We start from the raw sequence: 72089 nt of genomic DNA, 5'->3' as shown, positions 1-72089 counted from the left end.
TTTCGTGTGACCTTGATATTGATACAACTGTATAATTATGACCTTTCGTGTTTCGTGGCACCTTTATATTAATTTGTAGTGCTGCCATTGTGTCCTCCTTTAATACCTCACAGATGTATTCTTAGGTCAACTCCATAGGTAGGCCCCCCCCGTAGGGTTGTGTTTGACGTTAAGTTTGTTGTAAATAGCGTCTGAGTCTCAACCCTCCCAAGGCGTGCGCAGCATGGCACTCAATAGACCCTTTGCGCAATAAGCGAGAGGGGTCGAGACGGGGCATGCTGTGCACGCGCTGCACACTTGGCATGCAACCAGCATGCATGGTTTTGCTGCAGGACGTGATCAAGTTTCCTGTGACAGGCTGTGTTTTCACGGTCCCGACGCGATGTTCATGTATGTACTCCCCAGCCTTTTTCATTTTCAAGTTTTTCTAGTTCTGAAGGAAGAAGTTCCGAAATGCTTTCCAAGGATCACTGTTGGGTTCTTGTTTGCAGCAACCGTCATCCCTAACGTTAGTCTAAGGAACCCACTTGTCTTTCCATGCGTTCCCTGGTGATGCTGGCATTCCACACTCTGGAATCCTGGCTATCTGGCGAGAAGAGGGCCGGGTACCGAGGGCCGCAGTGCTGCGATATCGTTTACAGTGTTGTGCTCGGAACACTTTGTCCATGACGACTTTCATCCTTGCTTTTGCGAAGATATGGAACGCCCTGCCAAGAGACTCTGGAGCTTGAGAAAAAGGCATGACCCATCCCTGTCTTCGCTATTGGAAGATCGACTGCTTGCTGGCGCTGCTCGAGCTGCTGTTGTTGAAGTGGAGGGAGACGCGGCCTCATCGCTCAGGCGTGCGGAGAAAGTCATCTGAGTTCGAGCTGTGGCTGTGTGCACGATATGACAGACTTTCACATTATGCACATAGCCACCAAAGTAAAACTCATGAACACTATCCACGGGCTTGTTCACTAGTACTACTCCATCAGCTCCCTCTTCACTGTCGTCGGCGACTTACCCCTGCGTTGGAGACGAGCAAGCATGGTGTGGCACTCACTCTGGGAAACAGAGGTTCATCACTCATCCACTGGGACGCATGAAATGTTGGGCATGATGAAGGTACACTCGAGGAAGTGGTGCCCTTCTTAGTTCTAGGAGCATCAGGGTTCTGCATAGAGAAGTGTTCTCTACATCGACAGAGGAGAGAAGGTAGAGAAAATAAAAATAAATTTCAATCTACAGTAATCCGAAATATCCACTGAATGCGGAAAACTTACCGCTCCAACAACTCCTTCTTTTTCCAGACAGATACGCGCCCTCATTCAGCAGAAAACTGTTCAGTTCCTTACACAACCGATCTTCATTTGACAGTTCGTCCACGGGTTCCACAGCCATCGATGGCAAACCACTCGACACTCTCTCCTGCATCTCCAAAATGGAAAAATACAGTGTTCCACCATGCTCAACAACTGATACTTGAAGTACTCTGCGCAAAAATCGAAGAGGATGCCCCGTCTCGGATCACGTGACCGTTATTGTGGAAAGGGTCTATTACCCCGTGGTTTGCGGTACTCACTCACCCATCAGCAGTATTCTCCACACGTAATCTGCCTATGCGGAACACACATGTACATGTACCTATAGCTAGCAGCTGCCATGGAGCTCTCAATTTTGAGCTGCAATGTACATGCATACGTTAGCAGGGCAGGATGGCTTATCCACAATCCACTTTGATAACTTGCTACCAAGAGGCCATAGTGGCGTTGCTATTGTTGTAACGCACAGCTCGCTCGTCTCCATCAAGCGCCGTATCGACCTCGAACGCTGTGGACTGGACGCGGGGTGGCTCGACTTGGACCAGAGACCCTTCTCTCCAGGATTCCAGTGGCGAAACGGAGACCTGCTGGTCAGTGGGGCTTTCCTCACCTCGACCCTACTTACACGATATGCCACCACTTGCTTGCATGCTGTGCGGCATCTGATTGGACATTGGACAGGGGGATATTTGTAAGAAAATTACAAGCACATTGTGCTTGTAGAGGACTGCCTGTCTCACACAAGCTTTCCTAATTCTGTGCAAGCTGTGCTCAAAGTAGTCTTGATTACTGGCCGGCACTCCGACTGGTCTACTTGCGACACCACCGATCGTGCTGAACGTGTGGTACGTAATTGTTAACCGTTTCTTGTTTTGGCCAGGAGCAAATGGTGACATTTCCCGACGCATTATAACCTATGTGACGCGTCACGAACCATCCTGATGTAACGAGTTCCATCGCCACTATTGTTTGTTGTTGTTGTTGTTGGTGGTGGTGGTGGTGGTGGTGGTGGTGGTGGTCGTGATGGTGCCTCTGATCACGCTCAGATCCTCAACCAGATCCAACAACTGCCTACTGTTCCTGCCGATCGCGAGGTGCCGGCTGCAAGTGGCCAGCTCTCTGCTGCACCCCAACAATACGTCAGCGATGCTCTCGAGCGTGTGTTGATATTGCTATCAGGGAGCAGTCTTCAGTTGCCTGGAGAATATTAATGCGTAACAGGCACGTCGATAGCGCTCTTGCTGGATTTCTATCTGTCCTTCATCGCCGGCGCCATTGCATTGGACTTGAGCGAATTATCACAATACCCTAAGTTGACTGAGCTCCCTACACCCCACCAGCATTGCCACGATTCGTGTAGTATCTTCATCCCCTGGTGCAGCTCATGTCTGGCATTGACGTGGTCTTTGCAAACAAATACACTTCTACTTGTACTTGTACTTGCTCACTTCCAAAACGGATCACCTGGCTTTCCCCGGGGGAGAGAAGAGGGAATCAAAAGGAATCTTGGACGAATGACTCAATTGGCTATTGAACCGCCCAACGGCCGACACCCCCTGAAATCCCAAACTCTGTTTGAGGAACCAAACACACGCACACACATACAGAGTCCTGTTGTCACCTGGCGTCTCCCCTCTCAACATTGTCCCTGGCTGGGTCTGCCATCAAGTCCGTAACGTTATCATAACTTATCAGCCGAAGTATGAATCATACAGTGTCTCTACAAATGGTACCGACTCTAATGTGAATGGCCCAGCCAAAAGTGATATGGCAAGCGCAGAGCCGAACTCGTTCTAAGTACACATGTGGTACTGCGTCTACGCTAACTCTATTTATTACAGGCCGCCAACACTCCTTCCCAAGAGAGACAGAGAAAGAGACAGGGAAAGAGGCAGGGACAAGAGGCAGGGACAAAGACAGAGACAGAAATACAAAGACAGAGGGACATAGAGATGGTGGCGGAGACTGACACAGTGACAGAGATAGATAGAGAGAGAGTGAGACAAAGAGAGATGGAGAGAGGAAGAGAGAGAGATGGAGGAAAACAGAGGGAGAAAGAGAGACAAAAAGACAGAGACAGAACAGATAGATAGAGAGAGAGAGAGAGAGAGAGAGAGAGAGAGAGAGAGACAGACAGACAGACAGACAGACAGAGAGACAGACCGAGAGAGACAGAGAGAGGATTGAGGACTCACTCTTTCACTGTCAGAGCAATACAGACTAGGAACCTGTGTAAGCCAGCATTCTTTTCAATCTGTAGTGATGTCATGGCATAGGCCAAATTCAACTCATTCCCTCGTAGTCACACTGTCATAGGCTTAAGCGCTGTTTCCTTGCATTCATAACAACTCCACGTGGTGTTAGTGTTGCTTCTTTTCCGTCGCTCACTCTTTTGGATTTCGAGCACTGACTCGTATTCCGGTCCATCTGTCACCTGGGGAGAAGCTAGCGTACGGCCGCATGGAGACGGTTGGAGCTGCACGCCATCCGCGTGTTGTGGCTGCCAGGAGGCTCACAGCGTTGCACACCGTCACTGTTAGCAATACCCGACCACTAACACAATCGAACTGTGCTCGCCTGCGACGCAGTCATGTGACAGTCATGTGACAGGATCGCCAGAGGGATGTACATAATCATGTGATTGTACATTATGCTAATGCTGTGGCACAAATATTAATATCACATGACTTGTCAGGCCGGTGAACCGCATGTTAAATAGAGTTATTTCTTATATGGTGGTGACTGGGTGTCACGTCCGTATCCTGTCCCCCCTTCCTGTCGGTGCTGGTGAAGATCTGTTCTCCGTCGGCATGTCACTGGGCAGCACGACACGTACTTGAACTCGTCATGTGTCGACTACCGATACTGGCAATAGCGTGCCCACTGGTAACGGAATGGAGCACTCATGCCCTCTGAGCGTACTTTAGAGAGTGAGAGGTCTGAGGCCCGTTGTGGTTCGTCAACCAACTGAATTCTGCATTTAATATTCTGTTTACGAGTGGGACTTTAGTCAGCGTAACACCCGGCAATCGACATACATGCACTCGTACATCCACAGCAACAGACTCGCCAACAGGCGGTTTCGCCTCCTATGATACAGCCATAATATGGATGACAGAGGGAATGAGAGAGAGAGAGGGGAGGACAGAAATACGACAGAGGAAGGGTAAACATAAATACGTGAGTCAACCTCAGGGCTACACTAAAGCCTTTCTCTACATACATGTAACGTTGCGTTGAATCGGTTTTCCTTATCTCACCCATTCGGGATCACTAGGGATGAAGTTAACTGAACGTTACGAGGAAACGTTGCATCCCGCAAACTGGGTCGTAGTAATGCAGTTGCGATTCCCTCGTGCTTCGTTTGGCTTGTTTAAAGCAGTGCCGGTATTAGCACTTAGACTTTAGTGACAGATCAGAATTCGCATTACATATTCAACATTCATGACTGCTAGCAATGTTGCTGGTAGTAGAAAATACTCCCGGCATCATTAACATGGAAAACGGCAGGGCACACCTTATGCGTTAGAGTCCACCAACTAAACCAGGTTTTGAACAGTCAGACGTGCACTAGGTACAACCAAGAGTACTCTTGGTAGCACCAGACTGCCATGTTTCCAATTTGGTTTAATTCTTCCTTGGCTCACCAGCTGAGTTCTTACTCTCATTATTACTAACGTTTACACGCCGGAAACAGCGTGCACTACAGATCGCTGATCGCCAGTATCCGTCGGCATCAGTTTTGTTTGCCTCGCTGGCCATTCATGAATCATTACTAAATCACATACATATACGTGTACATGACATAAGTTATTGTACATCATCAACTGATCAAGCGACGAAGCTCGAAGCGCAGCAGCTTATCCGCCGCTTTCTCAGCCAGCTAGCCACGCAGTGGTGCCGGGCGGCGAAAACCGCGCTTGCTGGAAGTGAAAGTGAAACGAACGCTGCTCTTCTGCCGAAGACATGCTGATCCTCGTATCGCAGGCTACCAAGCCGCTTTTCGTTATACCTAGTACCTGTAGGCTGTACATTGCATAATAATGGTACAGTGTGGGCGTATGCATATGACATGTTGGTAACCATTGCGAAATGCCTGGCAGGCCGTCGGAACATTCCTGCTGGGCCCGAGGCCGTGGACACTGACATGATCGCCTCGGCCTTCAGCTGATTCTATTCGGCGCACAGCAATCATGCTCGACGAATGACAAAACACGTGCGCATAGCACAGCCCAGAAGCAAACCCGCTACACCGTACACTGTACTAGTTTAGTATTTAGTCTACCGAGTCTACACTGAAAGGAAAACGTTGTTTGCAATACTATTTTTAGGTTAGTATCAACAAGTACAGCTAACCGTGTGCCGATGATATGCAAACTCATATTCCCCGTGCGACCCAAGTGCCAGCTTTAATTTTATAATCTGCGTGAGGAGTATACTGTGTGTCATCTTCCCAATGCCGATCGACGAGGTCGCAGATAACTTTCCTTGGACCATCAGTGGTGTAGTTGCCATGGATACAATGTACAATGTACAATGTACAATGTACCCTTGAGCAGAAGTGGAGGATCAGCAAAGACTGTTTTCTTTGAATATAATTATTTTTCTCAACATTCTCATCAAGAAGACCAGATGCCAGCGAAGGATTGCACTGGAACATAATAGTGATATAGACCATTAGACATGTAATTTTGATGGACACCATCATTGTCAACTGGAAATGGCGTGGGGAGAACGGGAAATGTGAAATAGACTCGACAATCAAGGATCATAGGATCGTGACGATAATTATAAACACGACGGGGTGACTAAAACCTTTCTATTGGTTCGCGCAATCACCTTAGCAACATACATGTACATATTCCGTGTTCCGTGTTGATTAAAAACTTCCACGAAAGTTAGCTGTTGGGGTTGTACCATCATTTAAAACTCAGCGTGAGTAGCTGTCAAAGGCAGTCAAGTAAGTTACTCTCTGCTAATGGAGAAGAAGGTGTGTAGGGCAAGAGATCAATGGCGGTGTTTTCACTGCGCAGTAGATCCACAGTCTCAAACAGATTGATATCGGATCTAACTATTCAAAATTAATAGGTTTCCTTCCACTGGTCCAATGTGTTCTCGGCCATTGCAAACTCTTCTCTGAATGGCTGACAAGTTCTGATATATTCCACTGTAGTACACATTGTTCTTTAGTTTACTTCAACTGCTTCTTTGATTACGTGTGTATCACCATTGGCTGGTGCTGATTCGCTGGCGAGCGAACAGCTGTTGTCGCCATAGGTACCAAAGACTCGCATTCGTTTGACCTTCTGACGCTGGTTACAATACCAGGTACGCACGACTTGCTTGTCCAGTCCCAGCTCTTGACCAATGGAAGCCATGATGTCAGAAGTGGGCGAGTCGTCCTCCAGAAATCGCCGCTCCAGCGCGGCCTTTTCCGACGGGCCCAGTGTGGTGCGCCGCCGCCGCTTGCGCTGCGCTAAGCTATCGTGGGATTGATTCCAGGCTGGCCCGCGCTTCTCCGCGATCACCAACCACTCGGTGAGCATTGCTTTCCAGCGGCAGAGGTTTTCGTAGCCGAGCTGCAGGGATTCGAAGCGACAGATGGTTGCCTGACTGAACTCAGCACCGTACACGCTACGAAGCTCCACTCCCACATCTGTCTGCGTATAGCCTAGCTTCGTGCGCCGCTCCTTGAAATGTGCCACGAAGTCCTGCAGTTCCTTGGGCGATGGAGACGGTGCTGCATCACTGGATGCTTGCCCCGGAGTGACTGCACCCTTACTACTCGCACTAGACTCGTCCGGGGTGGGTAGGTTCTCCCCGGGGACAGGTTTATCTGACCCGGATCCGGGACTCTTGACTCCACCTGGCGGAGGGATCCAGCAGGCCTGAGGGATTTGTCCGGGACCGGAAGAAGGAGCCATTGGTCCAAAGCAGGGCGCAGCGTACACAGCGCTTTGCGGGTGCATGGCGTACTGTGGGTGTTGAGCTGCTGCTGCTGCCGCCGCCGCTGCTGCCTGCTCGCCACCATGAGAAACCAAAGCATGGGGATGTGCTGCTGGATATGCTGAGTGGGATGTGATTCCGGTACCGTGCATATGGTGGGGATGCATAACTGTGACGTCATTTGCACCTGTAGGACATTGCGTGGGGGAGTATTGGAGACCCTGACCGGGGTGGTGGTGGGGGTAGAACTGGCCTGGCTGGGGATACTGCACGCCCGGATGCTCCACGGTCATTGGAATAGCCCCCTGTGGCAAAACCTGCATCGGGACTCCGTGCTGTTGGAGATGTTGCTGATACTGCTGTTGTGCGTGTGCTGAACTCGCTGCCATCATTTGCATCTGCTCTAGATGCCGAGCGTGTTGTGCCATGTACTCAGCGTACGGATGATGGCGCTGCTGTTGCTGTTGTTGCTGCTGTTGCTGCTGTTGCTGCTGTTGCTGGTGCAAATGTTGTTGTTGGGCTGCGATCAACTGTTGTGGTGAGACCTGAAGTCCTCCTGATGCTGCGGCTGCCGCTGCTGCCTCGGCGTGCCTATGGGCGTACTCTCTCATCAGACGTTCTTGCGGGGACGCGGGCGGAGACAGCATGTTACTGGCTGCGTTTGAAGAGATGGTAGTCGCGTGGGCAGTTCCTCCCAGGACCGTAAGCACTGTCGGGTGATGCTGAGTTCCACCCATTGATGTCGTCGCGTGTGCAGGCGTGGGGGATGAACGTACCGAAGATGTAGTCTGAGAAGGTGCGGGCATGCCTGCGGCTGCGTGCCTTTCGAAGGCACCTCCAGGCTTGCCAGGTGAGTGGAGTGAATGCTGCGAGAGCGTACGACGACTAGTGGAGCTTTCCGGGGTCTCTGGTGGCGTGCAAGTTGTGAACACTGCTGCGCTGCTGGCTGCTTGCGGAGTTTGGAGTTGGAACTGGGAACGCCGTCCATTCTTGCTGCGGCGTGTGTTACTTTCACTGTTGTTTCTACTGGATTTAGCAATAGCGATGCGGTGGTGCGACACTGAATGATTGCGATTGGTCTTTGTTTTTGGCACATCCAAGTCCTCTTCATCCTCCTCTTCTTCTTTCTCAACGTCGCTGCAAGCAACCATGAGGCTGTCGGTGGAGCAAACTGATTCGTTGTCATCTCCATCGCTCTCATCCTCGTCGTCGTCTGCACCGTATGAGTAGCTAACAGCATAGAGAGCGCGCATGGCGTTGTTGTCCTTCTGCCCAGGGTTGATGCTACTGCTGCTGCTGTTGCTGCTGCCGCTGGTTGACTGCACAGGTTCTCTTCGGCTTACACTGGTGTTACTGCTCCTGCTGCATTGAGCCGACTCACCATCGTTGTCGCTGGCTGCACCAAGAGACCTGTTTCCAGAATATCTTGTCTTTCCCATCGCAACAGGCGTGGCAGTAATCTCCTTCAACGTTTTAACTATAATCGCGCACGATCTTGTTGACAGCAGAGAAAGAAGACACGCAGGATGAAGGAGTCCTAGAAGTCAAAACAGGACCAAGATTATGTTCAGAAGACGCTGATAAGAAATAACTACACAGAGTGAGACGGGAGTGTAAGGGCTGGCGAAGAATAGCTAGAATGAAGCTACAGCTTCCCGCTCTTGTTAGTTATAGGACAATAGCTACATTTGCCTGTTGAAGCGTTCCTTCTACTTGTGTTCAACATGACATTATACCACTACGCTACGCTGTTCGCCGGCCCATGCCAACGTCTAACGTGCTGCTACCAGCATACATATCCCACTAGACATGCACTTACTGCGAGGCTGTGGAGTGATCCCCTGATCTGTGAACTGGCCAGGGTTTCTCACTTGCTCTGTTGCACTCAACCGTACAATAGATATCCCCTGGACACAACGACTTACGTGACACCGTAGGTCATGCCAACATACTACTAGTACTACTACTAATACGACCGCATCACCGAGCCACCACCATAGTCCATAGACTAAGCCAGGCTGCTGACAATGGAACTCTATCAAGTATCATTGGCTATGCTCCGCTCTAAACCACTACTACTACTAGCATGCTAACACTGTTAGCATGGCAAAGTGGAAGCGAAACTACAACTACGTGACACCGTCAGGTCAGCGCTTTCAGCTAGCTGGCCTTGCAGCGAACCGGCTTGCTTATCGTGCAAGGCAATCAGCTACCGGTTGCACTTTCACTTTCGTTAGCGGTGCGGTTGGTGTACGGCGGGTAGGCAATTCCCGGGCTAGCGGCTAGTTAGTTTCGTGCTTCCTTTAGCGAGCCCACTACCTGCCTTCGTGTCAGTCGTTGACAAACGTACAGTGATCAGATCCAATGTATAATGAACACAGTCGTGTTGTGTATAATGTCCGTCGACGTGTCTGATGCTCAGCAATGTTGCCTCTGTCGGCAGTATGGCCTATGGCCCAGTGGGGGTTGGCTCACAGAACACACTAACATAACTAACACAGTATTACTGGTGGCTCCCTGGATGTCACCGCCTTGCCGAACTGAGCACCAGTCAGTTAGCGTGGCAATGCAGCAATTGCTTACTGTGTACTGCCACAATACCAGACGGGCTGGTGACTGTGTTAGCGCAATACCTGACTGGCTGGTCTGCCCGCCATGGCAATCACTCTTCGAACTGTGTTAGCATTTTTAAACAACGACCCATTACCAGTGGCGGTTAACAACGGTCTTATCGCGGCGGCTACGTTCATGGCTTGCCGAGTCTCTGGCTCGATGGATGGACAACACCTGTGCATTAGCACCGCCCTGCGTCCATCGCTTTCTGCTGTTGCTCCCTGATTTGGTCTCCAAGAATATCGCAGAGCAGTTGATCCGTTTAACTGGGCTAGTTCCTTGGCACTGAGCTCTCCGGAAAAGCAATGTGATATTGAAGTACGATATTGAAGTATGGGGCTCATGTTCACGCGTGAACGACCTATGTAAATGCGGATGGTGATGTAATAATGATTAGGCTGATGTCGATAGGCATGTTGTATGGTGTAGGACTATACGCTCTGCAAGGCTACCGTCTCTTGCTGTGCCAACTTTCCTCATTTGAGTTTTTTTTTTAATTTTTGCCCCCCTCTCCCCCTCATCCTACCTTTCGCCATGGTTCGTTTATTACAAACCCTCCTATTCTAGTTACTGAGCCATGATCAATAGTAGCCTGCACGGAAATCAACCAGCGAAAGCTCAGTGAATTTTCAGCATTACGCACCACGGATATAACGAAAGCTTTCAGTTACTCTGCAGTTTCCTGGCGGGAAAGGCCATTCAGTCATCAAACAGCAATGAAAATATTGGTTTATGGCGATTTTGGCACAACTAGGCACTGGTCCTCGAAATATCGAGAACTTTGGAAGTGTTTAGCTACTTAGCTTGTACCACGGATATAACATACATTTCTCTTTGCATCGGATATACAGTACTTGGGCTATGAAGACACACATATTATAATTGTATGGATCCTGGAGGTACGTTATACTTACAAACGGTTTCACCGCATAACAAAAAAAATAACGATCTAGATTGTACTCTATTGTATTGTATTATGGTGTACATGTCTGGTATTGATTTATTTGAATTCGGTATCTGAATGGTACAATGTACAACTTGGGAAGATCCGAATGACAATGTTCATAAACATAAAGGTGGGATATGAAGAAACAATTGACTGTCACCTCCAGGACTCGAACCAGGGACCCTCGCTTGAGGCCAGCGATGCTCTAACCACTGAGCTATGGTGTAGTCGTCATCCCGGCAGAGGCCGTTCAGCATATTCTTCAGACCTCGTAACTCACACTGCCTGTGAATTCATACAGGCTGGTGGGACGCAGCTCTCACTGTAACCCAGGCACTACACGTACAAACTAGCGTGCATTTTAAGCATACTGAATTCCAAAAGGTTCGTTGTCTGCTGATTGGTTCAGCCATAACACTCTGAGTCACAACGGAATTTGACCAAGGTTTTCATTGTGTGCCTTTGCGGATTGCAAAAGTGATTTTATTGGAAACATGTGTCGAGTTGGTGTTGGTTACGACAAGCAGAGTCCTACGTTTAAACTCGGCAGACGATCACGCGTGAAATCACTTAGGTAAGGCGCAGCGGCTAAGCTGTGCGCCAAGCGGGCAGTCGCTTCCCGTTATCATTCCACCACCGACACGTTGAATACTAACACCGTCGCTGGATGACGGTAGCCAGCGGCAGCAGCAGAGCGAGCAGAAGCGGGAGTTATACCTTAGGAGCGGCGATGCTGTTGATGGGACTCGCAGTGATGAGCACAAGGGCCGCAATTGCTACCAGTGTGTGTGTGTGTGTGTGTGTTTGTGTGCGTGTGTGTGTGTGTGTGTGTGTGTGTGTGTGTGTGTGCGTGTGAGCGTGCGGGTGTCGCTAATGACCAAGTTCAGAACAACACAAACTGTTGCCGCACACGCCGTCCTGGTGCTGCCGATCTAAGCGGAACACAATCCATCAACTGGGATCTGTGTGCATTCCCGATTTAATGACTTCACACATGCACGGACAGAGGCATGCCCATACGCATACACATACATACACACACATACGTAGTTGCTGTCTGATGATCGGTTAAAACCGTGAAACTCAGAGTTACAGAAGAAACGCTTTTCGTCCCTCTCAAGTGTGTGTACACACACATATTATATTATATCCCTATCTACTGTGTTATCATCCCCAAATCTTTTTCTCTCTCTCTCTGTTATCTGTCTTGCCGTACTCTTATTTCTTTGTCTGCTTTCCTTGTGGTTATGTGCTTTTCAAGTAAATAACAAAAATAAAATAATCTGCATGTTGACGTTGAATCGAATCAGCAGAAGACGGAGTACGCAGCTTCGTTCTTGCTGAATGCCTTGGACTGGAAAGGAAAGGCGAAAGATAGCAGCGAGGTGACCAAACATTGAGTACATCATTTTTTACCTATTGCAGTATATGTACTCCCTTCCCTGGTCACGACAACACCAAGCGAAACAGCTACATGACTGTGTATGTGTTGAATGTGTACTACCATGACATTGTGTACAGTGGATCATGGAGAAGACAAGTACCTAGTATATGTACGCAGGTGTGTTCACTCTACAAAACTGACTTCATTCTTTTTCAGGGATTGGTGTAGCCGGCTATCCCAGAGACCGTTTGGAGTGTTGTGAAGATGTACATGGCTGTATGGGTTTAGTGGATGGCTACAGGGGAGTCTTCGCTTATTGCAAAATCTACGAAACAAGGCGTGTACATTCGGATCTTCCCAAGTTGTACATTGTACTGTTGAGATACGGAATTCAAATAAATCAATACAACACAATACAATACATTGCAGTAGAGGCACGGACACGTAACATACATCATTACATGTACTTAGTTACTTGCAGGAGCAAACAGCACTTCAACCAATGCTACAGCACTTCAACCAATGCTACAGCACTGCCATCACAATTGTACAGTGTATTAAGGGGGCACATCACCCAAAAATTTCATATGGCATTCAATTGACCGTAACTTTGGTGTTTCTCAGTGGATTTGAGTGAAATTTTGACCACACACTCCTGCCACTATGCTGGCCCTCAGGACATGATTTACAAGTTCTTGCGTCTCACTGACAGGCTTTCCAGGCCGGAAAAACTCAAATTTCCGGCATAGTGCTACGGTGTGCGAGCCACCCAGGAGCCAAACAAATGCATTTACATTTTTTTCACATTTTCGTGCCCATTCTGTCCGTGCGCGGGACCCAAACCTAAAACAAGTCCAGAAGCAGCCATGGGTGGTGGGGTAGGGCCCCTCAACGTGGCCCTGGAATCTGTCACAACGGAACGAGTGGGCGTTCTTTCACGGACTCCCACAGACCCAATGCAATTTTTGAATTTTTTTAGGTTTGGCACGTGCTACGAGGTCGTACCTTTGATACAACATCCAGTGCTGGGACCTCCACAGCAAGCCATTTCCACAGCGCTGCAAACCAAATCCAGGATGCCCTCAGAAACCGGCAAAGACTGCCACTCACGTTTCACTACTGCCTAGTACTGAATCCTACCTGACTTCTTGACACGACTCAAACTTGCCAAAGTCACTAAATCAACGTCAACTACAATAATCAAGCCACATATCTGCAACGTCACGAGGGTGCTGGCAAAAGTCCTGCTGCACGGCGGCGGGCTTCGCCCGCCGCCGTGCAGCCCAATACGTGGTTTTTTAACGTGATTTTTTGGACTTTTTTGGACTTGGGGCAAAATTCTGCACACTTTCGCGTGTTTCCATAATACGACAAGTTGCGCACGGTCTGCTCACATTCAAATACAGTGCTGCCAACAAATGACAGCATGCAACAAAAAAATCTTTCCTTGCAAGGGCACATTTTCGGCCATAACTCTTGAACGGCTGGTCAGATAGGGACACAGTTTTCAGAGAATTTGCAGCTATTCATGCTCTTTCAACTGACGTAGCACTCAATATGAATTTACAAATTCGATTTTTCAGCGAATTTTTGGGTGATGTGCCCCCTTAAGGGGGCAGCCTACCCTTAAATTTCATATGGCATTCAATTGACCGTAACTTTGGTGTTTCTCAGTGGATTTGAGTGGAATTTTGACCACACACTCCTGCCACTATGCTGGCCCTCAGGACATGATTTACAAGTTCTTGCGTCTCACTGACAGGCTTTCCAGGCCGGAAAAACTCAAATTTCCGGCATAGTGCCACGGTGTGCGAGCCACCCAGGAGCCAAGCAAATGCATTTACATTTTTTTCACATTTTCGTGCCCATTCTGTCCGTGCGCGGGACCCAAACCTAAAACAAGTCCAGAAGCAGCCATGCGTGGTGGGGTAGGGCCCCTCAACGTGGCCCTGGAATCTGTCACAACGGAACGAGTGGGCGTTCTTTCACGGACTCCCACAGACCCAATGCAATTTTTGAATTTTTTTAGGTTTGGCACGTGCTACGAGGTCGTACCTTTGATACAACATCCAGTGCTGGGACCTCCACAGCAAGCCATTTCCACAGCGCTGCAAACCAAATCCAGGATGCCCTCAGAAACCGGCAAAGACTGCCACTCACGTTTCACTACTGCCTAGTACTGAATCCTACCTGACTTCTTGACACGACTCAAACTTGCCAAAGTCACTAAATCAACGTCAACTACAATAATCAAGCCACATATCTGCAACGTCACGAGGGTGCTGGCAAAAGTCCTGCTGCACGGCGGCGGGCTTCGCCCGCCGCCGTGCAGCCCAATACGTGGTTTTTTAACGTGATTTTTTGGACTTTTTTGGACTTGGGGCAAAATTCTGCACACTTTCGCGTGTTTCCATAATACGACAAGTTGCGCACGGTCTGCTCACATTCAAATACAGTGCTGCCAACAAATGACAGCATGCAACAAAAAAATCTTTCCTTGCAAGGGCACATTTTCGGCCATAACTCTTGAACGGCTGGTCAGATAGGGACACAGTTTTCAGAGAATTTGCAGCTATTCATGCTCTTTCAACTGACGTAGCACTCAATATGAATTTACAAATTCGATTTTTCAGCGAATTTTTGGGTGATGTGCCCCCTTAAACAATTCAGCAGTGCAGAGCATGAGCCCATCATCCTCCAGCTCGCATCACGAATTCCCCGACTCCAGTTTTGCTCTCGTGAATCACCGTGTGCACCGTGTGCAGTGCAAAATGAAAGTAAAACTAAAAGTATTTTAAGACACACACACACACCCACGCTCGCAAACACACACGCAATCACCGACGATAAGAGCCATACGTCTCTAGGCGAACCCCCGTGTTTACCGATATCAGAAAGTCATATCGCTCACACTATGTCTTTGACTAGGAGCCGATAGTCATGCTGTCACACAGACAAGCCATGGTCCTGATAAGCAGAAAACCATAATATTATGGCTCACTGTGTCTCTGGATAATGATGACTGGGTACGATAGCGATGCTGTCAAGCGTACGTTACACGCTTTTGCTATAGCCGGAAGTCATATTGCTCACTATTTCTCTGAATGAGAGAGATCGCGATGCTGTGACGCAGACGTACCCCGCTCCTGCCGTAATGCCTGAGACCGACATGATCCACGTCGTTGCAAGTCTAAGACTATGCAATGTAAGTAATCAGACACTTTATCATTACCATCACCACTTTACTGCTAATAGCGCTACTAGTACTACGGCTATCCTGCTTGGTCCTGCTGATAATCATACCCAGACACGTCTCAGTGATCTCACTGTCATACCTTCCTATCATACTAGTTATTACTAGCGTCACAAAGGAAAGCGAAGCTGAATGTCATGACGTCACGCTGAAAGCAGGGCATCGAAATACAGAGAGGACCGAGATAAGAGTGTTATGACTTATGTTATCAAGAGTGTGACTGTACGCGTCCAGGGGTCTCATGAACAGTAGTCTTGATGCTTTGTATGCACATGTACATGTACATGTATTGCGGCGCCTACTTAGACTTAGAGGGTGTTTCGGCGATGCACATAATTATAGTGTGCAGGATTGTACATCTATAGGCATAGTGAGGAGAAATAGCAATAGCAAAACAAAGGCACCAACAGCATACACGGAGGCGACTATCGCCACCTCGTCTGCAAGAACGTATCAGTGTTAGCGATGTGATGTACATGTACAATGTACATCACATGTACAGCTCTGTTATCGTACTAGAGGCTGAGAGCCTCCCTTTCCCTTGTCATGTACATGTACATGTATTGTAGATCTGCATTGTACTCAGCACCAATAATGGTGAAATCCATGGCAGCCTGCATGGACATTGGTGCACAATGCTCTTTGGCAATGACCAAGGACGGTGGATTTTCATTTTTTTCCTTTTCCTTTAAAAACAATGCAATGTTGAACGGTCTCTGCTGGGATGACGACTACACCATAGCTCAGTGATTAGAGCATCGCTGGCTACAAGCGAGGGTCCCTGGTTTGAGTCCTGGTGGTGACAGTCAATTCCTTCTTCTTCGACTTTTCCCGTTTACAACTTTCACTCAAAGACTCAAACCAGTGAAAAGCAATACATTTGTTTTGCTTTTTCTTTAGTTGTTGTATCAGGTCAGTGATACCATGTTCTGTGATTGCCCGTATAAGAGGCGAATTCCCAGAGGAAGGTGGCAAGGTATTCACTTACCCTGGACTTGCTCAACGCCAGCGCGGACAGATCAGCACTCCAGAGAGCACACACACACACACAAGGTACAGTGCATTTTGTCTCTACGCCGAGTGTCCTGTTCTACGCAATCATCAGAAGACTGATCCTAGAAGAATGTACATAATTGGACTATTTCCGACAAAGAAAGTGAAAAGAAAAAGTGAAATTCGCGCGGTCCTTAGAGTTATTTAATAGCAGCCAGTTAGAGGCTCTCGATGTACTAGTAAGGCATGTCGGCGTCTTCTAAGGTCTACCAACTTAGACATGGGTACGGTTGAGTGTCTGCATACATCATAAACAGTTTGAAGGGATAATGTCATTCGATGCCCTCCAATTCCCTCGCACCTGCCTCGCTCTTGCTGTCTTATTCTAAAGAATAAGTTCGGGATCTTGAACACTTCACCCTTCCGATCTCTCACAATGACTGGAGATCTAAAAGCTTGTTTTTGATTAACTCACATCGCCGCATCTTATTGTGTCCACACGTGCACGCACACTTCCCCGCACGCACACTAACACATTCATGCGCGTACTTACATACACCCATTACCATACACACCTCTATCCGGTTGTGCACTTTCATTTCTCTCGGGTTTTTTCTTTTCCTTATTTTCACAACCATTACATGTCGCAGAGCTCAAAAGAGACAGAAGCGGAAAGGTTAGCATTTGCTGCCTTGTACGCGAACTGTTCTATTATTATTATATTATTATTGTCTCTTAGTCCTACAGAAATTGGTTGATTTTGGAAATGTCTCCCACCGTCTCTGACAGCTTCAGAATTCCTATCAGACGCCAACTTTCTGCCCAGCTGGCCAGATATTCATCTTTTTGCAATCGCCGCCTACGCCACCCCGTTATAAAACTATGCAAGCAAGGATGCAAGATGACACACCACAAAATCAGGATAACCATCTTGAACTCTGAAATGCTTTTACAGACTAAGATGATTATCATAGAGGTGAAGAAAAAGTATACGGCAGGGGAGACACAATAACTACACACAGCACGTTATTGCGTCTAAATGAAGTACATCTACTTGAAGTAACAGTTTTGAGAGAAATATGAGCCAGCAAAGCGCCTATCTAGAGTATTATGAAAATGCATTGGAGATGTGAGTCTCTTGATTTTGTAGTGGGTTAGAAGACGAGCGGTGTGGACAGACGCATTCCAACATCTCCTGACTTGAAAAGATTGAAATGTGCATCTTAGGAACGTCTGTTGATTGATCTGAGCAGCTTCGTCGAACCACCAAACAGAAGTATCCCAAAGCTCAGCGTGTAAACCTTGAAAAACACTCTGCCCTGTGCGGTGTCGTATGATCGCAGTACATGTCCCTTAACGCACCGGTCCCCACCATCCGAAATCCTCCAAGGTGCGCCTGGGGTTGGGTTCAGCAGCAGTAGCGCGGTGTTTGGGATCGGCGATGTCCGCAAAGAGGCTCCTGGCCTCCGCCTCAAGTGGGCGCCAGTCATGGACTTCTGCTTCAGCGTGGTGTCTGGGATCGGCCATGTCTGCAACGCGGCGCCTGGCGTCCGCCTCAAGTGGGCGCCAGTCATGGACTTCTGCTTCAGCGCGGTGTCTGGGATCGGCCATGTCCGCAAAGCGGCTCCTGGCGTCCGCCCTAAGTGGGCGCCAGTCATGGACTCCTGCGTCAGCGCGGTGTCTGGGATCAGCGATGTCTGCAACGCGGCGCCTGGCGTCCGCCTCAAGTGGGCGCCAGTCATGGACTTCTGCTTCAGCGCGGTGTCTGGGATCGGCCATGTCCGCAAAGCGGCTCCTGGCGTCCGCCCTAAGTGGGCGCCAGTCATGGACTCCTGCGTCAGCGCGGTGTCTGGGATCAGCGATGTCTGCAACGCGGCGCCTGGCGTCCGCCTCAAGTGGGCGCCAGTCATGGACTCCTGCTTCATTAGGGTAGGGTTTGGGTTTGGCGTAGTTAGCATACTGGAGCATGTTGGCAAGGTGCTCTGCGTATGCCTTCATGGCTAGGTTCCTCGCAGCAGCCGGCTCTCCAGTGTTGCTCGATGCAGGAGTTGCCTGGCATTCGTGTGCGGCCAAGGTAATGACCACACCCAGGAGGACAAGGTAGGCGAACTTCATTAGGGCGTCGAGGGACGGTGTGGGATTCTGATGGCAAGCCGCAGCACGGATTGCTGACAACACTAACTACACTGAATACTGAACTGCACACGTTGACTTGAAGTGTATGAATGAGTCCTTGCGTTCAACTGTTCACACTTTTATAGCATGCGTACACTAGGCAACGCTACGAGGGCCAAACAAATTCACGGTTCGCGCTTATAATAATACTGAGTTGAACTGAGCTTTCCGCATCCGAAGGAACGCCACCACTCGCCCAGAGCCAAACGCTGAGATAAACCAAAATACACTAGGAAAGCCAGTGTCACCGGGATCAGGGCAGTGCTTACACCTGTACGGTACTGACACCCGCGGGCAGGTATCCATAACCACTCATGGATAGCAACGTAAAACTCAGTTCTTTTCATTGCAAAACGCAATACGTACACGTACTGGTCCAATCTCCAACCGACTTCTTAAGTTAGTAATTGCTACATCATTCGTTTCATGTAATTGTGTTGATGCTTCACAAAATCAATGTGTTATTTTGCCCGTACAGGAGGCTCGAGCTGTTACTTCTCAATTGCCTCACTTACATTGGCACAGCGTCCAAGAGCGCTGGCGGTTGGCCACAACTACATGAACATGACATTACAGCTGGATCTTCTAACATGGAAAGCTGTACTCACCAGTCCGCAATGGAGCAAGGATATATTTATTTTATGCTGTTACTGCTAGTCGCATGGTTTCGCAGGGTGCGGAAAAAGTCGGCTTCCAGCCGAGTCTCACGCGAACTGTGTGTGTGTGTGTGGAGTGTCTGGTGTGTGTGTGTGTGTGTGTGTGTGTGTGTGTGTGTGTGTGTGTGTGTGTGTGTGTGTGTGTGTGTGTGTGTGTGTGTGTGTGTGTGTGTGTGTGTGTGTGTGTGTGTGTGTGTTAGCTGTGCTCACAATATTGAAGTTGATCTCTTGCTGTGCACGATAAAGTGAATCGTCGGTTATAATAGGGAGGTTTAGTTCCCACGTAACGGAAACGCGTACGTGGGTGATCCACGTAAAGTGGATGAAGGGCACCCACGTTGCAATGTTGTGTTTAGTCACACGGAACAAACAAAAGCATGAAGCGAAAGGCCAAAACCTGGTCAAAGACGAAGCTACCCCGGCCTAAGAAGCTCATCCAATATTTTGATTTCGTGCTTCGGAAACTTATTCAGCTGAGCACCCTCACAGCTCGCACAATGCGCTCCATTCTGATTTTCACCCACGTTCTGGCGGAACGTGGGTGAGCCTCCATACACGGTATGTCGTGAATCAGAAAACGTCTGTACGTGGGTCACTGAGTATCACATGGTGCACCCACGTAAAGTACCCACGTATTACGTGGGACTAAACCTCCCTAATAATTACAGCACCGTCGGGGGATATCCATGTACATTGTACACTGTACAATTGGATAGCTGCCTGATAATTATTAATGATAATAATAATAATTTGAAACTAGGACGGAGGCAGAAAATAATTACAAAAAAATGTATTATCTACGCATGCATCTACGCAAGAGTCACGACCAGCCAATTGGGACATGTGTCAAAGTATTGAACGTTTTCGTTCCCTTCTTGTCAAAATACTACAGGGAATGATGGAAATAAGCTAAAAGACTACAACCATAAGGAAAAGAAGTTCAGAGATACATCACTCCAATTATGTGGAAATAGATCCCTTGATCTCTTGATATTTCTCTCCTTTTCTTGTCACTACGTTTTGTCACTTATTGGATTTGCATGCTGTTTTCTTGATTCTTCACATCTATTTTTCGTGTCACTTCTACACATAATTGGAGTGATGTATCTCTGAACTTCTTTTCCTTGTAGTTGTGGTCTTTTAGCTTATTTCCATCATTCCCTGTAGTATTTTGACAAGAAGGGAACGAAAACGTTCAATACTTTGACACAATCATGTCCTAATTGCCTGGTGGTGACTCTTGCGTAGATGCATGCGTAGATAATACATTTTTTGTAATAATAATAGAACAGTTCGCGTACAAGGCAGCAAATGCTAACCTTTCCGCTTCTGTCTCTTTTGAGCTCTGCTACATGTGATGGTTGTGAAAAAAGGAAAAGAAAAACACCCGAGAGAAATGAAAGTGCACAACCGGATAGAGGTGTGTATGGTAATGGGTGTATGTAAGTACGCGCATGTATGTGCTAGTGTGCGTGCGGGGAAGTGTGCGTGCGCGTGTGGGAAACGGAGTGCAAGCACTAATAGAATAGTTACTGAGCGGCCAAAATGCAGCGGTTACTGCTTGAACGTCAAGAACGGAGTCACTGAGCGGAGCGGACAAAATGCAGCAGATACTGATGGAACATGGCACGCCACTGATTCTTGTCAGTGGCAGTGGCGCGGACCTCTTCCAAGTCCCCACACTCTTCAACGGGATGTTCCTTTCTTGGAGGTCCTTGATGACCGTGGTGGCGAGTGTTGTCTTCGGTCTACCACGGTGGACGGTACCGTCTCGCTTCAGGTAGCATGTCATAGCTCTGAAGGCAGGCGCATTGGGGTCCATCCCAAGGACGTGCCCTAGCATTTGCGTTCTGTGGCGCTTTACAATTGCAGGTATCGGTGCAGAGCTGCACATCTTGTACAACGCATCATTCGTTATATTATGGTCTGGGTGACGAATTCCAAGAATCGTGCGTAGCTGTTTCCTGTGGATTACTGATAATTGCACAATGATATTTTTGCTTTCCAACCTATTTGTTTCCTGTGTGGTTCCAGCTGTCCTGGCACCCCACTGCCTATCATTTTGCTTGTCTTCCAATCCCAACTATATGCATATGTGCACACGTATTCTAGTGGTCCTGCGCTCTCAAATAAAATTTATTAATTTATTAATTTATTAATAAATGAATCGCGATAATTAAAATTGAATAAATCATATGGAAACGAGTTATGAAGCAACTATCCACGATATTGACGAGATGATAAATGGTCAGAAAGTGTGATAACAGGGCAGAAAACTGACAGGCTACTGAGACATTTTTAAAACGACCTGAGACCTACACATAGCTCCAACACATCTCCAGTGACTTTCTGACCGATTAATATCTCGGTACAGTCGTGGATACTTGCTTCATAACTCGTTTCCATGTGATTTCTTCTATTTTAATTATATTCACAGGCTCAGTGTCCGAGCTAAACCGTAATAGCCAGGCCTTGAGTGAGCATGGACAGGTTAGGAATGGTGTCCGGATGCCCACACACCACAAGCTTTCCTTGCACTTGTATGAGTGGATAAGAGGTCGATCTAACGATACCTCCCAGTCCAAACTGTCACTGCGTGTCACTTGCATCGCTCCGAAACTAGGCCAGCACTTCCTCCAATAAAACTAAAAGCTAATGCAATCACGGTACATGTCTATTAGTATTCGAACATGTACAAGGTACATATATACAAGCTTTTCAGAAACAGCAGTTTTAATAATAAATTTAATATGTTGCCTGATGATTGCGTGAGCATGAAACTTGAAGTAGCAGCAAACAAGCCTTACGCTCTGCCTTTGTGGTGTTGAGCACTGTCAGCACTCTGGGTCTTTTGTTTTTGTGGAGCGCTTGGGTTGCAATGAAGCCGAGACCCTATGGTCGGTCAAGCTGCCCCTGCCTCTCCCCCACTCCTGCCATTCCATTATGTCTCATCGCTGCCTTGCTGCTTTGTGCCGTCAAATGGTGTGTGTGTTTTTTGTAAAAAAAATTATAAAACATCCTTCGGTAATAAATTTAAAAATAATGATAAGACCGCTCATCTGTCAGGTCGCTACAGCCAGAAGAAACGTACAAATACCTCGGGTTCCTGGAAGCCGGACGTATGGACCATTCAAGTATGAAGACGAAAATCATGCAGGAGTATACATGGCGTGTGCGACGAGTGCTGCGTTCAGCTCTAAACGGCCACAACATCATCACAGCCATCAGCACCTGGGCTTTGGCTTTCACTGGTATATTGGCATTGACGCAAGACGAGTTGAAACCTGCTGACCGAAGAACGCGTAAGCTTATGACTACAGTATGCATGGAGCTCTCCATCCACGCGCTATTGTAGCCCCTATGTACGTCTGTCGCAAGGAGGGTGGACGTGGTTTGCAGAGTATTCATGATGTTGTCACCATGGAGAAAAGCAATCTGCGGCGTTATGTGCTTCCGTCAGACAAGGAACTACTGAAGGTACACGTATTGTACACGTATATTAAGACCCCTTGATTTAGGCTTCGGCCTTTGGGGAATCCCTCAAATAATACTTGATAAATTATAATAATAAGGTGGCTGCGCCCATACCGTGGCCACATCTGGATGCCCCACCGGACTCTTCACAGGTGGTGAAGTGTCGGCTTCAAAAAGAACACCTCTTGGCGTGGACCTAGAAACCCTTGTATGGACAGTTTGTCCGGCAAACAGAACAACTGACCAACGAAAACACCTGGAGTTGGCTGAAAAAGGCTGGTCTCAAGAAAACCACAGAGAGCCTGATCATCGCGGCACAAGACCAGGCCTTGGCAAGTAACCTGCTCAAGGCCCAAATCTTCCATCAGGACGGAAGCCCCCTGTGTCGAATGTGTGGGAAGGCAGGCGAGTCGGTTGCCCATATCCTATGCGAGTGTTCAAAGCTCGCTGGACGGGATTACTTGGAGCGTCATAATCGGCTGGCCTCTCTGGTCCACTGGTCACTCTGTTGTGTACATGGGATACCATGTGAAGACAAGTACACTACAAACAGTGCAAGCACCACTGTGATCCGGTGCTTGAGCATACCTAGACCAATGCAACGGTACAAGAGCATCCTTCACCCGAGGATAACGTGCCTGAAGCTAGAGATACTTCAGACTCTCTTTCTCTCTCACTCTCTCTCTCTCTCTCTATCTTGCTCTCTCTCTCTCTCTCTCTCTCTATCTTGCTCTCTCTCTCTCTCTCTCTCTCTCTCTCTCTCTCTCTCTCTCTCTCTCTCTCTCTCTCTCTCTCTCTCTCTCTCTCTCTCTCTCGCTCTCGCTCTCGCTCTCGCTCTCGCTCTCTCTCTGCTATTATATATTATATTATATTATATTTATTACAACATCTCAAGACTCGGTGGAAACACCGGCCAATGTTAAGAGAGTGGGTGATTGCCAAACCACGGCGATAAATAAAAAAAGGCGCGCCTGGTTGTGATGAAGCCGAGACCCAAGGTCGGCAGAGCATCCCAGACCACGCCACCACTCCCCTTATTCATGGCTCACTCATGACGGGTTTACGTGGCTCTAGTAAAAAAGAAAAAGGAAAAAGAAAAAAGGAAAAAGAAGACGCCAAAGTCTCTCCGCAGGACCAGAAGACCAAGATTCCGTGGGATTTCACCATCTGGTGCGACCGCTTCATTGAGCACCGACGGCCTGATGATGTTCTGGTTGATGGACCTGCCAAGAAGGCCCTGATCATTGACACTCTCCCCCCCCCCCCGATAGGCGTCAGCCTTTGGGTAATCCTGAAATAAGTATATGTTATCGCATGGTTGCAAGGGCCTTATGGCATATTATTGCCCCGAGAGGTTAGTCCGAGGGCCGTAGGCCCGAGGGCTAACCTCGAGGGGCAATAATATGCCATAAGGCCCGCAGCAACCATGCGATAACAAATTTATCACATGGCCCACAGAGCAGACCATTGGGCTGCTGTTCAAATTAGCCCAAATGCCAACACATTATGACCACAATGTATATTGATGTGCTATCATTATCAAAACAGGAAAAATGAAGACATTTCTCCTACACCCTAACAAAAAGTCTGCTACAGGCCATCAGAGAGTATACAGTACTGAAAGACGGAGACAGAAAAAAAGTGCCGGCACCGCATCGTCATAGCAATAGACATGGCAACGACAATAAAATACAGCAGAATCATAATTTCAGTTGAAAAATTAAGAGTGCTACCACAAAGAGTTTCTTCATGTTTACATGATTGTGTATCAGGAAGTTGTCAAATACAGTACTGCAACAAGTGCAAGTATTTGACGACTCCCTGGTGTGTAATTCTGAGGACAATATTATTTTCTTCTTTTTTTTTCAGCTCCAGATAGCTGTATTTTTCATTGCAAAACATTCCTGAATTGTTGTGTTTGTTGTTCAAGCAAAGGTGAAGGCAGAGGATAGATGAGCCTGGTAAGAGTTTTTCGTGGCACATGAAGACCACACACAGGCAGTGACTTTGCGAGGATTTGAAAACGCACGACGCTGAGTTGAATTTGTGTTATTTCAAATAATTGTTTGTGATCACAGTACCACTTCGAGCAGAACTGAATCTTATCCACAAGCTTACCGACGGTCAGGCTGCCAACATGACTGAACAAATGATCCCTGCAAGCACCACACGGCAGACGTCCGAGGCCATGTCCATTGCCGGGATGTCCATCTCCAAAAACCATCTTCGTCTCAATGCTACACTGCGACTCGTCGTAGAGTCGTACATGTACAGTCTACAGAGTCGTCGTAGTCACGCGATCACTGAATTGAAATAAACTATTTTTTTGCGGGCAAATAAACTATTTTTTTGCGGGCAATATCGCATATTATTGCCCGCGGCGCGAAAGGTGCTGATTCGCTGGAGTACGGGCAACACTCACGTGCCATGTGATAAAGATTATTATTATTATCGTCGAATGTCTCAGTACTCTGTCAGTTTTGTGCCTAGTTGTTGCACTTTCTGACTGTATAATCTAGTTACAGTGGTGGAGAGTTACTCTTAACTCGTTTCCATAATGTCCTTTTCCTTTCTACTTTTATTATTGGCTCAATACCCGAGTTTTATTATTATTATTATAATAATAATTATTATTGCTGTACCTGGCGATCCACGCGTAGCTCACAAGGAAGTTGAGAAACGTGCCAAGTATCAACTTCTTGCCCGCGAAGTCCATCGGCTATGGCAAGTTGAGACTCCGATTGTTCCTGTTGTAGTTGGGACTTTGTGCACTGTTTCCAAACAGTTGCCAGGATACCTTGACACCATCGGTATCACCAGCTGCCGATCTGTGTCTTAATTAATTTGCAAAAGAATGCTCTCCTTGGCTCCGCAGCTATCCAGCGAAGGTCCTTGATTTGTAATGCTCTGGGGTGGATGGTGGAGTTCTTTCGGTCCTATTTTCCTCCAATCCCTCTACTGTATCATATGATCCATATTGAATTGTTTACCTACCATCATAATTATTTTAAACTATCCATATGATGCATGGCCCGACCTTTGACTGCTGGATGCTAGCCTGGTGGGTGCCTATCTCTGGCCCTCGGCCGGGGTGCTGATGGATAATAATAATAATGAGCCTTATTTCAGGATTACCCAATAGCTAACCTATCTGGGTCCGCAAAGTCACTGTCAGTGAGTGTGAAAATATCAACAAGGACGACGAGTTTCGCTTTAAGCATTTCCTATACAATGTCATGAATGTCGACATGAAACACGTCTTTACATTATCACCAGTTTAGTTTTTCACAGTGTTTTGCACTTCAACTTGGTTCTTTTTCTTACTCTAGCTCTATCTTCAACCCTCAGTGAAGTGTGTCCTATGCTTATCCCTTTCAGTACAAAAGGGTGTAACGGGGTCCAAACCCCTAGGATACGCTACAAGGGCGCCATGATTTTCACTATCTATTCTTAGCCATGAAGTTGATTGTTCCAACTAGGAACACATGCTTCTTGCCGAACTTGACACTTGACTGACTCACGAGTCGACTGCCATCCGGAGCACACGAGGAGCACGCCGCACCTTCCACTCGGCAAACCTGCAAGAAAGCACCACTCCCTGCTCAATACACAGTGTTTCGGGGAATTCACCCCTCATCAGTTGAGCTTGAGTAGGCTGAGGAAGATTGTGCCTGAAAAGCACCACTTATACTGCTCTCCAGACTAAACCATCACCAGGGATTCTTAGCCATTCTACAATATCTACATGACATTGAACTTCGAAGTACATATGTACATGTACTTCAGTACATTATACATGTACCTTCAGAATCACTTACGAGAGTTTTATGCTCGAAAAAGCCATAATATCAGTGTGTGAAGGAATTCAGTACCAACGGATGTGTCGCTTTGCTGGCCGTGTGCTGTGGCAACGTCGTGTCGGGGCTGACTGAAGAGCTCAGGTATGGTGCGGTGGGTGATGGAAAACACAGGTACTGTAAAAGCCATTATTCTAACGAGGCGCATACATGTATATAAGGATTTCCCAAAATTGACTGGTTTACGTGTACCAAAAGTAACGATTCCCACTCATCTTCAACGTTCAATAGGACAGTATATGTATCGATTTCTGTATAACAATTTCTATTTTAACGACAGATTTCTCCTCGTTAACTCGTTAGAGCTATCACTTCGTTATAATAGTATGGCTTTTACTATAGCATACTGACTATAAGGGTGAGAGCTCAGACTTACATGTAGCGCTCCAACACAGCACTGCGAGTATTCACACCAGAGGCCCAACAAAATTGAAATAATGAATAATTTGAAAGGTTCAGCAGCATTTTGAACATTTGACAATTTGAGCCGACCAACACACTATTCTCTCCGGATTCCCACAAACTCTCGCTACTGTTGCGGCGCATGAGAATCATTAGAAGAGGGTGTGTGTGTTGCCAGATAGCGTCTGCCTGGTTTGTAGACCTACTAGTACAAGTCATGTACATGTACATGTTGTTAGTTTGACAGCATGAAACAAGGTGGAGGACACTGTGTTCGGAAACAGTGACCTTACTACAAGTAGGGACCGGCAGATTCTGCTCGAAAAGCAGTGAAATTGGCAGAACCATACAAACCTTATGGCGGGCAATTACTTGAATTCTGCTCCATTTCTTTATCCACATACCAAACATGCATGAAACTTACCCGAAAAAGTACCGAATTCTGCCAATCTTTCTGCTGGCAGAATCCATTATATACAGTCAGAAAGTGCAACAACTAGGCACAACATTGACAGAGTACTGAGATATTCGACGTCTTGACACCTAGCTTCAACGCATCTCCTTAGCGCTAACCGACAGCCTTCCGACTCGGAAGGCTCAAGGTTATGGAGTAGGCATATGCGATAATGGCGGCAGAAAAATTGGCATAATTTGGTACTTTTTCGGGTAGGTTTCATGTCATGTTTGGTATGTGGATAAAGAAATGGAGCAGAATTCGAGGAATTGCCCGCCATAAGGTTTGTATGGTTCTGCCAATTTCACTGCTTTTCGAGCAGAATCTGCCACCGTTTCAAGCAATATCCGCCAATTCCTATTATGGAGAGACCAAAGCGGGGAAGGTTACTAGTAAGCGGAACGAAAATGAGCACAAGCTACAGTCCCAACGGAACAAAGAATGTCGATTGTTACTGGACGATGACGAGACCAGTAGGATACTTGACAAAGCGGTCTAACTACAATTCGAAGCAGCACAGCAGCACACCACCCAACTTGGGTGGCTCAGAAATATCAAAAGATAAGTACAGAAGCCTGAGAAGGGGGAAGCTTTGCGAAAACGAATTGTACAACTATTGTCAACTATTAAACTATTGAATTGTCAACTAGTCCATCACAATGTCATGCATGAGGAGTACTGTAGGAGGTTGGCGTTCGGCTTGTACAATTCGAGAACCTTTCAGGAGTGCATTCGATCGGGCTCTGGCAAGCTTCCAGAACACTCTGTGGACTGGGTTGTCCCCATGAGTGCTGTCACCGCCCAGCTGATTGAGACAAATACTGGGGAATGCCGTTGCTGCTGAAATATATGCTGCCAAATGTCGGACCTCTTCCTCTTTAGACTGCAAATTACCTGCAGCATGCATGACACGCACAAAATATGAGGGACCACAAATTTGATACAATCCTGAGAAAATGAAAGCAATGGTCGGTGGTCCACTGTAATGAACAACTCATTGCAGCCGACATTCCGCTCATTATACACCGCCTTTTTTCACGTGTCTACACAGATTTAAAATGGCAGCAAATTAGAAAATAGGCAGTGTGGACACAACTGATGAAGTATTACATAGATGCCGCGTATTGGGTTCACGCCGTCATGTGACACACACAGAGACAAAGACAAAGAGAGACTGAGAGAGAGACATGGAGGGATGTAGCTAGAGACCAATGCCATATTTCTCCTTCAGGTCCTCATCATTTTCATCTTGTTATGATTTACGATGCCAGAACACGTCAAATGAATTGCCGTATCCAACCAGATAGAGCATAATACTCAGCTAACATGTATTGATGCCAGGAGTTATTTATTTATTCTGCACCTCGTGGCATGTCAAGACAGCCAATTGAATTGAGGAGAGGGTGAGACCACCCACGGAAGAGAAAAAAGACGCGACGTACGGATCGACGGGAAGCGACGGGACGGTCTGACGGCGTCCAATGTGAACACCAGGCAGGAACGGGAACGCAACCGTTCTACCGTACAGATCGGGAAGCGACGGGAAGAGTTGGATCAATCCAACTTTTCATACCATAGACGGGCGTAGACGGGGACGCAAGCGTACAAAACGGCTGAAATTCGAGTGTGAACAGGAGACGGCATCGTGCGCCCACTACTCCCGATTCGTACTTGGACATTTTTAGCATTTTGAACACTGTGCTTCCCATGATAACTCACAGAATGGCTAGCACGACTTGAGTTGAATTTTAGCAACAGAAGATCTCATGTCACTTATTGTATTTAGGGATAGTTCAGAAGCGTGACAGACGAACTATTCTATCATTTCCAGGGGCTATTATTTGAATGCCACAACTTTCAGGGCTAATTTTTTGGTCTTCATGAAAAACTGGTACTGTGAACTTGATTCCGCTCAAGGGGAAATAATTGAAAAGAAGTCCCGGAAAACGAGAAATTAGGCCCGAAAGTCACCCCGTCACGGACCGTGCCTTATGACTCGCGCCGTTCGACGTTGAACGTCTCAACGACTGCTGCATGTCGTGTCGTACGAATCGTACAGGATTTTACAGCTCACCCCAGCCCTCCCTAAAAGCCATTACGTACCGTACCGTCGGCGTTGCGTCGAATGTGAACGAGGCCGGTGTTATGCCCGCAGTGTTGTTGTTGTTGTTGTTGTATACTTTATTTATAGTGGAAATGAAAACAGGCAAAATGCCTAATAACATTGGACCCACTGTGAATAACATGTTAAAGGATATTGTGGAAAAGAAGATACAAGAGAAAAAGAGAAAGGAAAAAACGGAAGGTTGGTTGCAACGAACAGATATCAATCCAGTGAGCATTGGAAAACCTATGTCGCTGATAATATTATACTGCAAGGCTTGAGATTTAAAATCCAAATACCTATTTGAACATTTTGCTGCTGGTGGCAATCTATTCCACATAATGGCTCCAGCGTGCGTTAGGCGCTTAGCAGAACGAGCAGTGCTAGCAGGTGGGACCACAAGCAAGTTGCTTTGGCCTCCCCGAGTGCGAGTTGAGGGCACGACAGCAAAAAAGGACTCAAACAGGGTGCTACATGCATCATGCAAACATCGCCAAATGAAACAACACATATTCAAGTGCACAGAAACCTGTAGATCACATACATGCATTCGATTTAGCAGGGGAGCAGTACTGGTCCACGGTGGCGACTTGCAGACTGCCCGAGCGGCACGTTTGAACAGCCTATGTAGCCGTTGTTCCTGGGCAACTGTCAAATACGGGTAGTAACTAAGAGAAGCATACAAAAATTCAGGCAAAATGATAGATCTGAAGTAGGTGAGTCGGCATGGATATGGCAGCGAGGAAACATGTCGCAGCAGGACAGCAATTTTGCCGGCAGCACGACGAGCAACATGGTCCACCATTGTGGTCCAACTCATGTCCGAGTCAAAATGCAGGCCAAGGTATTTGGCAGATGTGACTACTGGTAGGACTTGTGAATTGCATACAACATTGATGTCGAGGGCTGCAGCTCTATGGTGTGGTATGGCGAGTATCTGCGTCTTGGTCTCGTTAAGGATCAGTCCACGTTTCTTCAACCAAGTGGCCAGGTACTGAACTGCTGAAGTGAGGCGCTGGGAGACAACTTCTGGCTGTGGACTGCTCGCACGCAGCGAGATGTCATCAGCAAACTGAATAGTGGTGACGTCATGAGGGGCAAGGTCGCCGGCAATATCCCTCATACAGAACGAAGAGCAAAGGTCCGAGAACTGACCCTTGAGGAACCCCTGACTGGCTGTCATAAGTTGTACTTCTGGTTTTTCCTGTCTCCACGTATTGCCGGCAATACATCAAGTAGTCTGAAAGCCATTGCAAAGCAGTGCTAGTGAGACCCAGTTCAAAGAGGTCCTCAACCATAATGCTATGCTTTACCTTGTCGAAGGCTTTAGACATGTCGACAAATGCTACTCCTGTGTGCTGCCCAGCGGATTGTGCTTCATTGATGTTCTCTACAGCTAGTGCTAAGGCATCTGCTGTGGAATGCTGGTGTCTGTAACCAAACTGACTAGTAGGCAAGAAATTGTTCGTGTTGAGGTACTGCAGAAGCTGCTTATGAACAATACGTTCAAGCACCTTCGACACTATCGGCAATAGGGAGACTGGTCGGTAATTCTTGGGTTGGCTGGGGTCTCCAGCCTTGAACAGAGGCCGTATCTTACCCACCTTCATTGCCGCAGGAAACTGTCCATCTCTCAATGACTTATTAAATAGTAGCGTGAGTGACGGTGCCAGGATGTCAGCATGCATCTGGAGGAGACTTGCTGGAATATCATCACTCCCAGTGACTTTTCTGGTGTCCAACTGTTCCAACATTTTCCGAGTAGTTGCAATGGAGACTGGCGAGAATTCCGAGAAGTGCACCGCAGGTGGAGGCCCAAGGGGTAGGCGTAGCTGTGCAGGGCGAGCTGGATCTTCCACAACTTTCGAAAAAGTGTCTCGAATCGCATCCACCGTGCACTGTGGATCCCTGTACGTCGACTGTTTGGCTGTCAACTCCTTGATTATTTTCCAAGTCTCTCTGGCATTTCCAGTACATTGCTGAAATTTGGAGTTGTAGAATTCCTGTTTCCGGGTCCTGTTGTAGCTAGTTGCCGCACGTCTGGCTGTACTAAATTCATCATAAGTCTCCTGTGTCTTAGCAGAGAGCCACCTTTGGTGCAACCTGTTCCGCTTGTGTAGTAAGTACAACAATTGCCGGTCAATCCATGGCACCGAAGGCTTCTTCGTTCTGTGATTACTTTGAAGTGGGGCATGGACATCCAAAACCTCAATAAACCGGCTAGACCACTCGGTCCACATGGCGCTTGGGTTGCCTGTAATACTACACAAGTTCTTCTGGGTTAAATCACGCCGGAAGTGATCGTGGTTTATCCGGTGATAGTTGCGGTATAAACGTGTGGTGTCAGATCCACGAGGCACAATGAGGTGAAAGTCACTGGCCACGGCAGCATGGTCACTGGACGCGACCGGGATGATCTTCGCTGCAGTGGAAGGATCAAAATTGTTCAGTATCAAATCGAGGGTGCTGTCTTGTCCTGTTGAGCTAAATCGCGTAGACTTGTTGACACCGTAATGCAGAGCATAGCTGTTCAGCAAGTCAGATAAGTAGTGATACTGAGGGTCCCTGGCACTTAGGTCAATATTCACATTAAAGTCACCACAAACAATAGCATTTGGCTGTGGCCTTAGAGCAGCGCAAAGATGTTCGTCTAGCTTGTCCCAGTAACCCACCTGGGCGTAATGGTAGATGGGCAGCTCTCCTGGGAGCCTCACGTCAATCACACAATCCAGCAGGTGCGCTGTGGCGAAGCCTCACCCTGGCGTCAAAGATCCTGTTTTACAGGTCGATGATCCAGGGTAGGTTGTCGTACGCTTCCAATGCGCCTTTTATCCGTCACTTCAAATTGGCAACATGGAGCCCCTCACACGTCCAACGAAGTGCGCTATCCGCGGCTTCTTCCGTCTGCCACCGTGGTCCCGCACGAGCCCGATCTTTGAACAGCTCCGCCTCACCACCCTGGAGGACATGTTTAACATTAAGCTCCTCATCTTTGTCCGTCGTTGTCTGTTCTCCCGAGCTAGCTCCCTCTTCACCAGCTTCTTCGTGAGAGTTACTGGTGACCGCACTCGGGGAGCAGCACATCACCTCGTTCGAGTACCATTTTGGCCCGGGTCCTGCCGGTCGAGCGACCATGCAGTTCATCGGCGCAGTCCTGTGGAACCAGCTCCCGCCTGATCTCCGTTCCAAGCCCAGCCACCTTCAGTTCTGTGCCCTGCTAAAAGCGCATCATGGCTCCGTTTAAATGCTTTTCCGCTAGTGTGTTTCTGTGGTATAGCGGACTGAAGAATAGTAAACGTGTTTTGCAATATATGTATGAAGCTATTTTGCATATAGTATGTTCCCATTCCATTTTTGCTTTGGTGTAGCCCTGAGGTTGATTGCTTATTTATTTCTACCCTTCCTCTCTCCATACTTCTGTCCCCCCCCCCCCTCTCTCTCTCATTCCTTCTGTCGTCCACATTTAACAAAGGAGGCGAAATCGCCTGTTTGTGGTGCGACGTTAAATATACTTCTACAACAACAACAACAACCCACAGGTTCAGATGGAGGGCGGTAGATAGTTCCAACAAGACAACTGCGGGGTTTGCAAGCGACTTCACACCAGCAACTTTCCACACCATCCGTTGTTACTGCGTTGCAATATACCTCGCATTTGTGTTTCCTGAGTTGCAACAGAATACGAGAGCTAAAGTCACCGGTATACAACTGTTTTACAAGTTTTTAGCGTAACAATAGCAAGGTAGAAAGAACACACTGGCAGCAATAGTTATCATTCTGTTGTAACTGGCCTCCCGGGAACAAAGCTTGACACAATACTTTCAGGACATTTAGCGTTAACGTAAACAGACTATGTACTGTATCAGCCAAATGAAGCACTTAATTTAAACCATTCTTGATCACATGGCGTGGAGAAATCAAGCACCACAGTAGGCCCACAAATGTTTGTGTACGTACTGTTAGCCTGGCCTTGCGAATACATGCGGGCTATGGACGCTGTGTCAAGCTTTGCTGAAGACGTCACAGGTTCTGTTTTCTTGCATCTGGAGGTGCCACTTCTGTTGCAGGCATACGTTGAACCGCCTTAACAAACAAAGTTCATTCGTCAAAAGAATAGCATCACGATTAGTTGCGTTAAAAGGTAAAAAAACATGGAAAATCGCACGAGGACAAGTTATGAGTAAGGGCATGTTCGATTGGTAAGGATCGGGATCTGGATCCAGATCTCAGATCCCTCGGATCCTTCAGATTCAACTGAACACTTTATTTTGGACCTTGACTGTTGCCATGTTGAAAATGGCGCTCCCAAGTCACCCAAAAGGGTGAACGTCGTACTCCTCGTGTGCGTCGTACAAAAAGTCAAGAAGCTCTATCTCCATCCACGTGTGCGTACCACAATGTGTACAAAAATGATTTTTACCCGCCATATACGCACAAAGGTCACATTTGGATCCGTTGGATCTGGTCAACCCTGCTCCCCGAGGTGGGTTGATCGGATCCAAATCCGAAGGATCCGGATCCGGATTCGACCAATCGAAAGGGTGCGAATCCAGTGGATCCGGTGGATCGGGATCCCGATCCTACCAATCGAACATGCCCTAACTGTCCACTACAGTTACAAGATAATAAGTCAGAAAGAGCGATAACTTAGCACGAAATAGAGTTTTTAATGCAAAGTTTTTTTTTCACTTCACCCCAGCCACTCAAATACACATTAGTAAACTCACTGTCATCAATTTTAACCTCAATCTTTTGTGTATGCAAGAAACAAATCATGTCAATGGAAAGATGAAATGGCGGGCCAACAATAAGGACCGAGAACCTACTGTTGTTGGGTATAAAACTCTCGCGTAGAACATATGCAGCTTTTCTATCATTATACTATTTTCCTTCGTTGACAAACCGTTAGAACACAGTCAGTGGAAATCACCAATTCGTCGCTCTGGGTTTCATCCACTTGACAATAATATCAGATTATCAGATTACAAAGGAGTAATAGGGCTTTAGCATAGGGAGCTTACCATGACTATTTGAGCCGCGTGGCTTCACAAAGTGGGTCCCTGCGGCAGATTCCTCTTCTTCCTTCCACTGTAAGAACTATAATGTTCATATTCGCTTTCACGTTGTTGGGTTCTATGCCCGTTTGGATTTGCGAATCAAAATAAATACAAACAAACAAACTCATCACGGCTGGCGAAACTTCTTTCTTCTATTTCTATAGAATATCATAGAGAGAAAATGCATTTGGAACTGTTGCAGTGGGTGGAATAATACCCCTCCGAGCCCGTACCATATTCACCTTATGAATACTTGGCAAGGCGTTGACGGAAATTGCATTGAACAGATACGACTTTTGACACGAATACTGATACTGAGACCTCTTTCAGCACGCGGCCTATGTGAATGTGTCTAATACAAAATATACAAGAGTACTTTTCCATCTAGGCAAAATGTATCGCCTGCTAGACCATTCGTACATACATGTAGGTAACCAATGACAACTGAGCACTGTGTTCATCTCCAGGCATTGGCTTCTTCCCCAGCACTGGTGCCGGGCACTCACTGCCTCAGACCCTCAGGAATGTACAATGGAGCAGGGTCAATGAAAGCGTCATCGTGACGCCAAGAGTACATCAGGTTTTGGTATTCTTCACTTGGTGACGCTCGACTCTAAAGTAGACAGTACGCTTGGTGTCAATGAGAAACTAGCAGAAGCAAATCACAGTGAAAATACACGACAACGTTTTTGGATGGTTTCTCGTCGCTGCATTTTGATAAACAAACTCCAAGCCAACCGATATTTTCGGGCTGCGGCAATCATCTGGGTTGGTAGTAAGTGAGAACATCTTTGGACGTGGGAACTCATTAGTAAATCCTCGTATTTACTATCCATGTACATGTAACTTCCAATTACCTACTAACCTAGTTCTTGCTTGTGCTTCTCAATGTAGTGTTGAACAAGATACCACCTCACCTGCCTAAAGGAGCCCTCGCATATCAGGCAAGGGTGAAACTTGTCCTCGCTGTAGGGGGACAAGGAAGCGTGGTAGCGGAGCTTGTGCCTAGCTAAGGCTCCTTTGCTTGCACAGGACTTATCGCACACGGCGCATATCTGCACGAAAATTAAGACAAAGAAGCCAAAGACGCCTTCTTCCGATAATTTAGATCAATGGATGTAGTACGGCTACCAGCTGCTAGCAATGATCGAAATACGCCAATAACATGAACCATAGTACCGTGAAGTGGTCTTTCACAAGCTTACCTCGACGGTTGGAGCGCCGCGGAGCTGCTTCAGGTGCAAGCCTCTTTGCATGGTAGTGCAACTACTGGCAAGACGACCCGACAACTCAGGAGACCATTGCATAATAATAATACTTCAAAGTATTAATAATTTCAAAGTTTTGAAGGACGCTTCACACAACTTCATTACACTTGAACATTGTTTGCAGGCAACCTGCCTACACTCAACCTGCCTACACTCAAGTCAAGAGAGCACTGCATTTCACACAAATCCATTAGAGGTCTCGTTTCAACGTTTCGGTCTTCATGACCATCATCAGGAATGAAGTGGACATGGAAAAAACAGCAGTATAAAAGAAGGAAGCAAAGCGCGGAACCAAGTGACAGCGCGCGTAGAGAAGTGCGAAGCACGTCGTAGCGAGTGCATTGCTACATGTACATGACAACACAAGCACAAACAGCGAGGAAAGTAGTCTGTGATTGCGCTACAGCAGTGATACAACTTGCACAGTTCCAGTCTCACACCTCCAGTGAGGTGTGTATAGAACCCCGCGCCACTCGCAGTAAACATGGAAATGCATTCAATGCCGGCAAAACGCACAGATCAGTACCACAACATCCCATGCATGATGCTGTAGGTAGCTGAGTAAGAAAGATTATGACCATGGTAGAATGTGGGAGAATACTCCATAAAAAGTGGTAGCCAAGGTACATGTACGTGGAGGCACAACATTGGATGGGACCTGCACCACCTGTGCGGCCATATTTAATATTTCTAGCTTCTAGCATGCATTCTGGGTGATACAATCGGCACATGTGTGTGGGCAATGCATTGCCCACACACATGTGCCGATTAGAAGCTAATAATATATGGCTGCACAGGTGGTGTTAACGTTATAGCAGGTCCCAGCCACTGTTGTTGTTGATTTCCGGGGATCGTTCCCTGATGTTGATGGCCTCTCGGATCCTCCTCCTGGGGCGGTCACGCTCAGAACCAAGAACCCGGATACCCGAGAAGGCCGTTGCTCCCAATGGTAATGGTTCAGAGGCATGCTTGGCTGCAAAATGCTCACCCAGCGCGGTGCCGCTCACTGTGATAACAACACTCGTCGCAAGGTGGAAAATTATCAAATTCAGAACGACACAGAAGACAAAACTCGAAGGAGAATAATAATACTTGCAGTGACAATAACATGGTGAGCAAATGAAGTCACATTATTAACACCTCGACGAGGAGTAACACCAAACAATTGTAGCGACAACATAGTCATATTCTTTCTGTACGCAAAGTTCAGGATCTAACTTACGGATATACAAAGCTTCTAACACAGCAAAATGCAATGCACATCTACCACGTGACAATATTGAGAAAACATTATCGCACTTCGTCAATCAAGCAACATCTGTCAGCCCGTACCAATTGTCGTGAGTTGTACAGTGATAATGTTTGGGAGAACGCATGGAGGGCCCTAGGCATTGGCGGTTTATGCTCGAAAAGGTGGCAGATTCTGCTCCAAAACTGCAAAAGCAGTGAAATTGGCAGAACCATACAAACCTTATGGCGAGCAATTCCTCGAATTCTGCTCAATTTCTTTATCCACAAACCAAACATGCATGAAACTTACCAGAAAAAGTACCGAATTCTGCCAATTTTTCTGCCGGAAAAATCCGCCTGACCCTACTTACCACTATCTACTACCAGTACCAGCATGTACCAGTTATGTCTTATGATTGGGTCGTCATGGCTGAACTGTGGGAGCCCATGGCCACCCACACAAGTGACAACTAAACAGCCAGCGCTAGACGGCTAGAGTCGCGTCGCATGATGATACTAAATCGGCTTGTTACCTGGGTTACTAGTACATACATGTACATCGTCCAAACACACGCTAGGTTGACAATAATTATGTTTATTTTTTTTTCTGGAATGGCCGTCAAACTGTCTCAAAGATAGGACATTCTGCCACATGTACATGTACTGTACCTTCATTTTCGTTACTTTCGGTGCAGCTCTTTCACACCTACATCATACATCATACATGTACATGTACATGTACATGTACATGTCTATGTACATGTACATGTACATGTACATAGACATTGCTACAATTTAATTATTTCTTTGCCACACGAATACAAAACACACGCATCATCCAATAGGGTAGACTGCTTCTCTGTACCTACATGCACATGTATAATCCCTGATAATTTATGTAAACAAAAGTTTCTGTTCACCTAATCTGGTGATTTGCACTCATACAATGTACATGTACCTAAAATAGGCTAAAATAGACCCCTTGCCATGCATGCATGGCGCCCAGACCCTACTTGTACTAGTTCACTCATAGAGGCATACAGTGATGGGTCTGCACACCAGCTGACCAAGACTCTTGATGAGAGTCAGACTACGGCCTGGGCAGACGCATTCACAAGGGAGCTAACATTTTTGCCGATACAAAGACAGTCGATTGTCGAATGACACTTGACAGGAAGAAAGGCAGCACCTAGCAGACCTGCTCCGGTCCTACTACTGACTGTACTACTGTACTACAGCGCTGGCAACTGAAATCCGACCCCTGAGCGGTGGGTTCACATTCTTCGCGATGTGAGCGCACCGCTCAGGTCAGGGGTCGGATTTCAGTTGGCAGCACTGTAGTGTATAACTATAATCATTGTACATAGTTTGTACAGTCATGTACGGTCAACTTCGCTAATAACGACATCGGATATAACGACAATTCGCGAATAACGACAGAATTACCATGCCCCGAGCAAAGTCCCATCCCACTGTAATACATAATGAGACTTCGGGTATAACGACACTTCGCGAGTTCGAGACCCGCGCTGGCAGCAGGGAGCGTGTAAAAATACTTTTTACGCGTGTTGAACTGCGCCGACACCCACGGTCAACTGGGTACTCACAGCTCGAATGAGGATAACAAGGATCTAGGATGCAGTTTACAGGGTTATATATGGGCCGTTACACGCCCGATTGGTTGAGAAGACTCACCTCCTCTCCCCTGACTGACTCACTTGTGAGGTCTGCATTCGCCACTATATATATATGAGCCGGCGCAAGCGAAAAGGGACCTTATCCTGCTGCACGTGATTTTGAGAAAACCGCACTTGAAGTGAATCAGCTGATTCTCAGCTGTCACGTTCGGATCGAACTTGAAACTGTTCGTTTTTTGGCGATACGCGACTTCTTTGGAGCTCAGTCATTCTTTGTATTGGAGAGCCAGTATCCTACAGCTCCTGTAGAAGAAAACCCTGGCTAAATCGACCCACGTACCACCGATCGGCGATCAAAATCGATCGACCGTGACCAGGTGACACGTCGACACCTCCGCTGAATAAAATCGCACGCGCGAGCGGAAAGACAACGAGTTGCTTTCACAGTTTCAGCGCAGTTGTCTTGCCGTCTTCGCTTTCTGCTAAGTCCTTGGGTCGGCGTAGCTGTTCACTATGAGCCATCGTAAATGTTTCACCGTGAACGAAGCGCTGAAATCTCTCCTGGAAGAGATGAGGCTGAAGTTTTTGGTGAGGAAGACGAGTCGGACGCCAGTGACGTTCGGTTCAACCTGACGACGGCGACACTTTCTTCAGCAGCGAGTGGATGTCGACGCAGCAGCAGAGCTGTATGTCGGAAAGGCAGAGCCCAAACCTCCGCAGGCTAGCTCCGCAGCAGCTTGTGAAGCGACCGTTGCGCCGGCAGAGGAGGACGACACTGTTCGTCAAAAAGAGAACTGCGGATGTTCAAAAAATTGCTTGCAGCAATTTGACCCAGCTGACATCGAGACGTCGATCCTGAACATGAGAGAAATGGAGTTGCACGAGATTGAGCTGGTGGTCCTGGGCCTTCTTGAAGCTTTGAGTAATCCTGAAACAGTTTTTGAGAGTGGAGAGAAGCGCAAGAGGGAGCGTTTTACCTACAAATTCCAAGGACTGACTGTTTGTGTGGGTGCGTTCCGTCACGTGTACGCACTGTCTAGCAAGAGGCTGAAACGGTACAGAAGCCACCTGGAGAAGAATGGGCTTGTGCCACTAGTGCACGGCAACACAGGCAAACGGCCACACAATGTCCTGGAGTTTGCTGTTGTGAAGTACTGCGTGGAGTACATCACTCGGCACGGAAGTGTTTGGAATTCCACATCCTGCGCCACTCCGTGGCAGAGACGACACGCCACCTATCTTCCTTCCAGCGTCATAAACCTACAAGTCCGTGCATGCAGACTTCTGCGACTGCTGCCACAAGGAGGGTAAGAAGTCTGTATCCTTGTCGACGTTCCGCTCCATCTGGCACCAGACATTGCCGCATATTAAGTTCATGACGGCTCGCATGGATGTTTGCCCTGTGTGCGAGGACTTGCGGCGCAACGTGATGGCGGCTGGGAGTGAGGAGCAGAAGACGACTGCATGCATCACCTGACTGACCATGTTCAGCTGTTGAAGACCACACCTGAGCAGGTGAGAGCAGCAGGCCTTCCCCAAGTGTTGCCCCCAGCAGGTCTGTCACAAGAACGCCAGAAGTACCTGTTCAAGGATATCCGGCCGTTTGTGGCAGACCCTTACAAGGATGAGCTGTGTCCGCCTGTGCCGGAGGAATGACAAACTTGCGTAGTGCAACACACGTTTTGAGCCTGATAATTGCTAAAGTCTGGTGCTGTGTCAAAGCTACATGCCTCAGAACATTCTATTATTCTTGTTGTTAGATCTAAAATGCGGCGTGCCTGCGTGGTACGGAAGGACGTGATGGCCCATCAGACGTCACGCTTGGCACTATAAATTCCATCACAGTGAAACTTATGCCAACTGCCCAGTAGTTTGTGTATACTGTATCCTCCAGCCCTTCTGCTGGTGACTCGAAGGCTTCTGTAAGGCTTCTATGGCCAAAGTATTGCAATTTACGCATTTCAAAGATTATTCGTGAATATGTGCGATGTTTTGGTGAAAACAGTGTTGATTTAAACGTCCGTAACTTTGCTATATGTTGATGGATTTTCATTCGGTTTTTTTTATCTGATTCATACGTTCTCTGGCTACAAGAATCCGTTGCTAACTCAAAATGCCCAAAAAACGGATAAGGTCCCTTTTCGCTTGTGCTGGCTCATATATATACATATATGGGCACTAAGGTGTAAAGGCATAGTGGTGGCCTGCGGAAGCGAAGGTTACAGCTTGTGTGTTTCTTCTGAACATTCAAGTGATGCTAACGCGGATCCCGCGAATATTATAATTATTATACTCGCGAATAAGGACACCTTTTTGATGCCCCGCCGAGTGTCGTATAGCGAAGTTGACTATAGTACATGTACTGTACTAACTACTTACTACACTGTATCTTGTACTGGCACACCACTACTGTATCTGCATGCTGTGACCAGGTGACCATCTACATTTTTCCCTTGTTGCTGCAGTACACATGCCATGGTACATGTAGATCTACATGACGTATTATGATGGCGCGGTGTCAGCGCCCCCGCCCACGCAATTCTGTACAAATGCTGTGTACGTGTGTGTGCGCGCTGAGCATGAGACTGAGAGTCAGTGCAGCAGCTGCTTGCACTCGCCCAGACGCCCACACTGGCCAGGCTGCATACGTAAATAGGGCCAGTGAAGTGTCGAACAATGACACCACTTCAAGGCACTTGACGTGCAACCAGAATCAGATCGTAGTAAAGTAGTTGGCCGAGGTGCATTCCTTGAATTAATTTCCTTCTCAGTCTGTTTGTTCTACAGACTACACAACAGCGAAGCGTGGCTGCGTCAGCAGTGTGCGTCCCCCGCACACGACTTCCTGACCCCTACTTTCACGAGTCCCAGCTGCGCGCTGCTAGCTGTGAATCCATGTAACTATGTTCCAGACGCGTTCCAGCCTAACCCGCTACATGTATGGCCAGGAAATAAAAGATTTTCGTCCCAGCTGGAACAAGACATAAAACAGGAACAGAGCTCGGAGTCGAGTCGGAGGCTGCATAGGTAGTGCTGTCTTCTTTCTTGTGAGATATTTTGAAAGAGTAGCTTTAGTCAAACATTGTGTTGTGGAATTGAGTTAGTACTAATAAGATTGCCTAGGGCTGCTCGGTAGTGGGGAAACACTTCACCTTGGCGTCTGGAACGAAGCCATCACTGGCGCACAGAGGCTGTGACTGTCGACAACCAAAGACGAGTACAGGTAGTCTGTAGAAGGTGACGGGAAGCAAGGCGATCCCAGTGAATACTTCATTCAAACATCCGGATTCCGCAACTCCTACGCTCCTCGGAGCCATCAACGAAGGTTGCTTGTGAGGCGAAACTCGGGTACAGTTGCGACAGCATCAGCAGCAGTACCATGGCTCGCCTACGCTCCACTGTCGTCGTCGCCGTGGTCGCCTATCTGGCGTATAGCGTGTTCTTCGCGAAGGACGGCCGACGCGAGAGACTCAACGAACAGTTGCGCCGCAATAAGTGCGTCTACAACAGCGAGTTCCGCATGACGCGTGACCAGAGACTGATGAGCTTCTGCAAGGCCGTGTATGACGTGGACGAGAGGGCGCTGGAAAACTGGACGTGCAGTTGGTGCCAGGAGCATCACGCCAACTTTCAACTGCACAAGATAATCTACAAACGTAAATTTAACACCAAAGCACTAGTGGGCTATGACCCGGAGTTGAATGCCACCGTACTGGCGTTCCGCGGCACCACGACTAACGACGTGGACACGAGCCTCTGGAACAAGAACTGGCTGCGGGTGAATCTGAATGGTTTGGATTTCGGAAACACGAGCTGCGTGCCGCATCATCTTGGCAAGACGGTGCCGGGCCGTGTGTACTGCGGCTTCTACGAGGCGTACGTGGATTTCCGTCGCAGCCTGCTGCGCGCGGTGAACGCGTCGCTGCAGCTGCATCCCAACGCGCCGCTGTACGTGACCGGCCACTCGTTGGGAGGTGCTCTTGCGGCGCTGGCAACGCTGGACGTAAGACTGCGCCGCTTTCGCAAGCAGCCCATCCTGGTGACGTTCGGAGCGCCGGAGATGGCGGACCGTGCGTTCAGCACGTACTATTCGTGTGCCATTCGTCAGGCCCTACGCGTGTACAACCTGTTTGATGTGGTGCCGTACTCTATGGGCGATATCCTGAGATGGCCACGGCATGTCGGCAAGGCCAAGGTATCCGACAAGAGTATACAGCTCAGTCTCAAGCCTCACTATAACTACCTGGGTGTCAACACGCATACGTAGTGAGTGAGAGAAAGAGAGGGAGAGTGTGTGTGTGTGTCTGTTTGTGTGCGTGTGTGTGTACATGTACATATGTGCACACATGTGTGCGTGTGCATGCATGCGTGCATGTGATTGTCCGAATTTGGATGTGGCCGAATCCACTGAAAATCATCATTGTCTGCTCTGAACACGGAATTGTATACGGTTTCCAAGACGCAAGAGCCATGCTGCGGTGGAGCTTGGCATATCCCTCTGTTTTCGCTTCCCACCTTCATTGCTATCCTTATGTCCAATCAAGAGGGCTTAGATCATATCTCAAAAAGATCTTCTATTATGTTTAAAAAGTACTATCGCTGCATATTCCAGAATTGATTTTTCTTGATTATCTCATTGATCATCTTGAGTTGACAATTGTTGTTATGAACTTATCAGATCGACTGTAATTATTACCAGTATGATCATTTTAGTTTTACATCAACCACCATACCGCAACTGCGCTCTCTGGCCTACCTCGACAAGTATTTGTTGCCAAAGAAGACCATAGACAATGTGAATGCCGATTATCCCTGCTCACCCTTACTTTCATCAGTATGATGTGTTCATGTACAATTTTTCCCTATGTACATGCTTTGTATTGTCCCTGGACGGAGAAACCTTTCGAAAGAACTACAATACTAGGTCTCAATTTGTGTGTGCGTGTGTGTGTGTGCGCTTGAGTTCCTCTCTCCCCTCTCCTGGGGGAGACCCACGTGACCAATTTTAGCAGTGAGCAAGTACAGTGTGTGTGTTGAGTTTGCTGTGCGCTTTACTTCCCATTGTTCCGCAGTCTAATACTAATAGCACCACACTTCCTTCTCAGAGACATTTTCCAAGTTACAAGTATACATACACGTCATATTCACTGGTTTGAGGCCCGGAAAGACGCAAAGGGGAAACGTCTGAAGAAAAAAATTGACTGTCACCACCAGGACTCGAACCAGGGACCCCCGCTTTGCTCCACATACACTTCGCTTGCTAGAATTAACCGCACGCCCGACTCGCAAGGGAAAAAAAAGATGAGGAAACAAAAAAGAGCGAACAGTACGGAAGGAAAGGACCAAGACAGAACGAACAGGACAGGAATTGAGTGGGACTGCACAAAGTAGCCCAGCCGCCCTTGCCTGATAATGCCGGCAGAAAATAATTTGCCAGCAGAGCAATTCGCAGATTTTCGTTCTTTTTCTGGTAGATCCACACAATGTCATGTATGTTTCATGCATGTCTGGTACATGCATGTCTGGTACATGTATGTGGATAAAGAAATGGAGCAGAATAATAAGGAAGTGCCTGCCATAACCTGGCATAAGGTTTGCATAGTTCTGCTAATTTCAGTGCTTTCAACACTTTTAGCTCGGATGGTGAGCCAATTAAAATTATAATGAAAAAGGAAAAAGGAGAAGGATAAAATGTTACGACTTATGCCTACCGGTAACTGTCCACGAACGTAACCAGAATGTCTCAGAATGTCTAAGTACTCCTTGTCAGTTTTGTGCCATTTTGTCGCACTCGCTGACGGTATAAGATCTGGTTACGTTGGTGGACAGTTAGGCATTACACATTTTGTCCTACTTTTTCACCGCAACACTTTTAAATAATAATTTGTTGACTTTGATGCACTGATGTACTGATCGATATGTCTGCTACAACCAGAAAAACTAGGATACAGTAGTTTTCACCAATTGCACGTCTTAGGCGCAAAGGCTAGTGCTAAGCAAAAGAACAAGGGGGGCAAATACTGCGATAAACTAAACGGGTGATAAACTGTTTCATAGTAGCCAGGTGTGATAGGACGGCTGTGAGTAGCAAGAAGCAACCGCGGCTAGTAGAAGCCACTGGGACGACAGCGTGAACAAGGCCAGGACACACTGCATGGGAAACAGTGCTCCTGACTACAAGTAATCACTAGTAGTTAGTAGTTAGTTACAACCATAAACCGGTTGGCAAGACCAAGACTCTACCAACCGGTTTATGGTTGTTTATCACTCCCTTAGTATTGACTCGCATAGATTTTAGCCATACCTAAGCAGTCAAATATTCCTGCATATTTCACTCCTTAGGGCTATATTGACCGCTTATACATGTATTTGACTCCTTTTTAGGGCCTGTCCAGACTAGGTAGAAAACCACGTAAACACGCCGTAAACATGCTTGTTGCCAAGGTGAGTGACGAAAAATGGCCGAAAACGGGGAACGTGGGATTCACGCGGAACGTGAGTCGCGGACCCCTGTACAAAGCACGTTTCTCATCTACGTGCCGTTTTTGCAGTGTTTGTTGTGTGAGCCTCGATGGAGTTTGTGGATCGCAGTTTTTTCTTGCTGTTTCCAGCTGCCGCTTGTTTTCGCTTTGGAGTTGCCACACGTCCGTTTCAGCGACCACTCGGAGGCGACATTGATACAGTCATGGCTGGACATGCAGAGAAATCCCGGGGGTCTGATGAAGAGGAAGGTGTAGTGCGAGACTCGGAGAATTCACTGAAAATTTGATCTAGCACTGATTTGAAAGAATTGTTTGGAGAGGAAGCAGAACCCTCTTGTGACCAAAATTGACAACGTGAAGGCCAAAGCCAGGGAGTTTTACTGGAAATACACGGCGGCCACCAACACTGGTTATAGTATGTTCCCATTCCGTTTTTGCTTTGGTGTAGCCCTGAGGTTGATTGCTTATTTATTTCTACCCTTCCTCTCTCCATACTTCTGTCCCCCCCCCCCCCCTCTCTCATTCCTTCTGTCGTCCACATGTATCAAAGGAGGCGAAATCGCCTGTTTGTGGTGCGACGTTAAATAAACTTCTACAACAACAACTGGTTCGTCAAGCGATGCTACAGCCGGCCTCGACCTTGGCGCTGCGCTGCCGCGAGAGTCACACGGTTGCCAAATTTCCGCACCTGGAACAGAGTTCGGGGTGATATTCCTTGAGCTCGGCGTCAGTGCTGCCATCGCTGGCCCGCCACTTGTTTTGTAGCTAGCTGGGTAGGTCTAGACCAAGCCAGGGAGTCCTTTCCTGGTCTACGCGCTACAAACATTGTGCAATAGAGAAAATATGAACAGGTACACGACGTAGTTACACTGGTGACAGAGTGCAGTGTGGACAGAGCATCGCGTGTACGTCACGTAGATCTACTCTGGAACGGCACACCGTTTTTATTACATAGTGTGGATAGGCCCTTAAGGTGGCAGACTACCCAAAAATTCGCTGAAAATCGAATTTGTAAATTCATATTGAGTGCTACGTCAGTTGAAAGAGCATGAATAGCTGCAAATTCTCTGAAAATTGTGTCCCGATCTGACCTGCCGTTCAAGAGTTATGGCCGAAAATGTGCCCTTGCAAGGAAAGATTTTTTTGTTGCACGCTGTCATTTGTTGGCAGCACTGTATTTATTATTATTATTATTATTATTATTTTTTCTTATTTTGTTAGGGATTTCCCAACAGGCAATGTTGCCTTTTTACTGGGAACCCTAAATGAGACTTTGTGTGAGCGCGAAACAAAGCAGGCGACTCGGCCAGGCGACAAGATGGAGGCAGCGCATTCCACCTGTCGGCACCAAGATACGCAATGGAATGGAAACCATACCGGGAGTGGCAGGCAGGCAAGACAAGAGCAGCTGTAGCTTGGCCCCGAGTTGTGGCAGCAGAATGTGGGCCAGTGCAGCGGGGAGTGAATAGGAGGCTGAGAAGTGGGCTAGATAAACCATGCAGACAGCGAAAGACAAAGACGTATTGCTTGAAATTTAAGCGTTGCTCTAGTGTGTAGATCTTGGTGTAAGCGTACAGGGTCTCAGTGGGAGTTCTGCGGTCAAGGGCAAATATTCTTTTAAGACTAGTACGGCTGGCTGTGATCAGCTGGTTGTATGAACGGTGAGATAGACAGTTAATGTAGGCAGAGCTAGCATACTCAAGGGTGGATTGAATAATAGATAGATAGAAAAGACGACGCGCTCTGTGGTTCAGGTTCTGCCTGGCATGCTTGTAGGCTCCGACCTTCTGCTTGACGGCAATGCAAACTCGCTCTACTTGAGCATCGAATGCCAAGTGCTCATCCACAATGAGGCCCAGGTATTTGGCTGTGTGCGCAGGATAGAGAGTGGAGTTGCGGCATGATATGGACATAGTGGTGGGTAAGGGACTAGTTGGGCGACGTAGTAGCAGAAATTGTGTCTTATCAGGGTTAAGAACCAGTCCCTTCCCTGTAAGGTAGCTGTCCAGAGCAGCAAGGTCCGCCGTGAGACGCTCCAACACAGTATCACAGTCACTATGCCGGACATAAAATGCAATATCATCGGCATATTCCTGGTCTTGGCTAAACCTAAAACAGGGTGTTATGTCGCGAATGTAGATACAAAACAAGACTGGGCCCAGAACGGAGCCTTGGGGCACTCCTCTGGAGCATGGGCGTGACTGTCCAAGTTCCTGATCAACTCTCACAGTTTGTATTCTGTCAGACAGGTAGCTACAAAACCAATTCAAGGCAACATCTCTGATGCCTGTGTCATGTAGACTCTGGATGAGGGCGGAGTGTGCCACTCTGTCAAAAGCTTTGCTCATGTCAGCGAAGATGACACCACAGTATTCGTTGCTATCCAATGCAGAAAGCCATCTGTTCACAGCTAGAGCCAAGCAGTCTTCGCAAGAGTGGTTGCGACGGTATGCAAATTGAGAGTCTGGTACGTGTTCAATGCCATTATCTGCGAAGAATTTCGTTATCTGGTCCAGTACTATTCTTTCTAATACCTTGGCACATATAGGCAGCAGCGAAACTGGGCGGTAGTTTGCCGCCAGATCAGGGTCTCCAGATTTCATAAGTGGACTTATGATAGCTTGCTTAAAGACGGTGGGGACATTACCAGTTTGGAGGGACTCGTTCACTATGTCCGTGAGGTACTCAGCAATAGCATCTCCACCATTCTTCAGTATGGATGGTAGCACGTTGTCTGGACCTGGGGATTTGCACAAATTAAGAGACTTCAGAATATCGGACACGTGTTGTACTGTCACTGGTTGGAAATTCGTGAGATGAGGTAGCTGCTCATTGTCTTCAGGTGGAATTTGTAGAACCCCAGGCCTGTTGGTGTCTTGAACAATGGCTGCAAACGTATCAGTCAGCGACGAAATTGATGCAGTGGGCTGGTTCCGGGTGGGTCTACGACCAGTCATGCCGTTAAGCAGACGCCACTGCCCTCTTGGGTCATTCCTTAGATCCTGGAATTTCTTGATTAAAAACTGTGACTTCAGTTGTCTGTTCAAGCGCTTTCCTTGACGCCTGGCTGCACGATACCTTTGTTTAAGAGCTGAGTCGTCTGGCCTACGCTGAAGCTGTCGGTGTAAGTTCCTCCGTGTATGGTGCAGCTGCTGCAGTTCAGCAGTTGTCCAAGAGTGAGGTATAGGTTTAGGACAGATTGGGTATCTGACTAGCTGCACTGGAGCATGACGGTTAGTAAGGTCAGCTAGTGATGTCAGGAAAGTTTCGGCTTGAAGATGAATAGTTGCATCGTTGTAATTGACTGCCAGAAGTGCTCGGGCGTCCTCCTTGAACTTTCGGAAGTCGATTGCGGCAATACCAGGTTTTCTAATACTGCGATAGGCGTGCTTTTGAATGCGGTGCCAGCTGTGGAGATGGAGGTCAAACACTACGAGGTGATGGTCACTAAGGTCGTCCACGGCAGTGACTGAGGGCTGCTCATGGCAAAGCCCAGCTTCCAGTAGAACCAGGTCCAGGCACGTGTTCGATGGTAGCCGTGTTGGTACTGTGATGATATTGTGCAGACAGTGCTCTGCACAGAGTTGGTTGAGGTACTTGAGTTGAGGAGAGTGAGGCGGGATAGCATTCGTGTTAAAATCTCCCAGGATAATTCGCTTACTCTTTGGCACTGGCTGACTGTCCAATTGGGCACTCAGACAATCCCAGAAATCCACTCCGAAGGGAACTCACGACGGCCGCTAACACCCGATAAACCCTAGCGGCAGATGCAGCGCCTAACGGTGGGGGTGAGTGGGTAAGTCTCACAACCACTGGCACAAGTGCCGAAAACGACCCCATTAGCTGCAAAGCGGGAATGCACAGGAAAAAGGAAAAGAGTCTCCGCACTCCTATTTTTGAGTCTTGGAATACGATAGGATCACCTTTTTTCTTTTCTTTTTTTTCTTTTTTTTTACAAACGGGTACCCTTTTACTAACGGTACTTGAGATTAACGGGCGGGTACCCGGGTACCCGGTACACCCGTTTGACCCCTAGAGAGAACGCCCACTCGTTCCGTTGTGACAGATTCCAGGGCCTCGTTGAGGGGCCCTACCCCATCACCCATGGCTGCTTCTGGACTTGTTCTAGGTTTGAGTCCCGCGCACGAACAGAATGAGCACGAAAATGGGAAAAAATTGTAAATGCATTTGTTTGGCTCCTGGGTGGCTCGTACACCGTGGCACTATGCCGGAAATTTGAGTTTTTCCGGCCTGGAAAGCCTGTCAGTGAGGCACAAGAACTTGTAAATCATGTCCTGAGGGCCAGCATAGTGGCAGGAGTGTGAGGTCAAAATTTCACTCAAATCCATTGAGAAACACCAAAGTTACGGTCAATTGAATGCCATATTAAATTTATGGGTAGGCTGCCCCCTTAAGGTGGCAGACTACCCAAAAATTCGCTGAAAAATCGAATTTGTAAATTCATATTGAGTGCCACGTCAGTTCAAATAGCATGAATAGCTGCAAATTCTCTGAAAATTGTGTCCCGATCTGACCGGCCGTTCAAGAGTTATGGCCGAAAATGTGCCCTTGCAAGGAAAGATTTTTTTTGTTGCACGCTGTCATTTGTTGGCAGCACTGTATTTGAATGTGAGCAGACCGTGCGCAACTTGTCGTATCATGGAAACACGTGAAAGTGTGCAGAATTTTGCTCCAAGTCCAAAAAATCAGGTTTTTAAGCCACGTATTGGGCTGCACGGCGGGGGGCGAAGCCCGCCGCCGTGCAGCAGGACTTTTGCCAGCACCCTCGTGACGTTGCAGATATGTGGCTTGATTATTGTAGTTGACGTTGATTTAGTGACTTTGGCAAGTTTGAGTCGTGTCAAGAAGTCAGGTAGGATTCAGTACTAGGCAGTAGTGAAACGTGAGTGGTAGTCGTTGCCGGTTTCTGAGGGTATCCTGGATTTGGTGTGCAGCGCTGTGGAAATGGCTTGCTGTGGAGGTCCCAGCACTGGATGTTGTATCAAAGGTACGACCTCGTAGCACGTGCTAAACCTAAAAAAATCAAAAATTGACTTGGGTCTGTGGGAGTGTGTGAAAGAACGCCCACTCGTTCCGTTGTGACAGATTCCAGGGTCTCGTTGAGGGGCCCTACCCCATCACCCATGGCTGCTTCTGGACTTGTTCTAGGTTTGAGTCCCGCGCACGAACAGAATGAGCACGAAAATGGGAAAAAATTGTAAATGCATTTGTTTGGCTCCTGGGTGGCTCGTACACCGTGGCACTATGCCGGAAATTTGAGTTTTTCCGGCCTGGAAAGCCTGTCAGTGAGGCACAAGAACTTGTAAATCATGTCCTGAGGGCCAGCATAGTGGCAGGAGTGTGAGGTCAAAATTTCACTCAAATCCATTGAGAAACACCAAAGTTACGGTCAATTGAATGCCATATTAAATTTATGGGTAGGCTGCCCCCTTAAGGTGGCAGACTACCCAAAAATTCGCTGAAAAATCGAATTTGTAAATTCATATTGAGTGCCACGTCAGTTCAAATAGCATGAATAGCTGCAAATTCTCTGAAAATTGTGTCCCGATCTGACCGGCCGTTCAAGAGTTATGGCCGAAAATGTGCCCTTGCAAGGAAAGATTTTTTTGTTGCACGCTGTCATTTGTTGGCAGCACTGTATTTGAATGTGAGCAGACCGTGCGCAACTTGTCGTATCATGGAAACACGTGAAAGTGTGCAGAATTTTGCTCCAAGTCCAAAAAATCAGGTTTTTGAGCCACGTATTGGGCTGCACGGCGGCGGGCGAAGCCCGCCGCCGTGCAGTAGGACTTTTGCCAGCACCCTCGTGACGTTGCAGATATGTGGCTTGGTTTGAGTCGTGTCAAGAAGTCAGGTAGGATTCAGTACTAGGCAGTAGTGAAACGTGAGTGGTAGTCTTTGCCGGTTTCTGAGGGTATCCTGGATTTGGTGTGCAGCGCTGTGGAAATGGCTTGCTGTGGAGGTCCCAGCACTGGATGTTGTATCAAAGGTACGACCTCGTAGCACACCCTAAACCTAAAAAAATTCAAAAATTGACTTGGGTCTGTGGAAGTGTGTGAGAGAACTAGGGGTCAAACGGGTGTACCTTTAACTAACGAACGGGTAATTTTCTTAACGGGCGGGTTAACGGTTACCCTTTAGCAGCCATATTATTTTTTTGCGCATTTCTCACATAAATCATGATTTTAATTTGTATATTCTCAGGTTGTATTTTGATACTACATTCGCAATTGATTCGTGTATCATAATATTATTATGGCAATGAAGGTTCCAAATGAATGTCATCCGTGCATTTGGGCATGTACATAACTTCACAGACAGTAACTACTTACAATCGTACATGTAGATGGTCCTACAAGCTACATGTATTTTGATGCATGTACGCAAATCAACTGCAGATCGATGTGATTCAAGCCATGCAAGGACAGAGTGGTTTAGCAAAACTTCCGTGATCTCGCGCAATCCTATTTGCTATGTTCGCAGAGAACTGGTACTCCTTGCATTCAGAAGATTTTCGCGCCCATAGCTAGCTGGGGTGCCTGACACAGCTGATGTGCTGCTGGCCAGCTAGCTGCTAGTGCTAGCTTGTTGAACTCGTGAAATGAATCTTCACAAATCCGTAATCTTGTATGCAATATTTCGAACTACTTTTCAGCTCGTCGATTGAAGGAACAAACTACAACCATGAGTATCATACATGTAGCTACCACCTACGGACATCACCGTTTGTGACACTCCGACTGGTCACTCAGCCTGGTGACACTAGTTCATCAAGTACTGTGGCAGGTTCGATGTCGGAGAACCATCGTAACTTTCTAGTTACTCAGCTGCCACCTCGAACGAGTTTCAAGTCTTGCATTTTCTCACATCACAATCAAAAACCTCCAGTACGAGGATTTTTACTTGCACTAGAGTGGAGAGAACAACTGTCAAGTCTGTCTTTCAGCCTGCTCCTGCCTGATAAAGTCGAAAGCGGGAATAAAGTAAGTAAAGTAAATTATCGTATCCGTTCCCGAAGGGAACTCACGACGGCCGCTAACACCCGATAAACCCTAGCGGCAGATGCAGCGCCTAACGGTGGGGGTGAGTGGGTAAGTCTCACAACCACTGGCACAAGTGCCGAAAACGACCCCATTAGCTGCAAAGCGGGAATGCACAGGAAAAAGGAAAAGAGTCTCCGCACTCCTATTTTTGAGTCTTGGAATACGATAGGATCACCTTTTTTCTTTTCTTTTTTTTCTTTTTTTTTACAAACGGGTACCCTTTTACTAACGGTACTTGAGATTAACGGGCGGGTACCCGGGTACCCGGTACACCCGTTTGACCCCTAGAGAGAACGCCCACTCGTTCCGTTGTGACAGATTCCAGGGCCTCGTTGAGGGGCCCTACCCCATCACCCATGGCTGCTTCTGGACTTGTTCTAGGTTTGAGTCCCGCGCACGAACAGAATGAGCACGAAAATGTGAAAAAAATTGTAAATGCATTTGTTTGGCTCCTGGGTGGCTCGCACACCGTGGCACTATGCCGGAAATTTGAGTTTTTCCGGCCTGGAAAGCCTGTCAGTGAGGCGCAAGAACTTGTAAATCATGTCCTGAGGGCCAGCATAGTGGCAGGAGTGTGTGGTCAAAATTTCACTCAAATCCATTGAGAAACACCAAAGTTACGGTCAATTGAATGCCATATGAAATTTATGGGTAGGCTGCCCCCTTAAATTAAAGGGGAAGTTAAGGCAAAAATTAAAATTTCACCAGTTGTAGTCTTCGGGGTGCTGAGTCGAATGGTCTTGGTCCGAGAAAGCTGAGACGCTCCCTTCCTACTTGAATCCCAATCGAACTCGCGCACTTCCACCGAAACTGGGTGACTGCGCCCTACTAGATGGGGATTTGTATGCAAAATGTCACTAAAAGCGCCATTTCGTTCTTATAAAAGCACGGATGACCGCGATTGGCCCATATGTTGTAGTCTTTTGGACGCTGAGTCGACTGGTTTTGGTCCGAAAAGGCTGCGATGCAGCGTTCCTCCTTTATTCCCAATCGAACATGGTTGAAGAAGCGGTCACGTGCTCCTGCGTACACCAGTCACCTGGTCACCGTGCCTGCAGGGTACAACTTACTAGCCTGTTTGACCTTTTTTGGGTGCAGTCCTGTCACTCGAGTTGAACCCGAGTTGAACCTTGGTGTGAAAGTTGTCACCTGCTGGCGTGGTGACCAGGTGATTTGGGCACCCAGGAGCACGTGACCGCTTCTTCAACCATGTTCGATTGGGAATAAAGGAGGAACGCTGCATCGCAGCCTTTTCAGACCAAAACCAGTCGACTCAGCGTCCCAAAGACTACAACATATGGGCCAATCGCGGTCATCCGTGCTTTTATAAGAACGAAATGGCGCTTTTAGTGACATTTTGCATGCAAATCCCCATCTAGTAGGGCGCAGTCACCCAGTTTCGGTGGAAGTGCGCGAGTTCGATTGGGATTCAAGTAGGAAGGGAGCGTCTCAGCTTCCTCGGACCACGACCATTCGACTCAGCACCCCGAAGACTACAACTGGTGAAATTTTAATTTTTGCCTTAACTTCCCCTTTAAGCCTGAACACATGCTTTGGTCAGTCGTGATAAATCTAATATTGACTTCGTACTTGGTCAGTATAGGAAATAAAAGACCTCGTAAAAGACCTCGGTCTTTTACGAGGTCTTTTATTTCCTATAGTGACTATACTGACCAAGTACTCAGTCAATATTACTAGATACATAGTACCGTACTGGCAATATATGTTGCCGCGTAACGCGTAACGCAGGGGGGTGCGGCGTAACGCGCGACTAGGCTAGTGCGACAAATTTTCGTTGAGTTCGTAACGCGCGTCCGGCGGGGTGCGGCGATCTTTTCATTGCAGTTTGCACTGCAAAAAAAAGGCTGAAAACTGTAAAAGCACGTGTACCGCGTGGTGAAAAGAAGTAGTTTTTGGAGGAAGCGCTCTTCCCCTATGTCACTTTCCTTTTGATGATCTTTTTGTGAACAGATCACTCTGATAGTTAAAATATACATGTACAGTCTTCTATTGATATCGTTGTCGCCCTTTGCCGTCGGGTTTGTAACAGTTGGATAGCAACTGAATTTCTGTGCCTTCAATGTGGATGAAAAGAAAAAATGATGCGGCAAAAGCAAAAAAATGATGCGGCAATAGCAAAAAAGTGATGCGGCAATAGCAAAAAAAGGACTGCGGCAATATAGAAGCCTGTGTAACGGCTCCTGTGCGACTTTGCATGTAACGCCCTGCGTGCGGCAAACATGTGCCAATGTAACGCTTCATGGCCTCACTGCGGCAACATAATTGCCAGTACGGTAGTCAGGAGCACTGTTTGCCATACAGTGTGTCCTCGCCTTGTTCACGCTGTCACTACTAGTACTACCGTGAAAACATGTACAATTCATCTACTAGTTACTGTAGTCTTGTGGTGCAGGATCTAGGACTTTGTTTACTTACTTGAAGTGCAGTCATGACTGTAGTTTTTGCTGGCCTTGTTGACTTTTTCACCCTCCACGTATAGTAGTACTGTACGTATAGTAGATAAGTCTATGTGCACTCCAGTGAACATAATTCTAAAGCCGCCCAGCAAGCCAAGCACTGGATGGGAGAATGCCTATACATGTATGTGACTGTCTATGAATCTATGATGGGGCAACAGGGGCGTGCTCGGCCCCCCAACTAGGGGGGTGCACGGGAGCCGAGGGGAGCCCCCCCCCCGGCAATTTTCTGCAATTTATCAGAGGACAACGATGACGGCAAACAGGTCCACTTTTGTGATGCAAGGTTGTAGCCTTCTCCAATGTCGTTTGGAGTGCCGCCTGAAGCGACTACATCAACCTCGTCGGGTTTATCCACCGCGGTAGACCTGGCAGCCTGGGCTACTTCTCCTGCGACCTCTTCAACTACTACCACTTCGTCTGACTCTTCACCTGTTGAAGAACCCTCATCGCCACTCGAGGAAATATCAGATTTTTTCGCTGCAGCAACAGCTCCCGCAGCAACAGTTGCAGAACGACCGAACGCTTCACTTAGAGTTAGCTGCGGCAGCGTGGAAGCTTTGCGCAATGACCTCAATGACGGCGGTCGATTTGACATTATGAAAAGAGCAGCTCAGTCATAGTCAGATACCCATACTTCAGGAAAGAAATCAAAGAATCCAGAGACCTGAAAGCAAGAAATCGAAACCGGGAAAGAATCCGACTGTCGCAAGGTACTAATGTTTATGCTGTGCACTGTGTAGATCTACGTGCAAAATTCTTGTTCGCGCTGCACGTGTACGTGTAGAAGGCCGTTTGCATGTGTACGTGTCACATCCGAGGTGCAGTATTATTTTTTTCAAAACCCAGATTGAAAATTTTGGGGGGGTGCACGTGCCCCCCGTGCCCCCCGCCGAGCACGCGCCTGGGCAAGCTTATGTCGGATCGACTCGACTCAACTAGAAGTACACTCTACTACGTATACGACCGTCTAGCTCTGTGTGCTACATGTATACAACTAGTAGTACTAGTAGTAGCTGTCCAGTGTATCTTACTGATTGTATCTAGCTAGCTAGCGCTAGCGCTAGCGCTAGCGCTAGCTATCTCAAAACAAAAAAGGGATTCGGATTTCAGCACTGTAGCTTGGTAGTGGTACGAGCAAGAAGGGGTTATGTACTCTTGCCGTCTTGGTACGCGTATACGAGTCATGTACTGATGTCAGTGATGAGTGATGTATAGCAAGAGTACATAAGTTCCAGTCATAACCCGGGTTTATAATGTACTCTTGTATACCGTACTGGCAATATATGTTGCCGCAGTGAGGCCATGAAGCGTTACATTAGCACATGTTTGCCGCACGCAGGGCGTTACATGCAAAGTCGCACAGGAGCCGTTACACAGGTTTCTTTATTGCCGCAGTCCTTTTTTTTCCTGGTAAACACATCGCTCTTCTTCGCAAAACGACCTGGGAAAGAAGAAACCATTGAGATCGCCAACCACTGAATGATGCTTGGGCGTGATTTTCTTCACGCCGAAGGCGAATAGAGACTTCTGCATTGTCACAAGGAAACTTGTAAACACATCGCAAAACGACCTCGGGAAAGAAGAAACCATTGAGATCGCCAACCACTGAATGATGTGCCCTCGAGTGTCAGGACTTCCTGCTGCGTCCAGTTTTGAACTTTTCACCACGCGGTACACGTGCTTTCACAGTTTTCATCAACTTTTCAGCCTTTTTTTTGCAGTGCAAACTGCAATGAAAAGATCGCCGCACCCCGCCGGACGCGCGTTACGAACTCAACGAAAATTTGTCGCACTAGCCTGGTCGCGCGTTACGCCGCACCCCCCTGCGTTACGCGTTACGCGGCAACATATATTGCCAGTACGGTAGTAGATCTACATCGTGCATCTCGCTGTATCACGAATCGATCACGTGTAGATCTACGAGACAGTCTAGCTCGATCGTACGAGCTAGACGGCCTTTGACTTGAGAAATTTGAAAACAGAAAACAATTTTTTGGAAGAATGCTGTCCGACTGAGCTTTTCATCTGCTCGATTGTGTTGAGTAGGTTTTTGCAGTAGTAGGTAAGAATATTCTATTTTACTAGTCGTACTCGTAGTGGCCTAGAGCCTGCCTGGCTCAGTGCATCTGGCAGTTGCAAGGGCGGGTATGAGGAGGTGTTCGTCGACGTTCTCAGTCAGTTATTGTGACCAATTCGGCCAGTCTGTTGTCAGTTGCCATTTGAGTCAGCTCACAGCACGTATACATGATCTTGCTGCGCCTAGATTGATTTAGGATTGACCCACGCCAGAGCCAGTGAACGGAGCCGGAGCGGGGCTAGTTCCAGAGTGACACACGTTCACGTGGAGCGAATTTTTGGCTGGAGATTTATTGGTTTGAGCATTACGTCATAGGTACGTCATCAGAGTGCTGTTGCACGGCGGATCGGAGAGATGTGGCGGCAAGTGCGTGATATGGCAGTAGTACTGGTCATCGTAGTGACAGTGTGTTTGATGGAGAACAGTGCTGGGGCGACGTGTACGCATGCGGCCGGCTGTGCCACAAGCACACACCCGGCGCAGGCAGCTTGTAACCGCGGGGCGGGCTGCATCACTGCCACGGCTGCTGCGGCATCACAATGCACGATGCCGGATGCACGACCGACGCAGTCGAAACGTCTCCTCCAGTCGGCAAACGTGGAGAAAACGATCGCCGACCTGGTGCCCAAGTTTAAATCCGCCGACCTGGCAACGCTGTGGAGCAACTGTCTGCCGAACACCATCGACACGACGGTGCGCAGGTGGAAGGACTCGTCGTCGCCGGAGACAGCGGATGCATTCATCGTCACCGGTGATATCGAGGCGATGTGGCTGCGCGACAGCACCAACCAGGTACTGCCGTATCTTGGCATGGTGATGAACAGTGAGGCGGCGGACGACGACGACGGTCAGGATGCCGCTCTGGTTGACCTGCTGGAGGGCGTGATACGGCGTCAGGCACGCAGCGTTCTGATCGACCCGTACGCAAACGCCTTCACGTTGCTCCTGACCGACGCCAGTCCGCACGCCGACGACCAGACCTCGTACCCGGGCTTTGCCGGCACACGGCCCAACGGCATGCATCGCGGCGTGTTTGAGCGTAAATACGAACTGGACTCGCTGGCCAATGTGCTGCTGTTGTCGGCGCGCTACTACGACGCCACGGGCCGGCTGGGCGTGTTCGATCAGACGTGGCTCGACGCGGTGCAGAGCATCCTGAACGTGATGCACACACAGCAGGAGGAGGTGGTGGGACAGGGACAGGCGGAGTACACGTTCCAGCGCGCCGCCTACAACCCGACGGACACGCTCTCGCACGGCGACACCTGGCCGAACCGGGCCACCGGCATGATACGCTCAGCGTTTCGGCCGTCCGACGACGCCACCACGTACCCGTACAATATACCGTCGAACGCTCTCGCCGTGGTGGCGCTGAGGAAAGTGGCTACGCTGCTCAAGAAGCTCGACGTCCATGCGCTGGCCGAAGATTGCCTGGCGCTGGCCAGTGGCGTAGAGAAGGCCGTACACGAACATGGCGTCATCAAGCATCGCAGCGGCGCCTCCGTGTTTGCCTACGAAGTTGACGGCTTCGGCAACTACCTGTTCATGGACGACGCCAATCTTCCGTCTCTCCTGTCGCTGCCCGTGTTCGGGTTCATCAACGCGTCCGACCCTTTGTACCTGACCACGCGGCAGCATATCCTCTCGCCGGACACCAACCCGTATTTCTTCCGCGGCCCGGCCGGCAGTGGGGTGGGTGGTCCGCACAACGGTGCCAACTACATCTGGCCGCTGTCCATCATGGTGGAGGCGTGGACGGCGCAGGACGACGGCGAGGTGTTGGCGCGGCTCGAGCTCCTGGTCAACTCCAGCGCCTGCACGGGTCTGATGCACGAGAGCTTCCACTCGGACTCCGTGTTCTCTTACACGCGCAGCTGGTTTGCCTGGGCCAACTCCTTTTTCGGCGATCTGGTGCTGAAGATAGCACGTGAACGTCCGCACCTGATTCTAAAGTGACCGCGTGGCAATGACCATGACAAAGCAATGCCACACACCACCCACATCTAGTCTACCTGTAGGCATAAACACTCTTGAATCTGAAATGACAAGATTCGACCTGGTAGGTTGGAAATGTGCGTCTGATCTGGGGAGCTAATGCAAACTAGCCTGCATGGCGCTGTTGGTGTGTGTTACCAGGCACCCTCTTGAGAAGCGTAGTAGCACTTCTGGATGAGACGTGCGTCGTGCTGACTCTGCGCGACTGCTGACAACCACTTGTTTTGCCCGGTGTACTTGACACTGTGGTGCTCTTTTGTAGTTTTTTTCTCAGTACATGCAGTTGAGCGATTACTTTTTACTAAGTTTTTAGGCGACCGCGTGACGGCTGTAGTTCAACTCTCGATTCCTACTAGTGCCGTACTGGTTAGTACCCATTGTTGTTAAGCAGCAGTGCAGAAGCGCGGTGTTTGCCGCTTTATGTAAACGTGTACTTTTGTACGTCCGTAGTAGCAGTTATTAATACCAAGTCGTGCGGCGAATCATATCCGTAAATATTTATAGCCACAATTCCGTTTTACACGTAGAAATTGCCAGCTCCCTGTTCCCTACATCTAAGCACCAGTGGTGGTGCTTGCACCGATGCAACATGCCACTAGTCACTGCTTCTCGGGCTGTGCTAGTCCAACCTCTAGTTTGAGGTGTGTTAGAAGCGCCTATTCACGGCGCACGCTGTTTTTACAATTTTTTCCGGAGATTTCTCTTGAGAATTTTTACACGGCAGTATTATTTCTCACTCGTTATTCCGTCTCCTGTTGACTTTCGTCTGTGTAGCCATAAGACTAGTGTGATTACTAGTGATACTGATTATGTGATATGCTATTCCGCTCTATACCGGTATGGGCGCGAGTATTTTAACAATTGGCGAAGCATCATTTTACGGCAGAAATCATCCGTAAAGAATTTCCTTGTATTGATGATAGCTGCGTTACAACCAGGGAGTAGTACAATATAATTATGGTATTGTACTACTCCCTGGGTACAACAGTTCTCCAGCAGGTCTACTGAGTACTGTGGCAGTCCAGTGCAGTACTATCGGGTGCATGCCGAAGAACTGTGATGGCCACTCTCCTAGTCCTAGCCTAGGCCGGTCATATTGTCATGTACAGTGACCATGGTGACTGTTGGTCACCGAAGAACTGTGGGTCAGCCACCTAGTCCTCGCCTAGACCGTTCTTATTTTCATGTAACACACTCTATGCACAGTGGAGTCACCGTGTATACATTGGTATGCTGTGCTTGGGAAAATCCTACAAGTAGCTTGTTGGTTCTTCGGCGCTCCGTTCTTCTGCACTCGACCGTGCACTATTATGACATCACACAATCATACTATGATACGAGACAGGGAGTTGGCGTTGGTGTGGTACCATTCCCATTCTCTCTCTCCCTCCCCCCATCTCTCTCTCTCTCTCTCTCTCTCTCTCTCTCTCTCTCTCTCTCTCTCTCTCTCGCATATATAATACACCCAGCCACGCACGCACACACACATGCACACACACACACACGCATGCGTCCACTCAAAGGACAGATTATGTGGTCCGTGCAAAGCCCAATCACTCATTAATTTTACACCTTTTCTGGGTTGTGACACGAGCCCAAAGGTTAACTCACAGGACACAAAGGTGCCACAGACAACCAGTGTAAAGAGTGTAGGTCTACACACAGACAACACGTGAAAAGAGAGTACATTCCTGAATGTCACCAACGTAGCACGGATGAAGAACTAAAAATCTGAAAAAATGAAAGTGAAGAGTGCCAATTGCAAGAGGTTTCCTTACAGATGAGCAAGGCGAAAGTGAGTGTGCGTAAAAAAAACCCAGATTTGAAGCGGAGGAAACGGCAGATAAAATCCAGGGCTGCACATTCATAATACTACTGTGTAATTTAAGATCATACTGATAAGATGTGTGTTCGTCTTATAAGAACTGAATGCAGGATAGTTTTGAATATAACTTATCTATTGCTCCAACACAAGGTAGCATTGGAACGAGGCTAAAATGTTGTTTTTCTCGAGTTCTACGTCAATTACACCAATCACTAGATAACAAATCTATTGAAGAAATAAAGAAATCTATTGAAGAAATAAAGAAATCTATTGTGATTACAATTATTGTTTGGCAGCTAATGAAAGTTTCTTCCCCATGGTGTTGTGTAGGCTTGGTGAAAAATAAAGACGGCCGTATGTGGTGCAATGTAAGCAAGATGATCATGATGGGATAAGTCGGAAGGATGATGGGCCAGGCGCGAACATTTGGTAATAAAAATTTGATCTGAATCGCGGTAAAGAGACTGTTTTGGAGCTTAGAGTTTAGACGTGAAGTTTTATAAATGTGAAAGGGGCTGCGTTGGAGTTTGCGGACTATAAGAAAAGTCGGGAGGTTACTTCTGTTCTCTTCTCTTACGTTAGAATAGCAGGCAGAAAATAAATAGATGATGACGAAGTCCAGCCCGTACGTTCTAATTACTAGCGAGTGCATTACATAGCAGGAGCGGTCCCGTGTCGTGTTAGCCTGAGGGACGATGGCGTAACACCAGCACAATCGGCACCCCAACACAATAAATAAGTCAGAATATTAATCATGATAAGCTTTCTAGATGTCAGGCAATAGTTTCGTCCACGGCATCACAGAACAGGTGTTGGACATCCGTTAGCAATAACCTACCCAACTACGACGAAGAAAGCGACAAAGTCTTCACTTGCCGGAGTTGGCGACATGATCGCTTATGAAGTGAAGCGGATGTACGGGTGGTGATGGCGGTGTACACACACAAAAGCTCATGTACAAACACTCATACAGGCGACGGCACGCGTGCGCGCGTACACACACACACGTACACACACTTACACTTACACACACACGTACGTACACATGTGCATCACCAGGCAGCCAGAGGCGGGCATGAGCGTACAAACTCCACCAGCGTCTGTATGATATCTTCCTCGTTAGCCTTGCCGCCAAAGTACTCTGGTAGAGCATCAGGATTGACGTGCTCATGGATCGCAGCTACATTGGACCCACAGAAATGCGTCTGAACATAACAAACAGTAACAAAACATGCGCACACACATGCATACACACAAATGCACACACACAGACACATGTACACACAGACACATGTACACACGTACACGTACGCGTACACACACAAACACACACAGTAAAATGATTACAAGGATTAGAGAACGAATCTAGGCAAGTTTCGTATTAACTAAAAGCAGAAACCAGAAGCTCTCCAGTTTCAAAGTTGTGCATACCACGCCAGCTGCAACCCTACTCAAAGCACACACACACACACACATGTGCACAAACAAACACGGACACACACACACACACGGACACACACACACACGCATACACTATCTTTCTCGCTCTCGCTCTCTTTTCTGCGGCGCACAGTTATGCCAATGAAGCCTCGAGCGGTGTCGGTTGGGCTTGGTCTGGCCCACAGGCACTGCTGCCCTGTGTAGCCCCTATCATTGTCGTTGTACCGGCCCTGCGACTCTCCTGATCCTTTTATTTCATTGGTAGGGTTGTGTTTGACGTAAAGATCACAAGTAGACACACACGCACACGCATACATACACACACACACACACACACACTTGTACTTGTTGCTCACTGCCAAAACTGGTCACGTGGGTTTCCTCGGGAGAGGGGAGAGAGACTCAAAAGGAATCTTAGAAAGAGGGCTCAATTGGCTATTGAACCGCCCAACGGCCGACACCCCCTGGAATCCCCAAAACTCTGAGTGGACTTGAAAATTATCCCACTTATGGGCTCACCGCACCTCAGTAAGTGGGTGAGGATAAGGTGCAGAAAAAGGATTGACGGCATCAGGGTATCCGTCCTGGGATCCAACTGCAGTTACCCCTGCCCCCAGGGAAGGTAATATTTGCTACTAGTGTGGGTGGCTAAATCAGAGTGGATCTGATATAAGCGTCACTAGCACGATTGATTACACAAGAGTTAATCTAGCCAGAAGCAGTCCATGCTTAACAGATAATTATGTATACTTCGAGTAGAAAGTATATGAACCCTGTAACCAACAAAGGTGGCAGGTACAACATTACACCTTCAAGCAGCCGAGCCCGTTGGCAACAGACCCAACACAATCAGGCATAAGTGTACCCACCAACCGAACTAGCTGGCACACACACACGTACACACACACACACACACACACACACACACGTATACACATGTACACACACATAGACACACATACACACACATACACCACACACACACACACGTGAACACACGCCTGTGAATGCGGGCTTACCCGATCGCGGAGTTTCTCCGACATAAAGGGTTTGCAGAGCTTCCATAGCACGCTGTAGTAGAAGGGTTCGTTTACAAACGTTCCTCCGCCAAGTCTCACAGGAAAAGTCTACAACCACAGAGCACACCAAGACAAAGGAGAATAAAGTTGGAGTTCTGATAATTGGAATACGGGTTAATTGGAGCATACAAAAAAATACAAAATAACCGATTGATTAGTAGTTCACTCAGGGCCGATTTTAATCAATACGTATCACACATAACTGAATGAATGGCGGATGGTTCCGACTTCAAACTGGGCATGTGCACTTTTTTTCCATTTTTAGAGTTTGCAGACAATTAGAAAAGTGTTGAAAGTGGCAAACAAAAAAACTTGCTATGAAAGTGAGCGCCCAGCGCATGCTCTGCGCCGAGTGCTTTGGTAGGACATGAGTCATAGGAACTGAAAAAGCGGGTCACGTCAAGAAGCAAATCCGGCGTCACGGACAATAGCATGTACCAGCTAGCTGCCGTGTTGCACACACTCTTGTTTGTGTACTCTTGACGCTATGCATGCAGCCTGAGTGGCTACTTAGCACTTAGCTAAGTAAAGGATCTCAATGGATGATGTAATCACACTACCCAGCTATAAGCCAGTGATGCTAAGTAATAGTTAGGTGTTAGTCTCAGCAGTGGATCCAGCAATCTCCACAGGGGGTTCCAGTGCATATACTGATATAGTCAAAACTGAATAGCAGATACATGTACATGTACATGGACACGCATATGGTTGCCAGTAGTACATTTACGATATTTAGGGGGTTCTGGAACCTATCCTGGATCCGCCCTAGTCTGCTTGCCAATTCAGATGTGGGGTAGGGTGAATCTTCAGCATTTGAGCAATTCAGGAGTGGGGTTTGGTGGGGTGGGGGGCCGGGGTGGTCAAATTAATTGAAACAATCAATTTTGGTGGAGCGTCTTACAGCGTTTTTTTTTCTTCAGTGCAGCTAGCTATGTACAACGGCAGGTTCAAGCGATTCAAAAAGACAACCAAGTACGATGTATTGACGTCTTCACTGGGCAAAGACATAGTCATAGAACAGACAATAAATATTTCTCACGAACCTGTACGCCAACGAGAGCACGTCGTAGTAGCGCCGGCGTAAACTGATACGAGTGCGTGAACGAATAGTCCGCCAGGTTTTGCAGGAAATACATCCCTCCGACTTGAGTCTCCTCGTCCAAGCTCAACACCTCCATGAGAAACAGAAACGCTCGCTGTATGTCCGGCAGCGATATTTTGCTCGTGTCCCATCGACTGTAGTTGAAGATGAAAATCCGTCGGCCTTCCGTGTCGCGCTCCTTTAGCACAAGCAGAACTCCAGCCTCCAGAACTGGCAGGATTTCCTCGGCCGTCAAGTTCTCGAACATATCCGAGTGCTCTTTGCGAAACTTGTCATAGGCAACGAGTCGAGAGTGCGCTTTCCCAACATCGAGCTTGGCGACGCGCAAGAATTTCTTCAGCTCGACGTCTGTTTTCTTAGCCATTCGCTCGGGCAGCCTCTCTCTCAGCTCCTGGAGTGCTGTCATTCGCGACTGATCTGTCTCGTTCAGCTCAACTCGAGCCTTTTCTGCTACGGTTGGGCTCAATCCAGGACGCGCGAACATGGAATCCATTGTCGCCTGCGCTGCACGATGACCACAGAGTAGGTACAGCAGTAGCAGTACTAGTTGAAGCTGAGCGTTGTAATTGTGTGGCACAATCCCTTTTTTAATTATTGTTGTTCTCAAGCCGTCTCGCAGCTACAGCCTGTACAGGTCATGCATGCACTAACTGCTACGGAGATCATGTGTCACACAGTGTGGGCGGCAGCTCTCAGGTAGAATAAGGACACTTTTCTGGTGCCGCTGTACTTCAAGATCAGCGCTGCAACTCGCCATGGTGATAATGTGGCTGACGTCATGTTACCAAGGAAAACATGGCGTTTGGCCGTGTTCGCCGCACTCGAGCGCTCAGCTTTTTTTCACAATCTTGTTTTGAAAAATACTTCAAGTCTTTTGCAGCACTTTTGGAGGCCAGTCACATCGCGATCTGTACGAGTATCTTTATCATGGCCATTGTCTTGTGTCGTTTTGAGCTCGAATAGCTTTCTCTGATGAAGGATTCAAATATCATGACGTTCTCTATTTTATCGTGGGCATGCAGCTCCCCACTCGCAGCGGAGATGACATCGGACGGAATAAATGTGTCGAGTCCCGAGCAGGAGTTCTGCTGACAAAAAGTGATTAGCTCCTCGCGACCTGGGGCATGTGAGGACTACAGTTCTAGTTGGGCAATACCCCACGGACACATCTAGCTGGAAGCGCAGAGTCGATTGAGAAAAATGTCATGACGTTCTCTTTTATCGTGGGCATGAAGCTCCCCACTCGCAGCGGGGATGACATCGGACGGAATAAATGTGTCGAGTCCCGAGCAGGAGTTCTGCTGACAAAAGTGATTAGCTCCTCGCGATCTGGGGCATGTGAGGACTACAGTTCTAGTTGGGCAATACCCCACGGACACATCTAGCTGGAAGCGCAGAGTCGATTGAGAAAAATGACCAAGATCATAAAGAAGGCTTGTTTGCTTCCACAAAATGTTTTAGTAGCCGAGTCCACGCACTGAAAACTGCACTTGCATTGTTCCTGTCCAGTCAACTAGTCATACAGTACATCAGTGCAGTACAGAGTGCACTTGCAAGTCACAACGACACGAGCACAGTCACGTGTACAGTACAGACTCAGTTCACAGTTAGTTGTGACCAGCGATCGCGCGTGGGAGTCAAGTACCCTACTCAAAGTGCGCATGCTCGGCTCGCTGCATGCACTGTCTGTAGATCTACAGCAGATAGCTGGTGTGATGCACTACATGTACAGCGCAGTCATTTTATGTGTAAGAGACAATGTCGGCTAATTTGAAACGGCAATGACAGCTTCATCCATAAACGCGGAGCGTGGGGAATGTCTTTGGCGAATGAGAGCTGTTGCATTGGCTAGCTGTACATCCCAGCAAGCGGGAATGTGCTGGATATCGATACTAAACGCCCGTTCATCGCGGTGGTGAGTCTGAACAGACCCCGAGGTACGACAGCTTCGTATACTAAATGTGTACAGTGCGTATGGTGAAACAAGTCGATACTGGTTTCCAGCGAAATGTTGTTATCTATGTACAATATCCACCAATATCCTTTATCTAGGGCCCAAAGGCTATCCAGTTCACCAGGATTTGTGGCCTTACTATTTTTCGTTTTCTCCGCGTTTTAGGTTGAAATCTGAACATAAAAAGTAGCACTGATGACGTCATTCAGCTCATAATTTAAATTTGATATTGGAAATCGATGACAACTAACCCAATGTATCACCACAGAAAATTTGGTTGAAAAATATTAATGTATGCCAAAGTTATTACCAATACAAGTTTTGTACACACATGATCACCTTATTATACCTGAGCTCAGGAGAACGTCTCGCTCCTGCAAGAACGAACTGCCGACAGAGAAATATTCAAAAAGATAGTTGTTTGCGTTTCTGGATACTTTGGCCCTGTGTCTCTCTTTTTAGTCACTTTTCAGCAATCCGAAATCGAAAACCCAAATAAATTCCCAATGAAAGGACTCCTGTGTAGCCTTGTAAGTAGTTGTACAATCATGTAAGTAGTTGTAGGCTGTACTGTAGTGACTGATGACCCTGAAAGGCTGAAGCTGCGCAGGTGTCGCGATGTCACGATGCCGCTCGCGCTCGAACTACTTGATCGAATCAGAGAGCTACAGTCAGTAGCTGTTTGGTTTGTGGTTTCGAAGGTTCAAACAAGCGTGGTGATCGTGACCGGTGCACGATCCTGCCTGACACTGCATGCACTACACTGCACTGTCCTCTGTATGTCCTGTAGGCTGTAGACCTACTGCACTCTAATACTGCAATACTGGTTCAGGTTCAAACCAAAGGCAAAGGCAAAGACGATCGAAATGATCATGTGCCTGCCTGTTATCATGGTAAATCTAGTACAATCATGTTCAACCAGTTCAACAAGGTCAGCGCACGCGCCATGGACCATGCATCCAGTCCATAAGCTGTCTAGTCCGGCAGGCCGGGTAGATCTACGTAGAGTCTACGCCGCGGGTTGCGCTGGAGGTCGTGCGCGCACTTGGGCGGTGTCGAAACCGCTCTGGTGCGTAGGTGCGTAGGGGTTTCATACCGTACCTAGCATACGATACATGTACGCATTTTAGTTGAAGCCTCTTGTACGGGCAATGATTATGTACGCATTCATTTTCTTGTACTGGCAGAGGCCGCACCGTAGTTTGACTGTATACCGTACCATTAATAATAATTATTGCAAAAATGGTATGGCAACACCATGGTACCAGGGCATAGGGTCCGGCGGATTCTGCCGGCAGAAAAATTGGCAGAATTCGGTACTTTTTCTGGTAAGTTTCATGCATGTTTGGTATGTGGCCAAAACAATGGAGCAGAATTCGAGGAATTGCCCCCCATAAGGTTTGTATGGTTCTGCCAATATCACTGCTTTTCGAGCAGAATCTGCCACCTTTTATTTTTTTCGAGCAGAATGATCTGGTCCCTACCAGGCAGGGCAGTCAAAGTTAGCCTAGGGCGCTAGGGCAGACGCCAGGAAGACGGAGCAGCGTCACCATTGGTCACACCAAGGAGTTGTACCATGGCGTTGTAGATGGAGTATTGGAGAGGCTACAGAGGTCCATGGATCTTGCAGCTGAAAAGGGTGCGTCGAACTCGCTCACCTGTGGGCCATGGCCACTCAAGCATCATGGGTTGTCTCTACACAAGGGCGCGTTTCGAGATGCTGTCTGCCTCCGTTACGGGTGGACTACTGTATGCCCCACCTTCCAACAGAGCTGTGCCCGTGGAGCTGCCTTCACTGTCCCGCACGCTCTGTCTTGCCCAGTACATACATGTATATGTAACTGGCAGGGTTGGGGCCTTTTTCCATTTCTATGACTATGAGCCTCAATTCCTATGTTCTGTTGCCTAGGCATATGCGGATAATACCGGCAGAAAAATTGGCAAAATTCCGTACTTTTCTGGTAAGTTTCATGCACGTTTGGTATGTGGATAAAGAAATGGAGCAGAATTTGAGGAATTGCCCGCCATAAGGTTTGTATGATTCTGCCAATTTCACTGCTTTTCTAGCAGAATCTGCCACCTTTTCGAGCATTATCCGCACACCCCTAGTGTTGCCCGTACAAGAGGCCGATTACACCCCGTGACAAAAAAATGAAAAATAAGTAGGTGGCTATCCGTCCGTGCGGCACAGCGAGATGCGGGACATGACTGCTACCATGCTTACATCAGCAGCTCATGAATGACATGATAATTATTAGGATTGAGCCACGCCTCCAGCCATTATCTGGTGGGACTTTTCATTACTGGACGGCTATCCGTGCGCTTGAGTGAGCTTTCTTTGATATTCGGGTGTTCAACCCTCATGCTGGGCACCCTGTAAGAAGACCTTAGGGTCTGTTGGGAATGCCCAAGTAAAATAATAAAAATAAAATAGACAAAGTGTCTGTAGTCTTCGCTTAACACACAGGGCAGAACAACAGAGACCAAAAGTCTTTTTCGTAACTCCGAGTTTCGTGTTTCAAAAAACACTCATCAGACGAAAAATACAATACAAAAAAATGCTCGCTAGATCTCCGTCCACTTTATCCCTTCCGCATTAGGCCTTGGCGGATAATGGCGGCAGAAAAATTGGCAGAATTCGGTACTTTTTCTGGTACATGTAAGTTTCATGCATGATTGGTATGTGGAAAAAAGAAATGGAGCAGGATTCGAGGAATTGCCCGCCATAAGGTTGGTATGGTTCTGCCAATTTCACTGCTTTTCGAGCAAAATCCGCCACCTTTTCGAGAATTATTCTTTACCGCAGGCAGTTTATAAGCTTAGCATGCAGCAGAGAAACTATTAAAATTAATATTATTTATTATTGTGTAGTTCAAGACAGAGACTTATGCAAGGTGGGAGTCGACGCTTCCAGATGTCAACTTCGGTGACTCACAAATCCAATCCAGAGCACATGAGGAGCACAAGGAGCCTCCAAATGTGCTTTTAATCCTCCGTAGTAGGCGGACCTTTGTTGTCATCTATACAGATACAGGGGCCACAATGTTTTCATGATTTTATATGTCTGCATGTACATGTACATGACATAATTATTATATTCTGTTCGTTGCGCAGTGAATCATGCTCGGCCACGGCCAGCACTCTCCCCATGTCTTGCTCTGCATCCACTCACCCCCACCGTTAGGCGCTGCATCTGCCGCTAGGGTTTACCGGGTGTCAGCGGCCGTCGTGAGTTCACTTCGGGAACGGACACGATAATTTACTTTACTTGTACGAGGCCTGGGAGCATCATGATTCATTTCAATTTCTAAAAGTGCCCGTGGCCCATACATGTATAAATTGGTGTTCCACAATCATGGTCGATTCTCATCGCTATTTCTGTACAGGATTGGTACCAGTTAGTACTAAAAAATCCTTTACAAAAAACTAATACTCCCTGATTGGCATCCTGTGGAATTGCCTTCTCCAGCCTTTCAAAATGTACTTCGGAGTACATCAGAAACAATCAGACCGCAGACAGACAGTCAACAGACAGTCACTGACTGTCACCACCCTGACAGGGTCCTGAGAAGGTGACAGCGACTGTTGTCAGCTGACGAGCCGAGGGAAGGACGCTTCACACGAGTTGCGTGTCCCACGGGCCGGCCAAGACTGCCGTACTAGTACTATGGTTGATATCTTTAGTTCCGTATTTTCCCACTGCCTGGTGATTGGAACGAGAAAATCGATTCTGTACTACAAGTACATGTATAATACCTGACGATGCCGTCACGATGGCCAAGTGCCGAAGCGTTGTAGACTAACTGAACTGGTTCGGATGTGCAGCTCTATGGGAATGGGTGTGTCCACCCGGATTCCTTTCATGTATAATACCATTGTGATAAAAGGATCAAGAGCATTTACATGAACGCCTGATTGACAATGACATCCAAGAACGAACTGGGAATACACAACTATTGAACTAACATTACAAAAAATAAGAATAAAAAGACTTGAAACAACTCCCTAGTATAATGAGGGTCAGAACCGCGGCTAACACCCATACCGTTCAAATGGTCGCAAGACCGGGGCTCTGCCAACCGATGATGGTTCTAGCTTCATGTACATACATTGTACAACAAACTAGAGAAAAAACGCAGACGTGTGGTGCTCTGTGACTCGTGCAGTCAGCTGATCAGGGCAGACAAGAACACTGTTTTCAACACAGTGGGTCCTCTGCCTACTCGTAACATGCTGTCAATCAATCACCATGTTTTCAACCAAACAAGGCTTTCCTACTGCACATAATAAATATCTCCAGAACACCACCAACATATTCACCTTTCACTGTCTTCAACTTCAAGTCCAAGAAGACCAAACAAACTTAACATCAATTACTAGCATCACGGTGTGCGTTTTTCTTCCCTCTTTTCCAACAAAGCTGCAATGCTATGGAATTGCCTACCGCAAACTAGGGACCGGCGGATTCTGCTCGAAAAATCAAAGCAGATCCAGAGCTAGCTAAAATAACTGTACAAGTCATGCTCTACGTGAACATGACTGTACATCATTGTACATGAACTTGAAATGAAAGTGATGTGTGTGCGGACAAGCTACAAGTGCTTCAACATGTAAATAATAATAATTATTATAATTGTTCTGATTGTAGTGTCTGTGATGTAAGAGAGTCGAGCTCGCGAGGCCGGCCGGCGGCACTGGATGACCATGACAACTCGCGAATCACAAACACGTTTCTCCACTGTACTACAGTATAAAGACTAAAGTAGTGGTGGTCTGTAGTCTGCACTACCGCTGGAGTTCTTACATGACAATGTACATGACATTTATTGACAAAATTAATAATAATTGTAAGAACTCCATGTCATGTACATGTACATGTAGTATGATGTAGTGTACTTCATTCTACAAGACTGTAGTCAAGAGTGTAGTGTAGTGATGATGAACTAACTTCACTACACACACAGAAGTGGACCAGGCATCATGACTTTGCACATCTATCGTTATGCTGCTTCATTGCGCAACCTGTTTTATTATTATTATTATACTGTTACGTCACTGCTAGACTTCAGTACTGGTGTCTTTATTGCGAATGAAGATGTATTCTCAAGAGGGGTGAACAGCATTCGGCCTTGTACAGACTATTATCAACCACCACACCACACCACACCACACCACACCACACCACACCACACCACACCGTTGCCTTCTCTGGCCAACCTCAACTAGGCATTGGCGGATAATGCTCGAAAAGGTGGCAGATTCTGCTCGAAAAGCAGTGAAATTGGCAGAAACATACAAACCTTATGGCGGGCAATTCCTGGAATTCTGCTCCATTTCTTTATCCACATTCCAAACATGCATGAAACTTACCAGAAAAAGTACCGAATTCTGCCAATTTTTCTGCCGGCATTATCCGCATAATTATGCCTAACCTCAACACGTTGCCACAGCACACCATCAGCAAAACGACACTTCAGTTGGTAGATCTACTCTGCAGAGTATCAACTGAAGTGTAAGATGGCAGCTGTTTTCGATTATCAGAACCTCACGATCTCGTCAGTGAAGATGGATAATGTAGAATAGCTTTAACAGATATTAAACTAACTTCGCCCTTTTGTAGCCAAAAGGGGGAGGAGGGAATAATGGCGCATCTTAAGTTCGGCGCGAAGATTAGGGCTCAGCAAAACAAAGCCAAAAGAGATACTGTTGTAGACTACACTGAGGATAATATAAAGCGTGTTAGTGAGAGTATGTGTCGTGATAGCCAGGTGTAACTTCGATAGATGGCACAGCATAGCAAGTACCAACGGGAGAGGCCCTGGGGTATTCACTCCGTCG

General features: G+C 47.6%; 4 protein-coding genes and 1 long non-coding RNA gene across 6 annotated transcripts; 2 read left to right on the top strand and 3 right to left on the bottom strand.

Moving 5' to 3' along the window:
• Nucleotides 1-5932: 5932 nt before the first annotated feature.
• On the bottom strand, nt 5933-8936 carry LOC135828426 (protein nubbin-like). Its single transcript, XM_065340878.1, has one exon. The coding sequence runs from the start codon at nt 8687-8689 to the stop codon at nt 6491-6493; it is 2199 nt and encodes a 732-aa protein (XP_065196950.1). The 5' UTR covers nt 8690-8936; the 3' UTR covers nt 5933-6490.
• An 18071-nt stretch (nt 8937-27007) lies between these two features.
• On the bottom strand, nt 27008-35958 carry LOC135828593 (uncharacterized). 2 transcript variants are annotated; one of them, XR_010555717.1, is made up of 6 exons: nt 35824-35958; nt 35536-35673; nt 34583-34694; nt 33519-33644; nt 33099-33225; nt 27008-28351 (listed from the first exon to the last, which is right to left on the bottom strand). It is a non-coding gene; the product is annotated as an uncharacterized LOC135828593 (long non-coding RNA). The 2 variants fall into 2 exon arrangements; XR_010555718.1 differs by lacking the exon at nt 33099-33225.
• A 6174-nt stretch (nt 35959-42132) lies between these two features.
• On the top strand, nt 42133-43020 carry LOC135828739 (uncharacterized). Its single transcript, XM_065341162.1, has one exon. The coding sequence runs from the start codon at nt 42133-42135 to the stop codon at nt 43018-43020; it is 888 nt and encodes a 295-aa protein (XP_065197234.1).
• Nucleotides 43021-57210: 14190 nt separating this feature from the next.
• Nucleotides 57211-58812, top strand: LOC135828738 (uncharacterized). The gene has a single exon (XM_065341160.1). The coding sequence runs from the start codon at nt 57211-57213 to the stop codon at nt 58810-58812; it is 1602 nt and encodes a 533-aa protein (XP_065197232.1).
• A 1715-nt stretch (nt 58813-60527) lies between these two features.
• On the bottom strand, nt 60528-65605 carry LOC135828354 (clavesin-1-like). The gene is made up of 3 exons (XM_065340806.1): nt 64239-65605; nt 63136-63243; nt 60528-61881 (listed from the first exon to the last, which is right to left on the bottom strand). The coding sequence occupies exons 1-3, from the start codon at nt 64788-64790 to the stop codon at nt 61729-61731; spliced, it is 813 nt and encodes a 270-aa protein (XP_065196878.1). The 5' UTR covers nt 64791-65605; the 3' UTR covers nt 60528-61728.
• Between the last annotated feature and the right edge of the window lie 6484 nt (nt 65606-72089).

Source organism: Sycon ciliatum, chromosome 12 (genome assembly GCF_964019385.1).
Source record: "Sycon ciliatum chromosome 12, ocSycCili1.1, whole genome shotgun sequence".
Lineage (NCBI taxonomy): Eukaryota > Metazoa > Porifera > Calcarea > Leucosolenida > Sycettidae > Sycon > Sycon ciliatum.
The sequence above is the reverse complement of the archived record's forward strand: the minus strand, read 5'-3'. Positions and strand labels throughout refer to the sequence as shown.

Bases quoted from the DNA above. Each gene is read 5' to 3' on its own strand.
- LOC135828426 (XM_065340878.1), bottom strand. From the start codon at position 8,689: ATGGGAAAGACAAGATATTCTGGAAACAGGTCTCTTGGTGCAGCCAGC.
- LOC135828739 (XM_065341162.1), top strand. From the start codon at position 42,133: ATGGCTCGCCTACGCTCCACTGTCGTCGTCGCCGTGGTCGCCTATCTG.
- LOC135828738 (XM_065341160.1), top strand. From the start codon at position 57,211: ATGTGGCGGCAAGTGCGTGATATGGCAGTAGTACTGGTCATCGTAGTG.
- LOC135828354 (XM_065340806.1), bottom strand. From the start codon at position 64,790: ATGGATTCCATGTTCGCGCGTCCTGGATTGAGCCCAACCGTAGCAGAA. The intron at 63,244-64,238 runs GTTCGTGAGAAA...CTGTGGTTGTAG, and splicing joins GTGCTCTCGTTGGCGTACAG to ACTTTTCCTGTGAGACTTGG. The intron at 61,882-63,135 runs GTAAGCCCGCAT...TGTTATGTTCAG, and splicing joins CGGAGAAACTCCGCGATCGG to ACGCATTTCTGTGGGTCCAA.